The sequence below is a fragment of the Pezoporus occidentalis genome, unplaced genomic scaffold (assembly GCF_034315485.1).
Source record: "Pezoporus occidentalis ecotype Australia unplaced genomic scaffold, CSIRO_AGI_Poc_V1 ctg12, whole genome shotgun sequence".
In the NCBI taxonomy this organism is placed as follows: Eukaryota; Metazoa; Chordata; class Aves; order Psittaciformes; family Psittacidae; genus Pezoporus; species Pezoporus occidentalis.
Genome location: NW_026912994.1, coordinates 8,646,924 through 8,718,167, shown reverse-complemented (window position 1 = coordinate 8,718,167; position 71,244 = coordinate 8,646,924). Strand labels below are relative to the sequence as shown.

Here is a 71,244-nt window from a genome sequence, read left to right as displayed (position 1 = left end):
GTGAGAGAAAGACCTCTGGTTTAGTCTGAGACTGTTATTTTTCTACCTCTTATGTTATCTCAGCTTTATGGAAGCAGGACAGGTTACAGAAAAGTTTTTGTCACAGCTTGCAGTGAAAACAGATGGTGTAGCAAAGGAGCCAAAAAACAAGGCTAAGAAAAGAGATGTTATATATCTCTGTAAAATACTTTGGCCAGTTATTTTAAAAATGTCAGACATCAGGGTATTTTTTCAGCTTCTGGTATCTAATACAGATATCAGATTTTTTTTTAAATAGCTAGGCAAATTACTTCACATTCTCCTACAAAATCACTTTGCTATAGTTATTAGTGAACAATAAGACATCTTTTCCAGCAGCTGATGGAAGTCCCAGGGTCCGTTCATAGCTGCATCACTAGAATGTGCTGAAAAATCTTTTCCCTAATAATAGCATACTGGTCCTCACCACTCATAAATGAGATGTAAAAGTCAATGCTATGTCTCAGAGTATCACACTGATAAACTCAGATATTAAGCTGGCCAGAGAGCTGAGCTACCATGAAGAAATAAGGCTTGGAGCATGGAAAAATAAGGGTTACTATACTTACACTGCCTGCACGAAGATCAAGTTTTGTCGTTTATTCTGTACAGAACTTGGGTGAGATCTTAATGTGCTCATCTGGAGGTCAGTGGGGCTACTGCTGCATGTGTGAATATTTCTGTGACCATTTTGCTATTTGGTTTGGCCCCAGGCAACTCCAATTTCCACTAAAGTTGAGATACTGCTTCTTGGCATCCTGCTAAATAGGGGATCTGCCTTCCACCGAGAGCCACCTGCAAGCTGCCTCAGGCAGGAGGATGTTATTTTATAAACCTCCACTTAGCGTCCTCGCTTGCTTGCTTTTTGGATCAGCTAGAAAAAGGAAGGGCTCTTGTTTCGGGAAGGACAGAGGCTAAAAGGCAAGATCAGAGTATACACATTTTTTACATAAAGAATTAATCTGCAATATTAAGTCTGAGCTCTGCCCGAGCACCTTGGGGTTGGCAGCGTCTCTCCTGATGCCTGCTGGGTTTGAATGGCTTCAGGATGCAACCCACAGTTTGTAAGCATTCTAATCCACATTCAGGAGTTTGGCTGAGGTCCTCTGAAGCCTGCGGAGCATGGCTAACATGTAGGGCCTGATACAGAAAATCCCTGGGAATCCCTCCTGATCTGAAGAGCATGGCTCTCCCACTGTGGATAAGCAAGTGCAACTGCTTTCACACCGTATCTGCTAATGAGCTACTGGACAGACTGTATTAGTCTCATTTTGGATCCTGATTATGTAAAATATCAATGTGTGCTTCATGTTGAAGGCAATTCCTCCCTTGTGTGTTGACTGATAACTAAGTGGTCACTGGGAAAACTCAAGTAGATCTCTATTTCAGACTGAAGGAGCTGTCTATCTGGGTTGGTTTTTTTTTCAGCTGTCCCTGCTAAGCTAGTAATAGTGTATCTACCTTTAAACTTCACCTAGCTCATTAACAAAATCTTACTTCCCACAAATGCTCAAAGCTGGAAAGAGTAAGGTCTAGGCCAACCAGCTCATGTTTTTACAATCACCTACACATAGAATCATAGAATAGTTAGGGTTGAAAAGTATCTTAAGATCATCTAGTTCCAACCTCCCTGCACATTACAGGCCATTTAATACCATATGGAATTGCAGAGGAATCTCTTCAAACTTCCCCTTTGCCCTATATTTATATCTGAAACGGGTCTCTGTAATGGAATTATTTTAATAAATGTAATTGTTACTAATTTGATCATTTCAGTATGGTAGCTACTGCTCACCTTAAAGAAATGTCTGCAGCATTTATATGATGCAAACAAGGAGTGCACAGAGCAATGTACTTGCTTCAAAAGTTTTCATTGGCTTGAACAGAGAAAGGATTAAACCCTGTTGCAGATCAGCCCCGGGTTTTGGCATACTCATTGTTTGGGAAATTTTTCTTTATTGTCATTGGGACTGTGGAGCCCTGAAAACTTTACTTCTGTAGCTGCTGGAAGACAAAAACCTATTTCAAAACTGAACTTATTCGTGAAGGAACAACAGTGGATTTCACATGATCTTAATTTTACCAAATTCCCCTATTTTAAGGTCAAAACCTGTTTTGTTTTGGTCTGGGTTTTTTTCAGATCTTATACAAAGGCATCTTGTCTCCTCACAAAAGCACAAAAGGGACAAAATCCATCCCTTCCACCAGGGATTTGTTCCAATGATAAACACTGACTTTGTTTTAGGCTACTTTGCCTTATTTCTTTTGTGAAACTTTTCTAGCTTAAGTTCATAGCAAGCTGACCAAGTACTGCTATTCTGGGCCAGGGTAAACTCCAGAGGGAAAACATCTCCTGTTAACGGGGAATATTTGAACACATCAGTTGATGAACTGGACTTCAACCCAGTAACTCCACTAAAAGTTTAGTAGCCTAATTAGACGATTACCTCCTTCAGTTCTTATTCCTGTTCCCCAAACTGAATACTCACCAGTCCTAAGTCTTCTAATTATTTTCTAGGTCTTCCAACCTTTGTCCAATTGAGCATTAACTTGTACAATTGTATCTGACATTTAAGTCTATTTAGATCCAGCTTAATTTGATCTTTCTCCTTTGCTACATAATTCTTTATTCCTTTTCTTTGTCCAGGCAAATCTCAGGACATGGGCCTCTAACCTGATCCTTTTTCTTATGAGTTGTTAGGATCCAGCTTGCAGCTATTGGGAGCCAGTTTGCAGAGGTGCTTTTGTGTGCAAAATCAGGACCAAAGCTGAGAAAAAAAAAGAAGCATTTATTTCTCCTGGTGTAGTCTGAGAGCACCTCAGAATTGGAATGCTTGGGTTGTCAGTAGCTTATTAGGTGTGAAATGCCTGCTACCTTTAACTGGGTGAATCTCTGACCGCAGAGCCTGTTATTCATGGTATCGGCAATAGGACTGCATCAATGGGCCAACTTTCTGTGTAGCTGTAAATCACACGGTATTTTGTTGCACAAGAGAAAAGCCACTGAGAGAACTGATTCTATTTGGGTGAGTTGTACTGAAGGAATATCACTATTTTAGAAATAATCATTATTGGGTTTGATTTGATGGGGAATACGGTAGAGCCTAAGCTGTACTTTGCAGGGTTACTATAATTACTTTGAAAGCTCAGCATGGAAAAATTTGTAACAGCTCATGTGCTCACTTCAGGAATCGTTTCAATTTTACCCTCATGAACAGTTGTTCATTCATTGCTGATTGCAACAATCTTTTAATCAAGAAAACAGTGTGGATATTTTACTCCAGCTGGTAATAAGGGTTGGGGAAAATGGTGAGATTAATTCTACAAGCTAAATTTGACAACTGAATTTCTTCAAAGTAATGATACTTGCTAAATAGAAGTGGCTTTAAAGCTTCTTTAAAATGAAAGACAATGTCAAATTCAGCATTTAAGCAGTGTGTTGCAAATGGACTCTGATCCTAGAAGCAGCAATGGGAAGGTTTGTATCACAGGCAGCCTACAGAGGCAGCTTTTCCCCATTGCTCTTTATGTGGCAGAAATGGGCAAGAGCTCTGGTTTGCTTCACCAGCAACAAACTATAAATCATTACGTGAATCAGCCAGCACACAACAAAACAGCTGGAAGCAAGGATCTCCCTTTCCATTCTCTTTGCTGCTCAAATTACCTCATGCAGTGCTTGCTTACTCTTTGGTGTCCAAACCCAGCATCTTACTGACTACCTTAAAGGTTGGTGTTGATTTACAACAGAAAGGTGGACAGACACTGCAGATCGCTTCCCAGACAGGTAGAGCTAGGGAGGGGATAAGATAATATGTCTTTTCTGTGTTCTCAAAGTTCAATATCCCTTGTAGGTTACCATTACAGCTGTCTGGAAAGCACTTTTTATTATTTTAACACTGTTAACGTGGAAGAGGAAAGGAAAACAGGCTGAAGGATTGCTTTAGATGTTGTTGACTTCTGTGGGTTATTCCCCTGGAAAATGTTGGGGTTAAAATATTGGAGTTATCTAGTGAAAGCATGAGAATTCTGGATGAAACCTGCTTTAAGGGTTTCCCCTGAAACCGCAGACAAATTTTTTTAACAGAAAATGGTAGTTCTGGATGGAAGAAACCCAACTTTTCTGACCACTGTTTGACTATGAAAAATCCTTCAGGTTCTGAATATAGCCTGGTGGTGTCTTTCATAGTTATTTTTAAGTAGAGTCCATCCAGATATGAATGGCACAAGCAATAGCACTTGCATTGCAGATTTGACTTGAAGAAAAACCCATCTGGGCATCACCAGTGCCAAGTGAGTGTTCAGCTTCGGGCTGCTGCATGACTCAGTTGCCTGCTCTTACTGTGCTGGCTGTGCCTGCTCTGGCTCTGCTACTGGCCAGTTTGGATCCATGCTTCCTGATGGGGACACTGTTCTTGAGAGCAGCATGCTAGTTAGACATCTCAGATGGCCCATCTGAGGAGACAAGGGCAAAGGAGAGTTTACTCTTCAGACCTCGCAACTGTTTTCAGTGACCAGTTGGGAACATGTAAAAGAGATGACCAAGCTTTGAGAATTTAGTCTCAATTGTGACTTGTGCAAACAGGGTACAGAGCAGGACCAAAGCCCTGCCAAGTGCCAAACCACACAACTATCTATCTTGCAATCAGGAGATATGAACAAGTAGTTGTCCTGGGTTCAGCAGTAGCAGTCATTTTTTCTCCTTCTTAGTAGCTGGTGCAGCACTGTGGTTTTGACTTTCGGCCTGGGAACAGTGCTGATAACACCAGTGTTTTTAGTTACTGCTCAAATGTTTCATCTGACCAAGGACTTTCTGAGCCTCATGCTCTGCCAAGGAGGAGGGGAAGCCAGGAGGAAGCAGAGACAGGACACCTGACCCAAACTGACCAAAGAGGTATTCCATACCACAGCACGTCATGCCCAGGATGTAAAACTGGGGGCAGTTACCCAGAAGGCCTAGATGACTGCTGGGTGGGGTGAGTTATCGGTCAGCGGGTGGTGAGTGGTTATATTCTCTTCCCTTTTTATTTCCTTTATCATTATTATTATTATTGGTGGTAGCAGTACTGATTTGTGTTATACCTTAGTTACTGGACAGTTCTTATCTCAACCCGTAGGAGTAACATTCTTTTCAATTCTCCTCCCCATCCCTCTGGGAGCATGGGGAGGGCAAGAAGGTGGGGGAGTGACAGAGAAACTGAGTGGCTGACTTGCCGATAGGGTTTAAACCATGACAGTAGTCCATACTGAAATGGGACACTCTGTTTTTGTAAGTGTTTTTGTAACCTGGTAAGCAGAGAGAAAACTGCATCAAAGACGCATATTTTAACAGTAAGTGCTAAGTTATGTACAACTTAGGAGCTTTTCCACCAGTATAAATGGATATGGCAAAGGTGCTTTAGCCACTCCAGGCACAGGTGGAGTGACTCCAGATATCAAAGGTGCAACTGAGAGCCTTCCCTCTTGGTGGCTTCATTGGGAATCTTGCATACCTGCAGAACTCAGGTTGGGGCCAGTTATCGTTATTGCAATAAAAAGCAAATGTGAAAACCCTGGTTAGGTATGTCATTACAATCAATTTTCACAGCATACTCTCCAGACAGATTGAATTTAAGGGGTTGTTTTCACTATTGCCTCTTCTGGTATGCTAAGAGGGACTGGGAGACTTGAACCTATTCAAATTGATCTCTTGATACTTCTCTCATCATTTGTATATTGGGATTATTCCATAATGAGAAAATGTTTGGGTTTGTCATATAGAATCAAGCAGCTTTGATATGCGTACTTCATCTTAACTAGTATCTTCTATGTGGAAGGAGTATAAAGTGACCTCTGTTATGGTGATATTTTTGTTATCTTTTTAGTGTCATGAAAACTGGCAAGTAAATCTTCTATACAAGCTCCCAGCACAAAAACAAAACTGAAATATTTAATCTGCATGGAAACAGTTTATCATGGATGGAGGATTTCCCCCAAATCAAATTGTGAGCTTCCAGGAATGCATACTGGGAATGGTGATTTCACATAAAAGCTGAAAATGTGAGTGGGAAGTGAAGACAGGAGATTTTGCAGAAGAGGGGAACCCAACTGCTGATGTTCAGCCTCCAAGACCTAACTCCTGTGGATTTAGTGTACGTGTGAACACTTCCACTGATTTTCAGCACTCTAGGCAGAAGAGCCATTGTTTGTTAGCTATTTAATCTGCAAGTTAAGAGGATCATCTTTCTTCCTTTCAAATCTAAATCCCTTGTTAGCTTAATTTCTTGAGAGGAACACAATCAGACAATTTTTCCCTGAATACAATTGAGAGTCAGTCTTTTTTTTTTTTCCTTCACTCACAAAGAAAAGCACAAGTTACAAAGGAATGCTTACTTCTATTTCTAACTCTTTTTTTGGCCACTGAAGTGCATGTGATGTGTCAGCTCCTCAAATCCCTTTATTCTGTGTCTGCGTTTGTACTCTTCCAAGTATTTTTGTTTTGGTCTGCTGTGTCACTTTCTGCTTTTCTCAGAGGTTTTTCTTTTAATTGCAACACTTTAAAACTTGACACCCACATTCCGTCACACATCAAGACCATCTTCTCTTAAGTCTTAGATTTCCTGCTCCTGTTAGTGGAGCTCTACTTCCAGGCACTGATGCAATGCACTCAATTGCTTATGCATTCTTCCAGTGGCAGAAGAGAGGAAAATCTCTCATGAATGGCCCAGATGCCTTTCCACTATCCATGGGTGAACTACATCCACTGCCTCTGTGACCCAGAATTTATCTTCTTTCTGCAAGTGACTGAATTTTCCTTGTACTCTGTTATGACATTTCCTCAAATGTCTTGAGTCATGACACCTGGACTTCTCTTTTCTCTGGCTTCTGCACTTGAGAAATGCTGCCCAGGCTCTCAAATCATGTAACTGCTCATGATCTTTGCACAGCTGAAGTGGAATGGATAGATCACAGCTAGTAGCTTACTTTAGAGCCTTTTATTTCTAGTCTTACTGATTTGGGTCTTGGCTGGGGTCTGAGTAAAAACTGACATTATTTGACAGCTGGTTTTTACATGAACTGGCAGCTTCTATATTCTAAAGGAGCATGCTGATACGGGATACTGGAAATTTTGGTGAAACACCCTCAACAGAAAAGAGGCCAGGGATTGAATTAGCATGCAGTCTGAATAACTGGAGCATGCTGAAGCATCTCTTTAGATCAAATTAACTTCTTGTCAGTGCAAACAACCAACCCCCATATGCTCAAACTCTTCAGATTTTTCCTTGGAACCTTGACCGCTACAAAATGCAAAAGATTATGCCCTTGGATATCAAGACCTGTGCAAGCAACATCCTTTATCTAACTGGATTTCAGAGTGGCAGTATGCTGAGGATGAGGTGGAGCCTCAACACTGTAAAAAAATTTGCATGCATCCATGCAACTATATTCAAGCAGAGGTTCTTACAGCATTAGCAGCCTTCATCAGCAGACTTCCACTGAAGGCCTGTGACCCCATTTGTAAAAATGTATGGCCTTCCATAAACACCACTCAGTGCTGGCGAGCGAGGAGATAGGAGAGAAGGGCTTTGTCTTTCCTCAATCAGAGAACATATCTTTGGTTTCCTTCTGTAAAGAAATAGTTCACTTTTATTAGAACTTGTCAGCAAAGAGGAAATATGAGGAGTAGCACAATCCAAGCAGAATCCCCATAAGCTCTCCACATGGTGTTTGGATACTGGGTATCCAAAACTGGGTACTGACTCTTCAGAGTCAAATTGTTAAGTATTCTGTCTCTAAAACTCCCCAAAACTTAACTTCCCTTCAAGAAGCACTCGAAAAGGAGCAAATTTGTGGCAACCATGACAGCAATTTTCGTAACTTTGCATTTCAAGACAGTCCTTTTTTGAGTAAGAAGAGTTAGTCTGGGACCTGATCTAATGCCCAGCAGGTTCACTGAGCTGTGAGTAGGTTTTCTCCTAAAATCAGCTGTGCTTGAAGGTTTTCCATTAACTAGCTGTAAAACAGTGGGGCAAAGGGCTTTTGTTGTCTCATTTCTCATATGTGAAATGAGGCAACAGTTCCTCTGAAGCTTGATTTACTGATGTTTGCAAAGCTCATGGTAGTTTCTGCTTGTGGATTTCCAAGGGCTGCATTTCTGTCTAGTGTAAGTACCTGGACTTCAGCAAAGCTATGAACTAGATGAATATCTTCATCTTGTGCTAGTAACTCCTAACTAATCATGTTAAATCCTTTCCAGCCCCAGATCAATATCTGAAATGCACTCTGTCCTGTAATTAATGTGGTGAGCCATGCTATCCATGTGTACAAGTCCCTTCAAATTTTTCTTTAGAGTTTTTTATCTTAAAATTAAACTGTTTTAGCAGAAGCAGGGTCATGATCTCTGTTTCTCGGTAGCTTTTTCATGCCCTTATTAAATATCCTGTACTGAGTGCACTCAGTAATTCAATGATCCTGCTCTAGTGATTAGAGTTGGATACCAGGGTCTTAAAGACCCTGCACAGGAGCAGGTCTGACAGTCTGATAGCTCATGTGTGAAAGGCATCAGTCAGACCAGCCTGACAGATGTGTGGATTTGTTCCTCCAAGACATAAATGCATGATGAAGCCTGTAGATCTACATGAGTTAGTCAGCACTCCTGGCTCCTACCTGATGCAGTCATGTGTTCTCAGCAACACTTGGTCTGTTTCAGCTCTTAAGGGTAGAGTCTACCTCTTGGTGAGGACAGTTTTTTGACACCTGGCACTTTTGGAGCGAAGGGCTATTCAACAGTTGATGAACTACAGTGCTACTAATTGGTGAGAGCATGAAAACAGCAACCTTTAGCTTTATATGCCCTCCAGAAAAATGGGCATGTGATATTTGCTTGTACAGGTGACTTCATTAATAGTATAGATGACAGCAAGACTTACAAGTAAGCTGTAGGAACAGAAGGAATTAATCGAATAATATCATGACTCAATTTTGTTGCCAGTGACCAACAGTCACATTACTTACACGTGTGAGAGTGCAGCAAACTGTAATTAATGCACTACAGTTGTGTCTGAGCTCAAAACCATGGCTGGCTGGTCTAATGTTGGCAATAACTTCCAGTTTACAGTTAAACTTCCAGTTTAATTTTCAGGACTACAGACCTCCACTGGTCCCTTCCAATTTACCTGGAGTCTGTCACGTTGCACAATGCACAAATGTTGACACCCTAGTGTCACAGAAGGGGGTCTAAGGATGAGGAGTAGATATTGCATATATGCACAGGCAATTGTGTCAGAGCTACAAACAACATCACAATTTTGCTTTCTTTTTCATCATCAGCCTTTGGTGTGCTTCTCTTGAAGGGACTCAGATAACTGAAGGCATCAAGAAGGAGGCGCTGGAGAGGTTTATGGCAACAGGAAGTGCAAGGCTGAGCCAAAACACTGAGCTACTGGGTGAAGAACAAAGCAGTCTAGGCCAACCAAAGATTATCTAGTCTCTATAGAGTCTTCCATGGAAATCTGAAGGGTTTATTTCCCATTTAAAGAGTGGAAATCACAAACATTCTTGGTTTTAGGCTTAGGGTTTCTCTACAAGACACAAATAATATTGCACAGCTGAAAACTTGGAATCAACAAAAAAGATTTGTTCACCTCTTGGGGGCTGCAGGAGCTGCTAAAGGTGCTCAAAGGTCCTGTGAGATTCATCCCTTCACCTTTTTATTATTTGAAGCTTATATGGTCATGGAGAGGTAAGGAGAGAAATGGGCCCTTGTGTTCTTTCTGTAAAGACTGAAAGTGCTTATCAGCATTTTATCTAGTGACTTGGGTTTGGCATAGGCCTAGGCTCCTTTTGTGCCCAGTTCGGTCTTGCTAGTACAGTACTAGTTAGTACATGTGCTAGTTGTACTTGTTACTACAGTACTAGTCTAGCTAGTACATGTGCTAGTTTGGACCCAGAGACTGTTTAAGGACATCTTCCTTATCTCTGAGGATGTTTGCATGCCCCACTGTTCTCCTTGCATAAAGGCAAAAGCTTGTGAAAATCACCCCACAGCTAGGGCGCATTTGTGTTACAGTTTTAGCCTGGGTCTGGTCACCCTGCCTTGACCTGGAGAGCTAACTTGACTAGCCAGAACAGTGCCAGGCTGTCAGGAAAGTGGCAAGCTCTGTTCTGCGAAGAGCTGCTCAGATGGGCTGCTACTGTGGGAGATGTGAGGATCAGAAACCCTTCTCAGTTGGGATCTGGGGCTTAGCTTGGTCACATGTGTGGGCTCCACTGCCAGGGTCATAAAAGCACCTCTGTTCCAGCAACTGAATTTTAGGAAAATGTTCTGCATAGTTTGAATATCCCAGTGTGGGGTGGGGAAGGGAATCAGGTCCTGGTCTCCTCTCTCCCTTCCTCCTCATGGGAATTAAACATGAGAGCTAAGTGCTTGCTTTTCTGAACCTATTATTGGTAACCAATGCAAAATGTCCCTTTACATGACAAGTAAATGACCTGCTAAGTACAAGCTATAAAAATTCAGGTCATGTTTTCTGTTTCATTAATATGCTGCCTGACAAAGCCTTTGTCTGCTGGGGCTCTCTGCTGGGGCACAGGATTTAGAAAACCCTTAAGGATTTCTCACTGTCATTATGAGATAGAAAGGCAAGAAGGCTTCTAAAGGAAAGAAGGCTCCCAAAAGACAGGCTGCTTTTGTGTCCTGATCTCATGAGCAACCACAGGAGGAGGGAAGTAATGCCATTTACACACACAGTCCCAGCAGTGTGGGGTTCGAATGCTTTTATATTTCACTAATAGCTGGGCCTGACTGTCCCAGAAGTCAGTAGAAAGGTTTTCTTTGATTACAACAGGCAGTGGACCAACAATGTTATTCAGGCACAGAAATGTTCATAAAGTTAGGAAGGAAGGGAGAAGAACAGTAAGAATCAGAAAGAAAATCCAAGGGAGAGTCTCTCTGAAATGCTTTTCTATAAAAACCACAGAATCATATAGGTTGGAAAAGACCTTTAAGACCATCAAGTCCAACCGTTAGCCTAATACTGCCAAGTCCACCATTAAACCGTGTCCCTAAGTGTCACATCTTTTAAATACCTCCAGGGATGAGGACTCTAACACTTTCCTGGGCACCTTGTTCCAGTGCTTGACAACCTTTCAAAGAAGAAATGTTTCCTAATATCCAACCTAAACCTTCTCTGGTGCAGCTTGAGGCCATTTCCTCTTGTCCTACCTCTTGTTACTCAAGAGAAAAGAGCAACCTCCAACTTGCTACAACCTCCTTTCAGGTAACTGTAGAGAGCAACAAGGTCTCCCCTGAGTCTCCTCTTCCCCAGGCCAAACAACCCCGGTTCCTTCAGCTGCTCCTCATTAAGACTTGTGCTCTAGACTCTTCACCAGGTTCATTGACTGCTGTAGTCTTTGAGACAGTAGCATGAAAAATTTCCTGGAGATGGGTTGCTCTTTCCACATAAAGCTGTCCTTCAGAAATCATAGAAGTGTCTCCCTGCAGGGAACATGCAAGTGGGTTCAGAGTGCATCACTTCTAGGTGTAACTACAGGGTTTTCCCATAGAGGATGTAGGGAGGATGTACCTTCCTTCATGTGCTTGGCTAAAATTGTAATAATCTAAAGCTGGATTCTGGATCCAAAGCTTTTTCTCTATGTAGGGACCTTGGCCTCGAAGGAATGTGAAAAGCATTAGCTTTTCCTCTTGCCATTATTGAGTAGGATGTATCCTGCCTTCTTGACTGTGTTCTCTGGATTTACAGGGTGGTAATTGATGTGCTGGCAGTGAGATCACGCTGCCCTGCCTAGGGCTGAGGTTTGGCTTTCCAGCTCCAGGTCAGCTCCCATTCCGCTCACCTGTCCTGCTTCCTCAGCTACAAGCTGATAAAGTGAGTTACATATGGAGAGCATGGAGGTTGATGCAGCAGAGTGATCCGAAATGTAACCTGACAGGTTAGTGCTGTTCAGAGGGTTATGAATATTTTGAGCCAACAGGTATTTTCAGGTTTGACATCTAGGTATCCTGCTGAATCACTTCTTGCCAGAGATGGGTTTTAGGGACCAGGCTGCTTTGTGTCCTTCTCTGTGTTGTTCACTGCCATGTACCTTGTTCTTTACAGCACTCTTGCCCAGAATGTCAGTGTTTTGGAGCAGCACCATTAGCCTCATTCCAAGGATACTCAGTCTGCAATGCTGCAATGAATGCATTGATTCATAGCTTATTTTTAAAGCCAGAAGGAATTGCTATGCTGATCTGCTCTGACCTCGAGCATGCAGTGGGCACAGGAGTATTTATAGCTCCGTTTACAACATTCTGCTCTGTATACAAGCCAATAAGGCTAAGTAAAGAGCAGGGTCCCTGCCCCAGTGTAGGTCTGACATCCACTACAAGCTCAACTGCTTTATTATTGCCCTCAGTAAACAGCAGGGCAGACCAGCCATGCTGATTACTGAGCACGTGGGCAGAGTCCCTTGTGCACAGGACTTACTGTGTATACATCTGTGGCCTGTCTGCAGCAGAAGCAGAAATAAGCTCTAGATGCAAGGACAGAGATCTGACAAATCCTGGTTCTGTGCTTTAGTATTTCTTAGTCTCCATGCTAAGCCTGCCTTGCATCTTCTCTTGGGGAATCATCTCTCATATGTTTTAACCATATTGAAGCAGCCCAAAAGGTGCATAAGGTGACTGGGTAAGATAGTTGAAATGAACCTAGGGAGGTGCTGGAAAAGAGCAGGACAGAGCCACCACCAATTGCAGCTGCCACAGCTTTCCCAGTATAATATTTCTCAGCGTGTGTTCCCTGCTTTGTATTTGGAGTTTTAGGCTAAGGCACAGTGTGCTCCAGAGCACCATGGTGCTGCATCTCAGATGTGGTGATGAACTGACCTGCCCAAAGCTCAAGCACTCCAAGAAGATAAGCTCCTTGTATGTGTGGAACTGACATCATTAGAATTGAAACAATGCTAAAAGTTACTTCGCTTTCTACTTGCCATGTCCTGTCTTCAGTCAGTATCCAGGCCATTTGTCTTTCTCCTCTGTTGCCTTAGCTCTTGACACATGGTGAGTGTCCAACCAGAAACCTGAGCAATAACTAAATACATAACAAGACAGATTAGCTAGTTTTTATTCCTGTCCAATATCAGATTTTTGCAGGTTAGTGCTGCACAACTGCTGCTGGACTGTCAGCACAATATAAGAAGTCCTTGTCATTCTCTTTGCAGCAAAATGTTTTTTACAATATTTCTTAGAATAAGATTTTCATAGCTGAATTTGTTAGTGTTCTGATTACATGTGTCCTCAGGTTCAAATTCCTCTGAGAGCTTGCCGTCTTCACCAGACTGTATTTGTGAGTGAACATGTAACTAACTGTAACATTGTGCATCCCTCAGACGAAATCCCTAAGAGGGAAAGTAATTGCCTTTTTGCATGCAGAAATGGTAAAATCAGCTGGAGCTAATGCTTTGATAATTAAGAGAAAAGTTATTAATATTTCTGCATGGAGGCAACACAGCCACCAAGGCCCTTGCAACTGTGAATCTCACAATCTTGCTCTTGGGCAAAGTATATGTAGTCATCTCTAATCTGTTCCATCTCTCTACAAGCAGCTCACCCAGCAGTGCGAACAAATTGCCTGGAAATGTCGCCATCAGGCTTCATCTGGCACTATCTCCCTTTCTGTCTGGGTCATTGATTTCCTCATTTCTTCTGCCGTACATTAATTTGCAGCTCTCCAGTATTGAAGCAGCTGCACTGTGTCTTCCCTGCTCAACACCAGCAGCTTTCAGCCTCTGAAGTGTCCTTTATGGCTGCTCATATGAAAACCTCCCGAATATGTCTCAAGTTGCCTCCCTGCCTGCTACATAACAGCATGTGCTCTGCCAGCTTCTGTTTCATCATAAGAGAACTTAGAGCTGTTCTGCTTTCGGAAATTGGGTAAGATTCGGTCCCCTTCCTACAATGACTCAGTGTGCTGGAGAAATGACTCCTGCCTTGTATCGACAGCTACTGAAAAGCTCTCATGGCTGTGCCAGCCTCCGCTAGCCACCAGCTGCCCTCCGGAGAGTGCCTTCACCAGTAAAGAGCCGGGGCTGCTCCACACTCTGGTCTTATGATTGCTAAATATAGAGTCCTTTGATAAATAACATAAATGCATGAAGGGCACAAGAACCACCAGTTGTTGCAGTCATCTTATCTAATACAGCCTTTTCCTCTGTGTTTTTTTTTTTTTTTTGTCCATGTCCCTGAGGCCTTTCAATACCATCCTTTGAGTTTTGAAGCCAGGGCAAGTAGGTATATGTGCACCAAATTCATACTTGGTTCTCATTGCAAGAGTGTCCAACATCAGGTCTTCAATGTGTAATTCAGCCCAGATAAATCATTCTGTAAGAGATAAAAGTCTTCTCTGGCTACCCGCTGATGCTGTAGTTGATCTGCTTGCCCTGGTCAGAGTTTATTCCCAGTGCTGGTCTGCTGCCATTGTTTAATAGCTAGTTACCACTCAGATCCTGTATCAGACCTGTTTGCTGAGCTGAAGCCAGTTCAGGCAGCTAAACCACAAACTTTTTCCTACTGTAGGTTTGCACAGCTATTCCCAAGGATCTAATTTGACTAGCAGAAGCTTACTTTCTTTGTGTTTTATTAGGAGTAATAAAGTTCCACCTCTCCTCAACATTTGTAAACTGAGTGCAACTGAAATGGAAATAAGTGCAAGATGCTGAGGCCTCAAATTTAAAGCCCTTATTTCTAAATTAATTATGATCTTAATGGGAATAATTCCATTCAAATGAAGTGTCAGATAAAATAAGTCTATTTCCTTAGGGAAGTGTGTTCTTTCTTAAATCTCTGCAGACCCTTTTCTTTGTAGAAACCAAATTGTCAGTCTCTGTTTTGCAGCCAGATCCCCCATCCTAGGCCTGGAATATGTCTGGAAAAATATTTCTAGAGATAAATAACATGGCGGGGGGAAGTATTCTATGTATCTTTTCTAAAAGGAAGAGCGGTAGGCTGAAAAAGGCTATGGAGAAAGGGCTGATCCCTTGTACTAGGGAGAGAAAAAATCTTCAGTGTGTGCTCAGGGTGTCACATGAAAGGCAAATTGAGATAAGAACAGAGACTCCTGATTTTAATCTCTGTATCCCTGCTTAGAGTGTCTTTGCTGTAGAAGTGCTGTACTTCTGTGTGACGTCTCCTTGTTAAAAAGTGCATCACCACTAGGTCCCCAGAGCTTTCTGTCTATGCTCTCGCTGTTTGTTTTCTATGCATAAAGCCTTTCAGAAGATTTTTTTTTCTTTGTGACCTGTTTATAGCGGGTGCTGTGTGCTGAGCCTCTCCCAGCCCTCTTGCAGCTGCTACAGCCACACCATATCCAGTCTTTAGCCAAACTGGCTTTTAAGCAGTCACACGTGAACTTTTATCAGGTTTATGTAGTTGCATGTGAATATCACTAGATGTCCTCTACTGCTAAGTAGCTTTATCGTAGTCTGTGCCAAGTACACAAAGAAATAGAGTGAAATAAATTTCAGCTGTTTAATCTTTTTTTTTTTTTTTTATAGCTTCATTGTTCCTAGTCCATAGATGCACAGCAATATTCCTCATCCATAGCCTAAAGGAGTGATCTGCTACTTCTGACTGACTGGACTTTCACTGACAGCAAAGCTATTGTATTCGTTTTGTGCAGATTTGGAACCATCTGGCATGTGATAGAATCATAGAATAGTTAGGGTTGGAAAGGACCTTAAGATCATCTAGTTCCAACTCCCCTGCCATGGAACACCTCACACTAAACCATCTCACCCAAGGCTCTGTCCAACCTGGCCTTGAACACCGCCAGGGATGGAGCATTCACAACTTCCTTGGGCAACCCATTCCAGTGCCTCACCACCCTCACAGTAAAGAACTTCCTCCTTAAATCCAATCTAAACTTCCCCTGTTTAAGTTTTAACCTGTTACCCCTTGTCCTATCACTACAGTCCCTAATGAAGAGTCCCTCCCCGCATCCCTATAGCCCCCCTTAAGATACCAGAAGGCTGCTATGAGGTCTCCACACAGCCTTCTCTTCTCCAGGCTGAACAGCCCCAACTTTCTCAGCCTATCTTCATACGGGAGGTGCTCCAGTCCCCTGATCATCCTCATGGCCCTCCTCTGGACTTGTTCCAACAGTTCCATGTCCTTTTTATGTTGAGGACACCAGAACTGCACACAATACTCCAGGTGAGGTCTCACGAGAGCAGAGTAGAGGGGCAGGATCACCTCCTTCGACCTGCTGGTCACGCTCCTTTTGATGCAGCCCAGGATACAGTTGGCTTTGTGGGCTGCAAGCGCACACTGCCAGCTCATGTTCATTATCCCATCGACCCCCAAGTCCTTCTCCGCAGGGCTGCTCTGAATCTCTGAAGAATCTCTTGAGAAGCCCCTCAACTTTTTCGTTTGCAGTTCATTTGAGACTGAGCCATCAGGCAGGTCTTAGGCTTTGGTCTCCCTGTGCTCTTCTCCCAGTTCAACACCAAAGGTCAAGCCTGCAAGGCTCCACTCTAGCAAGATCTGACCCAGTGCAGGATGGTGCATGCATCTCTGCAGGGTGCAGTCAGGTACAGCTGTCTCCTCCAGCACAACCCAGCAGCCCTCAAAGCAATGCCAGCAGTGCCTTGGGTTAATACCTGGGAGGGCTACCGCATGCCCTGGGATCCCATCTCCACTCACTGCCTCCTCTGCAGTGACCTCTTATCCCTGGCTATGTGGCACAGGCAGGAACTTCTGCAGACAAAAATCTCACCTGTTTCACTGTTCCTGCAGAGAAAACATGGCTTTTTTGTGTGTGCAAACTGTCCTTGCCTTGCCACCATGCTGCCCAAGCCCCTGGGCTTGCAGCCACCCACTGCAGGCCTCGGCTTGTGTGCAGCATGCCAAGGGAGGGCAAGGGAAGCTCCCCGGCCAGCCCGAAAGGCAGCTGCCAGCAAAACAAGCAAAGAGGCTCATGCTGCGTTAACCCACTCAGCTTTAATACAGGATAATAAACAGCTACATTCATCTAGCCCTAATAGTGAAACATTATGCTATATAAATAATGTGACCTCTTATTTAGAGACAGTTGGCCTGAAGTATAGTCTGACCTGAGCAGTTCAGAGATTGTACAATCACTTTAATCTATGAAATGAAGCTGAAACAGACTGGAAATGCTGTGTGCTTAAAGCTGTATGGGGGGAAATGGCTGAAATTTTAAGGTGCTTTTTCCTTTTAGCTTTGCACTCAGTTCCATAGTTTGAAGTGTTGCCCATCCTGAACTCACATACCCCTGGGGGAGGGCTGTTAAAGGAGGAGATACGCGTGACACCACCTCTGCTGTCAAACTGAACCTGCAGTTCTGTTTGAGGGCTCCTTCGGGTGACTCAGCAGGATACAAAAATGCACTTGAATAGGAGTTGAATTGTATAAACACCCAATCACAGCAGCAATTCTCCTTTAGCAATGTTGTTAAGTAATATGCACTACAAGAAATCTGATGGTGCTCCAGATACTGGCTGGAATTGAAAGAGGTTTTGGCTTTTCTCCTTACATAATTTTAGTATGTCTTACAGGCAGGAAGGCTACAGAGAACTGAGGAATACCCCAGAGACCTGATGTATAGGAGCCAGGCCACAGGCTCTTCCTCTCAAATCTTAATGACTTTGGTATGAAATGCACCACAGATTTTCACGTTTGAGTGTCTGAATACCAGGCTTGGTTTGGAAATACAGCTTTTTGCACAGAAACAGACATGTAGTTGCTCTGAATGGTGATCTCCTTAAGATGCCGAAGTACAAAGCTGGATGCTCAGATTTAAAGATCTAAACCTGAAACCTTTGGCCTACGGTTCCCAGGAGTGCTGCGTCCCCAGCATTTAGTGACAACATTTCCATACCTCCAAGTGTATAAATCTGTATAAACAATCTGCTGTGTTTTGAGACTCACTAATGGATACTGCTTACCCACAGCTCTGCCAGTGCAGCCCTCACTAGCAGCAAGGTGCTCCACCTCTGGTGGTGTTCAAGGCCAGGCTGGACAGAGCCTTGGGTGACATAGTTTAGTGGGAGGTGTCCCTGCCCATAGGGGGATTGGAACTAGATGATCGTAAGGACCTTTCCAACCCTAACTATTCTATGATTCTATATACTGATAGCAAAAACTCAGATTCTTCATAGCCAGCCACCTCCATCACTGTGCTGCACAAAGCCTGCCCTTGGGAAACCGAGGAGACCAGTTTGTCCTGGAAGGAAAATTTGCAGCCAACAGAGGAGCCAAGATTTGCACCAAATTCACATGCAAGCCTGTGACTCCTGTTGAGAAATGGGTGTCGTACAAAACCCATCTGAAGAAAACACCTCTGTCCAGTGATTCAGTCAGCAAAGCCTGTAGGGGTTCTGGACACATTTCTTTGTGTCTCCAGTTGGGGTGAGATGAGTGCAGACTGCAGGGTGAGCTGGTACAGGTGCTGTGGCCAAGTGTGCTGTAGCCACTTGCTGTGGGGTCTGCTCTCTCTCACCCATCCATGCTGCTGGACCGATGCAGATTTTGAAGCAGAGACTCATGTATCTTGTTTGTAAAACGGCAGTGTGTTCTCTGCCTCTCACTTAGGTAAGAAAGACAGCATAGAGGAACTCTCTTGTTTTTTGCAGGCCACAGTGCAGTGCCAGACTGTCTTGGGTAGACATTTTCAGGGAGTACCGGGGTGTGCATAATGCTGATTTTGCACAGGAGGGGAACTGGGTCGTTCACTTGTCTGTGAGAATCAATTCAAGTCATACATCTATTTTGTAAACTAGTATAGAGGTGGGCCCTGACCCAGCAAGGTGAATTAGCAGGTGCCTAAATGCAGCCCCAAGATGCTTTGGGCACTTGGAATGTGCCGGAGCATGCTGCAGGATTGTGCCCAAGATGCTCCCATGGTGGAACATGGGACACAGCCAGACCCACCAGTCCTTACTGACATGGATATACTGTCATAGCTATTGCCTGCCTCCTGTGAAGGCAAGGCATGTAAATAAACGAGTGCATGCACAGAAGCGGGTGAAGGTGTGAAGTGGCAAAGGAGTCTGCAGGAGAGATGTGAAGCACTGCTTTGGTTTTGTCCCCCAGTGCCAAGGGCACAAAAATGAGGCAGGAAAAGTTTATCACTGCCCATGTGTTCCTTAAGTTCCAACTGGGATGAGGCCTGGCACAGTAAACACAAATTCTGTCACTGTGCTATAAGTTGATAAAGCTTCCTCCTATTTAGGATGAATATATGTATGTGTGCACGCATATAGTAGCTGGTTCTTAACGGCATCGTGTGCGCCGTGTTCACGTGGCATGAACTGCATTTGTACAATCCCGTGCCCTCCGGTTGCTGCCCCGTCCATCAAGCAGCACCCGCGGAGGCGCGGTTGTTCTCCCTCCTCCTCTTCCTCGCTCGCCGGCGGCGCCACAGACCTCGCGGCCCGCAGACTCTAGCCGCTCCCTTTCAGCCCCAAACCCCCAGGGCCCGGGATGCCGGGCAGGGGGAGGCGAGGCACCGGTCGCCCGTCCCCCGGAGCAGCTTAAGGTGCTGCCGCCCGCTCCCGCGGTCCACCTTAACGCGGCGGCGGCGGCGGACGGGCCCATTGCGGCACCGGGGGTCGGTGGGCCCCGTTCCCCCGGGAGCCGCGCCGCGGCCCCGCGCCCGCCGGAGAGCGGCGTGAAAATAAGTCAAAAGTGAGAAACACGCCGCTTGTCACGGAGCCGCAGGTGATGACGGGTCCCCGCCGCTGAGAAACCCCCTCCTGCGGCACCCGGGCCGGCCCCCGGCGGCGGGGCCGGGCTATTTATAGCAGCCGCCGCGGCGATATAAGGCATGGCCGGGTGCAGGCTTCCCGGCCGCGGCCGCCGGGGTGGGTGGGAGCGGGAGGTGGCTGCCGGCGCTGCCCAGCCACGGGTGCCTCCGGGAGGGCGCTGAGAGCGCGGTCCCGGGTGAGCGGCGCTTCAGAGCCAGGGGGTGGAGGGTCGGCGTTGGGTGGCGCTTTTAGTAGCGGGGGGAAAGACCAACCCAGTAAATCGCAGTTTGTTTTGTTTCTGTGCGCGACAAGCGACGGGGTGCGGGATGGCGCCGCGAGGAGCTCCGGCGCTCCACGCGTGAAAAGCCCGCGGGCAGGGTGCTCTCGCCGTGACACCCTGGGATAACTGCGGAGAGGCTCTCCCCGCTCTCCCTTCCTCTTCCCCCAGCGACTCCGGCAGTAGCGCGGCGCCCCGCTCTGGCATGAGCCCCCCCCCGCGCCGGGAGGAGTGCTCCCCGGGCACCGCCGCCTACCCTGGCCGGGGATCCGGGTCGGGAAGAACGGGCTGTCGCTGACTGACGCGGCGGAGCCACTGCGCTCAGCAACGCCAGACGCAGAAGGGCTCGGGACGGTACGGTGGTTGCGTGCGCGGCGGCGGCGGATTTGGTGTCCTGGGGGTCTCTTCCCTTCCTTGCTGAACGCTTGAAAAACGGTCCAAAACCACTGTATAAAGCCGTGGTTGGACTGCTGTGGGTTTCGTGTCGTGTTCTGGGTGGGTGGTGGCGAGAGGGTTTACTCTGTGCAGGGAGGAACCTTTGTAAACTGGGGACTTGTTTTTTTTTGTTGTGTGTACCCCCCCCCAGCAGACTCAGAGCCACGCTAATCTTTTACTTTCCTACCCCTTGTGTGCTCTGACCTGTGTGTTGCAAGTTTTCTTATCTTCCATTAAAACCTCTCTTGGACCACTAAGTACTTTGTGAAAGCTTCCAGATCCATGTGTTTATTTGCTAGACTTCTAGAAGAAAGGTACAGATGCTGTCTTTAACTACAAAGAAACAAGGAGAGGAGGATGTACTCTTTTTTCTTTTTTTTTTGTTTTTACTTTTTCTCTGCTTTGAGAAAATTAAGTAAACCACAGTTGAAGGACAAGGACTTTTCAGCTGTTGTGCTTGGGAGTGCTCAGGGTTAGAAAGAAAACTGGTAACTTTTGTTCTGTTTTGTTTTTAAAACGGATCAGAAACAGTGTTTAGAAAATCCTGATTCCCAGACAGAGAAACTAAGATAAAGCCATGCTGGCTGCAAGTTGAGGAGCAAGTTACGAATTAGACCTTGGATGGACCAGTGTCAGCATCCTGTGCTTGGCTGCTCTAGAAACCCTCCCCAATGAGCTGATCACTTCATCCAAGAAACCGGGACTTTACACCATAGCAGTTCAGAGTAGAAAAGCGCCTGGGCAGAGTCCTGACCCTTGTGTGAGACTCTTCCCCAGCACAAGTAGCTGCAGCTCTACTGCACCCATCAGCTGGCAGTTTCTACATCAGTTGCCTAACCTTAAGAAAGTGTGAAAACTGAAGCCACCAACTTCCTTGGGCATCTTAATTCACCTAAGTTTCGATTTAGGTGGCAGGCTTAAAGGGATGTTACTGACTGGAAACATCCTATTTATGTCTTATCTGGAAACTGTTTATACTGTAGTTGGTACTAAGAGCAAGCACACCACCTTTATAGTCATACCTAGATGTAGAGGTGCTTTCTGAATTTTCACTATGAATATGAATTAGCTTGGGCCCTTTCTGCACAAGACAGATGCATTTCAAAGGCCTAAAACTGCATGGGTCATCTCTTGATATCTTTCTTTATGAAAGGTGCCTATCTGTTGCTCTGAATCCATTACCGTTATGGGCATTACAAAAATGAGGTCCATTAATTTAAGAGAAGCTAGGAGAACAAGGATGTGGCAAGGCAGTTATAAAGTAATAGTATTAAAAAAATGCACTTCTCATTAGCATTGCTTTGGACCGCTTAATTGAGATAGGATTTTCTGTCTACTTACGTCTGAAAATATGAAGCTGACAGCATCCTTTTAAAACTGCATAAGGTGCACATAGAAAAATTGGTGTTTTTCATGTTATAGTTCTGCATCAATTTGTTTGGCTTCCTCTGATTTTGTTCCTTCGTTCCAGGAGATATCTCATAGGATAGAGCTTGTAGTCCAGATTGCAGAGGGCCAAGCACCCCACCAGTGTGACTCCTGAACGAGAGCACCTGCACCAGGGTCAGAGCTGGCCCAGCATCTAATTACAGAAATTATGTGAAAGGCAGTTTTTATTTATGAAGTCTTTAGTGGGTGTTTTCACAAGCTTGAAATTTTTTTGCATTGGAACTAAAACTTACAGAAACAAAGCTTGACCTCTTCATGGGGGGAGGTTTTGGTATGGGTTGCATTGAGTGTTGTGTTGTTTTTTTCTTAAATGGACTGAAGCTAACAAAAGGGAGGAATAAAACTGTATCGTCTGGTGGTTAAAGAGGACGTCTTTATCCCCACACACTTTTTGGCAGTAGAGAAGACATGGCATCTGGGGACTGAAAGGAGGAGGATGAGTCCTGTATGTGAGCTGGTGTTGTCATTGGCAAAGTATTACATGAGGGCAATGTAAGGACAAGTGAATGAATGTGATGAATCATTATAATTGACATCATGCTGTGGTTCCTTAGAGCTCCTCTTTAACTGCAAACAGAAACACTGTCCTGTACCCAAGACCTGCATGGTCCTTTAGCATGAACCACATGCTGCTGGTGGTGTTTCACTCTTGAGACCATCAGGGCAGAAACTCTGCTCTCTTATGATATTAATTCTGGATGGCTCCTTGGGGAAAGCTGTTTGGCTTCATTTCTGCCCTTTTTATCTTTGGTGTGAAATATTTTCTGTGGCTTGATTCAAGACAAAAGCCTCTACATACCTCCTGCAGTTGTCAAGCTGGGCATCCCTGCTGACCCACTGGCCACCTGCAAGTCAATTCATCAGATGGATCAGTCTGCCCAATGTTAGCATAAATCCTCAGGAATGAAGAGGAGAGTGGTTTTGCATGGTGGCAGTGTTTGCATAAGCTTTAGATCAGGGTTAGATCTAATATGGAAAACATGGAATTAATTTTCATGGCTTCCAAGACAATATTATAGACAGGGCTGAGGAAGAAAACTGGTGTTAAAAGATATGGAAATGTGCCTTGAAAGTGACCTTTCCAAGATCAACAATATTATTCTTGGTGTCTGAGGCACTCCAACTTAAGTATAAAGCAGAAGGGGTTGGGAGGATTTGGTCCAAGTGAAAACAGAATGAGCGTGGGACTAGCAGATGGGAGGAATGGTTAGCCCCCTCTTTGGTGGAGTTATAGCTGCTTTTTTCTGTTGTTATTGCCTACAGAGGGACTTGAAGATACTTAGTGGGGAGGGGAGTACAGCCTTCCTGTTCTGCTTGAATGTCACTGGCTGTATTTTTATCCATAGGGAAACAAAGGTCCAGTGCTCCAGTGGGTCACATCCGGAGTATTTGTATCCAATATAAATCTAGAGCAAGTCCATCAATTTCAATAACATCTGCAATAAGCCACAAATGGCCCTTTCTGAACAGAGAGGTGAAATGAACAGCTGTAACTTCAGATGCTGGATTTTTTGGCAAACTCTTTTTTTGAGATTTACAACTCTCTTATTCTCCATTTGAGAGTGTAGTGGAGCAATTGCTGATCCATACATGCATGTATATGTGAACAAATGTCAGTGGAGGAGTAATACAAATGGAAGTCTTGCATATAGATCTGGCAAACTGGACACCTGTTCTTAGCTAATGAAACATACAAAAATGTCTCCTGAAATAATGATTGATGGAAGAGGTGGGGGCAGTTTAATGATATTTTAAAGTAGTCTTCTGTACTTACAGTTCTTATTAATAGCTTTCCTGCTATTTTATACTGCTTCAGATGCTAGTTCTTCAGTAAGTGCTGCACAGACCTATAGGTTTCATCAGAGCAGCCACTCCAGTGGCTGGAGCTAGCTGAAGAGATGAGAAAGCTGTCTCCAGGTACCTTTTCTGACATGCACTGCCTAAAGGCAGGCAGGTAGGCCAAGGTCAGCAACTCTTACAGATACTCATAACTGTGACTCTGCATCTCATTGAGCCTCCTTTTCTTCTTTCTAAAATAGGGTAGTGAAAGTTTCTTCTTTGTGGGGTGTGTTGGGAGCATAAATACAGCAAATGCAGAGATACTTCAAAGGGATCTAAGTATCTGAGATACTCGGGGGCTGGATTTCCCCTTCCTGCTGCTTCTCTTCTGGCGAGAATTTGTTTGCCATTGATGGGTTTGAGCTTGAACTGCTTTCTTGTACTTTCTTCTACTGCTGCTAAAGAGCTGCTTGGAAAAAGTGCTGACACCCCTTTACCTTTTCCCAGACAACATAATGCCTGTTGTTCTTTCTCTTTCAGGAGATCTGCTTCTAGAGAGAGTGTTGTACCAAATATAAGTTTATGCAATGTGCTAGAATTGTTTTATTCTTCATCTTTCCAGCTTTCTGCTATTTAAGCCTTCTTTGTTGCTGCAAATTCCATAGTTTCATACAAAGCCTCTTATTTTGAATGTTCATGGTGTTGTATTAACTTGCGAAACCTACCTGAAGTGGGTGCTTGATTTCATGGAGGGGAAAAGTCTAAGTATTTTCCCAAAGGTGGGAAAAATGCTCCCAAATGGTTTGCTGATCTATGATGGTTTGCTGTCTCTGATTATTGCCACTCTTGACTGCATCTGCTTAGTTCCTGGCCTAGAGATGAGTCTCACTGAGGACTTCCTGGGGACTATTTTGCATCTGAATGGTGACTTGTAGTGGTGAAACATGGAGGGCCAGACTCTTGGTTTATGTAGCGACTGGTGTTAGTCCACTGAAGATCAAGGAGCTGCTCAAAGTTTCCATCATCTCCAGTGAAATCAACTAAAACTGCATCAGCTTGCAGCCGGTTTACAATAAATCTGTTCCCTGGGCTGTGGTTTAACTTCACTAAATATCTTCCGAGGTCAGGTCTGCTACTCTTGTATGTGAAAATAAGTGTTGGTGTGCTTTCTGATCTGCTGGAGTGTAAATAAAGCAAGAAGGTCTTTCACTTACAGGTTCACTCATCAGCATATATTAGTAACGCTCATCAGCTTTTGACTGGAACTTTGATGGCATAATTACTCTAAAAGGCTAACATATTCAAAACTACCTGTGTGACTTTGGGAGTTAGATTCCTAAGAGTCTTAGTAATCATTTTAAACAGTAATCAGCTTTTTAAGCCACACATACTCCTGGAAGCTTTAAGAACAGGCTTCTGTTATCATGTCTTTAAAATGACAGTTTCTGGGATGAGGATGGCAGCTCTGCCACTCCACTCATATCAGATATTAAATAAGGAGGTTGAAGAAACAATTTAAAAAATACTGTGGAAAATAGATTCTCATGGGTAATCCGACTAGAGAGGTGCAAGATGTAAAAATGTCTACACTTCAGTCACCTGACAGCGGGATGGATGGGAGCATGTATTTTCAGCTATGTCTTTAGGACAGCTGGGAGGATGGCTGATGTTTTGGCCATCACTGTAGACAAACGGAGTTTGGTGTACTGAATTTGAACAGCTTGTGACAGGGACAATTTGAGTCAGCAGGGCAAACACAGTTGTCAAAAGAAACTGATAAACTAAGAAAACGGCTTTGCATACCCTAGTATTTATGTTTGTGTAGGTAAGACTTTAATTTGTTACCAGTCTTCAGTTTCTTTTTGAGCAGGGATGGATTAGTCTTGGTACCTCTGCAATCTTTAAAGCATTCCTGTAACACTTGTAATGCAAAATCTGTTTATTATGCAACATATCTGTGAGATAGGGGCCAACTGTCGCACTTTTACAGCTGGGGAACTGGAGTATTCAGTAAACCTAAACACAGCATGCAGGATCATACAAGAAAGTCTGCAGCAGGACAGACAGGAGAGTGCTGAAAACTGGGTTTCAATTTCCCTGAAAACCACCAAGCTATGATCTATGCTGTTCCCATCCCATTCCTCCTCAGTGCCTCTGAGACAGCCTGGAGCATTTCTTTGGCTAGAAAAGGTGGGGGTTGGCTTTTCTGAGGAGAAAAGCTCAAGCCTGGTGATGAAGGGAGGAAGATGATATATATATGGGGGAAGATGGGGAATGGGGAGCATCACCCAGCTAGAGATTCCACTACCACTTCCTCAGCAAGCCCCGCTTCCCCGGTGCTGGCACAGACTACTTCACAGCTATTGAAACTCTATTCCTCTGGGAAAATCCCTGCTCTTCCTGTGCCCAGAGCCAGCTCTGCTGTATTTAATAAAGTTAGTAAGAGTGGCTGGGTTAGCATGAAGTCTGCCCATCTGCTGCCACTGTGCTGTGTTCCTGTGCTGCCTGGGCTCCCTGGTGAAGGAGAGCTGCCTTCACTCTGTCATAGCCTTAAGAGAGGCACTAGTGCTTTGCTTTTGGGGGAGGAAGCTGTCACAAAGCTGGCAGAAGGAATCTTTTGGGTTGCATGGTGAGCAGTAACAATATGAGTTTTATTGCTCAGAATGTATCCACATTTATGGGATGCTATATTTAAAAGGAGAAAATATGAGTCATGGGGAGCTATGCTAATGCTAAGTATTTATGTCTACCTCTTGTGAGGCTGAAGGCAGCGGGAGTTGAGCAACACTCTTGTGAAGTGTCTAGAGGATTTACGGATCAAACTAAAGCCCACTGAAGTCATCTGTAAGTCACACTGTGCCTTACTTGGGGCCTGTATTGTGTACCTTGTGCTGGCTACAGTGAAATAACTGTTCTTGAAAAACCTGAGAGCACTCAGTGCTGTCTGTATAGGAGCTCTCTGAGCTGCAGGCTGCAGCAGAGATCTTACCCTTCCAGCAGTCACTGCTCCTCTGCTGGAGGTCACACCTTGGTCACACATCCAGGGGACAAATGTCCCTGTGCCTCTCAGGCTGTGTCTACAGCACCACAGGAGCACGTACCTGCATGCTCAGTGAGAGCAGGCAGAGCCTGGGCACATCTCGGCTTCTGTCTGTTCCTCTACAAGAGCTGTAGCCCCAAAGAGGTGTAAGGTTGGGGGGTCTGCTGCAGTACAAACTGCAGGAGCTCTCTGTTCAGAGACTGCTAGGGATGCTGGTGTTCATGTACTTTAGCTTATGGCATGTTTTAATGATAATTCATTTGGCTTGAACTTTATAATTATGTACAAGCCTTGGTTTTTGTTTGTTTGCTTGTTTGTTTCATTTAAAAGTTTCTTAATGAAATGGTGTTCTATCTGCAAGTGCCTGTTAATTCAGCTTTCCAACTGTCTGCTTGCCAGTGTGGCTTGGCTCCAGTTGCAGGTAGAAGAAGGGTTGGAGCTGGGATGTCACTGCTGGGTGGGCCAAGAACGGAGAATGGAGAAGGACTCGCTGTGAACAAATCAGACAGCACGTGGTGCTTGGAAAATACAGATTCGGTAACAGCAAGGGGCTCTGCAGCTCCTCTGTTTTGCCCACTTTTTAGAGGGAGTTTTTGAAGCGAGTGTTAAATAATTCTTAAAGTGAAATCTTCAGGTTTATTGGGCATTTTGTTTCCTTGTTTTGGTTTTTTTTTAAGTATTGGCTTATCAGTATGAAAATGAGCATGTTTGAGCTTTCTTCAGCATATTTTTGAGGGGTACACTGGAAAATGGAAAAAGCTGTAATAGTGTAAGGCTGGTTCTGGTTTGTGGAAACAAATGCTTGCTCATCTTACAAATGTGAGAGCTTTTGAATAGGGATCTGTTATTTGCATTGCTGGGAGCACACAGCCTTATGGTGAGTCTGATACACAATAGCTAGAACAAAGACCCACCCAGCCCAAGTTAAAAGCATGTTAATGGGCATCGCTGTAGTGGGAATCTCATGCTGCTTTCTTCTTGAACTGTTCTTCTTACTTAAAAGGCAGCTAAAACATCCACTGTAGCATGTCTCCAGGCGCATGGTCACTCCAAAAAAGTGTTTAGAAGATTTTCTTCTGTAAAATTGTGAGCCTGTGATACAAGCTGTCTACCAGTTGGTTGTTGTGACATAGAAAGACTCCAAAAAGGCATGAAATGACAAAAAGTAACAGGATGCAGATGGAATTTAATCTTTCAGGCACATCCAGACACTGTTATCAGGTCTGTCATCTGTATTTAACATACCCAGATAGCTCTGGAGTGGTCTGCATAGACAGCTGGCAATTTAGTAGAGATTGTGATCTTCAGAAAATATGTGGCTGATGTCTTCTGTAATACTTGGTTTGGAAGTATTAGTGCCACCAGTCTTAAGTACAAGACTTGATGGGTGGGGAACATCTATCTATAGAGTAGGAAGAAGTTATTTGGTATCCAGCCTTCAGTCCCAAAAGAATCATGAAGGGATTGACAGTGGCCTGCTGTGGCATGATGAGCTGGGAAGGGGGAGATCACTGAACAAATCCCTTTGGCTTAGTGTTTGCTGGTGAACTGCACTTATGGACTGGAGGTTGGTTTGATGGCTGCTGGTATTTGGTGGGGTCCCCTGCTAACCCTGGAGGAGGAGGAAACATGCTCCAGTACTCTGGGAAAACTAAGCTGTTGTGAATTGGTTTTGTGAAATGGCAACACAATGTAAAGTGTTGCCATCGTAGTTCTCATAGTGTGTGATCTCACTGGTAATGCACCTGCCTAGCCACAAGTCTACATCAGACATAACAGTCCTTGGAGAGCAAAGTCGGTATTTCCTGAGCGTGTCCTGTGCACACCCTGCTTGGCTTCCGCCTGACTAGACCTTGGTGGTGAAGCATCATAACTCTGGATTAAAAATCTGAAGATTATGATGAGCTGTAGCAATGAGGTGGACTTCAATGAGTACTTGCAGCTCTTCCCTGAGAAAATATTTTGTAGCTCAAGGGCAGAACGTTTGGAGAGAGACTTCTGTTTCCTCCACATGTTGTGGATGCTTTCAGATTTAATCTGCAAACAGGCAAAATAGCAGGCATAAGGAGCTGAGCAGACCATTTGTTTTCTTGAGGTTTGGTCTGGTCTGAATAGATACTGAATGTTCTGTTAAAATGCTCTGCTGAGCATTGTTTCCTCTGTGTATTCTGTGAAATGGTTCCATGCAGCACAGAGATTCTGACAAGATGCAGCATCACCCCTTTCATGTAAGGAGCGAGTGTTTTGTTACATGATATTTACCTGTGGAGTATTAAGTCCATCTTCAAAAGTTTAACTTGAACTGAACACCTACAGAGCGTGAAAAGTCTTCCCTGTTAATCAGCAAAATTAGCTAAGGGGATATATAATTCCTTATTCTTTTTGCAGTGTACGAAGTCTGTTTAATTAGGCATCTGGGATTTGAATTATTAAATAACAGAACAGTTTCAATCTACTTTTCTACTGGTAAAGATCTCCAGAAGCCTGTTTTATTCCTTGGATTTCTAAATTATGAGCTTCAGAAACTCTTTGAACCTCAGGAGGGCGACTTGCTGGATCCAGGAGGGCTGAGAAATACAACTCTTATTCTAAGGTCCCCTGAGCACAGCAAGTCACTCCCCATTGTTTACATACCAGCCTCACAAGAATATGGAAATAAACATTAGGTTGTTGAAGCAAAGCAGAAAAAATATGGTTTTGGCCATGTCCCGTGTTGAAGCATCTGCTTGGTTTCATGCAGTGTAAGAATAAATCTTTTTGCTGCACAAAATACTGGGAGCAGTTCTCTGCTTTGGAGGTGAGATTGCGTGATCTGTTTTGAGGTTAAAAAAAAAGATAGAATAAAATAACAGTAGTTGCAGTTTGCCTGGGCTTGGGAAGGCCCACAGAGATGTGCACAGACCTAGCCAAGAGGCAGGAAGGGATAAAGAAGTGTCATCTAAGCAAAGTAGTAAAGAGTTGCAGAACTCCAATGGTCCATGGAGGTCTTCCACCTTCAAGGCAGTGAACAGGGAGCTGGGGAAGGGAGTAACATGGTCAGGCAGAGGTGCAGGCAGCCCTGGTCAGGGTGTCATTGTGGGCAGCAGGACGTAAGGGACTTGCTGACAAAGCCACCTGAACCCAGCAAGCTCCCAAAACACCTCTCAGCCTCAGGAGCAGTCCAGCTTTCCAAGCCCTCCTGACACCAGGGTAATGTGCTCTTGCTCCTGTTTGAGATTGGTACACTTCAAAAACCTTGTCAAATGGAGGGGTGGGTGGACAGGATGGGTGGATTTGATGACCCAAAATATTTCACCTTCCTAGGGCTGGGCTTATTCCAAACTTGTGTCTCTGGTAAAAGAATATGAACCAAAAGTGCTGAGAGGTGCAGTGGTTAAATTGAAACATGCTGTGGCAAGATTAAAGTAATCTTGTCCCTTACCAACCCTTAAGGTGCTTTGGGGCTTTATTTTTTATTTTTTTTTTCCAGGTGGCTGCAATCCATGCTCTCTCTATCTGTGCTTTAATAGAGAGATTTTCATATGCAGAAACATGTCAAGACACTATCGGGATAAACCATCCCATGTTGTGTTACAGCTCCCAAGGTCAAGATAAAATGTCAAGATACCTACAGTTGTCTTTCGGCTCAGATTTTATTTTTGTGGTGTCCTTGAATGTACTGAAAAAGACGTGGAGTAAATGTCCCTTAGGGAGAGCCCAGCAGTTCAAAGGGCCAAATCAAAATTTCTTACCCTTTCTGTGAGTCTTGTATGTCAAATGTGATGCAAATGAGAGTGACTTGAGTTGCCAAGACTAAGGCTAACATCTCTTTGGTTGGTGTTTAAAAATAATGGCACTATATAGGCATAGGAATGGCATATGAGGTCTGCCAGGTCAGAACAACACAACACTGCATCCCAATATTTTTGAGAAAACGCCTTGATGTCTTGACTCCATTGTGACTTTGCAGGGGATTAGGTGTATTTCACAGCTATGTGGTGGATGGCATTTAAAACTAAATCTTGCTGGCTCCGATGGCAGAGCCTAAACATTTCTATGAAGCTTCTCAGCCAAGGTCTGTAGGGGATTGAAACTCAGGAGAACTTGAGCAAGGAAACATATTCAAACAGAGCAGAATAATTGAACCAAAGCAATGCCTTTGAAGAGCTAATCAAGGACCAGAGATGATTCTTTGAAAGCAGCCCTTGGTCTGACTCAGAAACTTTGTCCAGTTACTTTGTTTTGTTCAGTTCGTTCATGGTCTTACCTGTGAAACAAGCCTTCCTATTGCCCAGGTAAAGCATCAGTCATGTACACCTGTGGGAGCAAGTGCTCTCTACCACTCCAGGTACAACTGCTCATAGTACCACTCACATTTAAGGGAAGGTGAGTGTGTCTAGCCCCAGTAAATAACGAGCACTGTGGTGATATCATTGTCTTATCAATGCTTTATTCTCTTGTCCCATCAAAGGTCCTTATCCACCCCTTCGTCAGTACTGAGTGGCGTGTTTGCTGTGGGGAAGGAGGATCTTGGTGGGTCAGCTGTAGTCCAGCATACCTCATCCGTCTGACACAGCACCTCCTCAGGGAACCTGACTGGACAGTTTCTGGAAATCTGTTAGTGTCAGTCCAATGATAAGACAGATAGCATCATCTTTTGTGTGGGGCACTGGGAGGCTGAGTACTTCTGAAATGAGTATATGTACGTGTGGTGTGTTTTTCCTGTGTGAGTGTGAGAACCAGTTTATAGGGAAAAGCAGAAGACATTGTTTAGTGTGTGTTGAGAGATGTTTTGTGGCAATGGCAGTGGAGGGTATGCCTCTCCCTTTTCCCTTAACTGAGAAAAGACTCTGTTGTTGCTTTTTCTTTTCTCCTTTTTTTCCCAAATGGCAATTGATTATCAAGGAGGTTTATCTTTTCCTAAAGTTGAGTGGATTTCTGATGTGATTGCGCAGAGGTAGTGGTGGTTGGAGCCCTGCTGTTGCCTCGCTCATAGGAGGTGCTTCATGAGAGTGCAAAACACTTTTGAGGTATGATTTCCCATAGCATGCTAATCCAGTGAAGTGCTGTAGACTTACTTGCTGGCTCTGTTCGAATCCATAATGCAGCACCATCTGTCAAACCGTGGGGCATAATGAAAGTGTTAATGAATGTACATATATACCCTCCCACGCAGCTGCAAGTTGAATGACTTAAAAGTTGAGGCAGAGGGTTTAGACAGAGCATAGAAGGAACCAGGCTTAGGGTATCCTGATGCAGGTCTGTGCTGAAACTATTGGGTGGGTGAGGGGTGGACAGGGGTCTAAAGCTGGGTCAACTGACCTATAGGGTGCTTTCAAAGATGTGTTGATTTTCAGCTGCTGCTCACCAGTATATGGAATAATCCCCTTGTGACACCCGAGAAGAAACTTTCAACAGGAAAGCACAGGTACTGCGCAGCACTGGCTGGGACCCCAGTGCGTCTTTTCCAGTGGGGTATCCTCATAGAATGCTTCTCTCTGGTACTGGCAGGGTGAATGCACTCAATAGGAGGGAGGGTTTGAGTCATGCATAGGTAAACTCTGTTCCTCAAGGGTGGTTTGGCCAGTTGCCTGCTGGTCTGAGTGTCAGGGTGTGCATTTGCCACCAAGAGGGTTTGCCCAGGCTGGGAGGGAGCTGACAGCCAAGGAGGTAGACAAAGAGCAGGGCTGAGAAGAGGCACCAGGGCTGGCCTGGCACATTGCTGGAATGCTGGCAGTCCTGCAATGCAGCCTGTACTCAGGCGGGTTCATGGGGACATTATGACTGTGTAGAGCTGTACATCACCATATGCAGGGCAGAGGAGGTGGCCATACACCCCCTCCATCCTGCTCCTCACCCTGGTACCCAGCCCCAAGCTCTGCTCACTCTCCTCTGTCAGACAAGCCTGTTGGATTTGCCAAGTATGGAGTCGCCTCTCTAGCATGTTGTGCGTAAATAAGAGGCTCATGCTCTTGGTGGACACTGTGATGAGCCTGGAAAAAATTACTGTTATGGGTCCTGGGCCAGTGATGAGATCTTGGAGTATTCCAAGTGACAGAGTGATGATATGGACCCAGAAAATGGCTAGAAAATAGCCTTCAATGCAGTTCTCAGATTTAGAGTCATGAAGTTATACCTAAAATCTGCCAAGTTCCTATTTAAGTAAACCTAAGAGATCGTGTCTATATGAGTATGGGAGATGGCTGTTCCTTCATCTTCTGAAGACCATGCTGGTGAAGCTTTACTAAAGCTCCAGTGTCACAGGCTAGCATGCTTTGTGCTCTACTGTATTTGTAAATCAGTATGAAATGGGCTGTGGGGAACCAGGAGGACTGCCCTCAACCCAGGAGCCTAGGAAGATTGACAGCCCTGTGCCCTGGGGTGTAGAAGTGTTGCATAAACATCTGTGCTATCTCATAGCTCACAGGTAATTCCAGGGAACACTGTGATGTGGAAAGGGAATGGGTGATCTGTTTCTCCATACATTATGGACAACATATGTATGTCTTTTTTTCCTAGAAAGAACATAGTCATGAGTTAAGTTTTGGAGAACGTGTGTGGTAGAGGACAGGCTTTGGAAATAACCTGGAGATCCCCACTCTTCTCACTTTCCTGTGTCTGCCACAAGAGAGGGAGCATCCACCTGGGACTTGATAGCATTTACCCATCCTCTCATGGAAATGCTATTACCAGGGACCTTCACAGCCTTCAGCTCTCTACAGCTGTCTGAAGAGATGCAAAATGTGTTTGCCAGGAGGGAAGGGAGTCTTTAAAAAGCTATTTACATCCCAAAAGACAGCTGGTAGCAACACTGGAGATGTAAAAAACATTAAATATGGAATTGAGCCTGACTAGAAGACAAGCTTGGAGCTAAATGCATTGACTGATTTTCAGGAGGGTGACTGGAATGAGATGGCCCTGTACCCTTTCTATTCATAAACTACCTCCAAAGCAGCCATAGGTGCCATGTAGTCTGTGCATTGACTCAACCCTGTGCATGACATGATGTGTGTAAGACTGCAGTGCAACAAGCCATCAAAAAGCTGGGTGGATGGATGGGTGCCCCCCTTGTTTTGGCAGGGGGATGCTGGGCCATGGTGGGGAAGGTGGGGCGGAGCTGTGAAGCTGGTCCATGCTGGGCAGTTCTTGGTGCTGCTCAGGATCCCCCCACAGCCCCATGCTATGGTATATGAATTCATTGCATGGACCACTTCTGACTGCCCAAGGCAATGCTGGCCAAGGCCAGGAGAACTGTGCCATGCACATCTGGCTGCATCACCAGCAACCGGGCCGTGTGCAGGCAGGAGAGCATCTGGCTGCAGAGCGCTGCTGTAGCACTGGTTCATTGCTTTGGAAACCTTACAGAGCAGCAAAGCGACCCAGGGCAGTAGATTTGGGGTCTTTTTATTGGTGTGTCAGCAGGCTGGGATGTGTAGGAGGGAAGCTGCCCATTTCCAGGGATTGTGTGAGCAGGAAGGGCAGCTATTGGAATTCGAAGCCACTTCCTCCACTATAAATTTGTTCTTGTGTTATCTCTGGCTGGGCAGGGCAGGGGAACATCTTGGCTATCTGATTTTTTGCTACAGTATGTTTAGGTCAGCTTCATCAGTTCCATGATAGCATAGGAGAGGCATTCCTGGCCTCACGAGCAAAGAATTTTCAAGATTAATACCAGGAATCTGTCATCCCCTAATGTTTCCTGAGAGAATTGGAAAGAAATGAGTATAGAAAAGGATGGTGGATTTAAATACACAAGATGTGATGGAAGTAAAAGTAGCTGAGCCATCTGCTTCTTCAGGCTCCAGTTAATGTGCAGGGATACTCTCATTTCATGTGTTGGCAAAATACTTGGATCAACCTGCAGTGGACACTCCTAAACTGGCAACCATGTAGTTTTAATCAAGGTCTGAGTGATACAGGAATGAATCTTGTGTAACTACTTTCTGGTCACGTATCCTTATTCTCTTACAAAACTGTAACTCTGCAGATGACCCAGATCTGACTTGAGTGTTGTTTTTAATTTAAAAAATAAAAAAATAAAAAATTCTGGCTTCTGTATCCAACTGTTGGCTTGTCAGCGTGACAGGAATCGTCTTATGTATTTTGAAAAGGGCACTACATCACTGAGAGAAGTGGGCTGAAGATTAATGGAGTTGTGGGAGGTGGAGGAGGAGTTGGGGGAGGGAAGCAGAGTTTGTTCCAGATGACATTTGTCAGTATGATCAATGCATGCTGTGCTGCATTTGCATACAGATCAGGACACGGACAAGCATGTGCTTCCATGTAAATAGGAGTGAACCTGCAGCCCAACCTGGCCACTGGAAAGCTGCTGCTCAGTGCTACAGCAAGGGCTCCTTATTAGCGCTTAAGGATTCACAACGCAGAGAGATGGGGGCCGCCTACCACCTAAGCAATTTTCACTGACGTGGCTTTTTATTAGTATTATTTCTTCAGACTATAATTCCATGTTTCCTGAAATAACAACCAAGTATTCATCAGGCAGCTACTGCCTTTAGCTGCCTTTTGTGTGAATCTGAAGTGCTTCATTACTCCCCTGGTGCGTTTTCTTTCTCTTACAGTAAATCTGAGCAGCATCTGTGTGGTGGGGGTGGTGATACGATCTTAGGTTGAAAAGGAGAAAAGGTCTGGCTGGCACAGGAAGCCAACGAGGAGCTCAGAGAGCATAGCCTTCAGGGTTCAGCATCTTTTTGCACTGGAGGAGAATTCACAGGCCACTTCCAGGGTTCACAGCTACATCCCCCAGATTCAAAACCCAACCAGTTGCAGCTCTTTATTGCTGGGTTGAGGATTTTCTTTTTAAACAACAGTTGGATTTTGGCCTTATTTTTTTCTCCTCTTTAGTAGCACTCTTGATAGTGCTTTGATCATTGCTCCAAAAGGAAATGCCTGTAATTTCCTGTGCAGGTCTTGCCAGGTGCTGGGCTCCATCAGATCTCCTGGAAGCTGATGGGAGTTGAGAGCACTCTCACCTGATAGGATCCACCTTATTAGAAAACCTCAGAGAGTTGAAATTTCACTTGTGTTTTTAACAACTTAATGCCATAACTACAAAGGGCATTAGGCTCTGGCTTCCCGCATGACAGATATCTTCCATGATGACTTCCCACTGAAGACCAGCTTTTGCTTGGTGTGTTCTTTTTGAGGCATTGACCAGGCAGGAAATCTGCTAGACTGGAGGAAACCTGGCTAAGAGTTAATCATCTTTCTTTAATAATTGGTAGTGGTTGTTCATACACCTTTTGCTCTCAAAAAGTTTGGGACACAGTCATGCCTACTTGAGGGAGAAATTCCTGGAGTTCATTCAGTCCTCATCAGTATAACTCGGGGGAAGCAGCTACCTCCTAAAAGGGCATGTCCTGTGTTTCAAGAGTTTTCAGTAGCTCCCAGCCCAAGGGATTGCCTACAACGCATAAGACTGAACTATTTTTGTACCTGGCAAGCGTCTCTGGGTGTGTTGTGGTGGTTGTGTGGCTGCAGCCAGCAGTCTGCAGGAGGAACAGCGAGGGAAGTGTTCAGATCTTGTAGTGTTTCAGCCCTTGAGGCATTGCATGTTGCTGCTAATGCTTGCAAAGTGGCCAGGTAAAAGGGCGTAATTGAGTGAGCTGTGGCTAGAGGAAGAGTTATTAATTGCAACCATAGGAGTAGTTGGCAGCCTTGGTGGCCGATAGTCTTCCTCAGCCTCAAGTGAGGTTGGTGTCCTCAGGTACACAGAGCTCCGGCAGGGTGTATGCGAAGAGCTATCCATGGGCCAAACCAAGTCAATGATAGAAAAATTCCTTTGGCCATGGGCTGGTGGAATTGGTCAGCATACATGCATACACTGAAGTATATGCTGAATCTAAACCTCAGCCTATTGCTATAGTGGATGCAGGCTCCCTAAAGTTGTTGGTGTTGGAGTGCTGCAGCAGAGGAGGAGGGATCTGGTGGTTCCCACGCAGATCCTGCTGCAGCTTTTTCTCGAGGTTTCATAACATATTTAAGCAATTTCTGTTGTGTGTTGCCATGGAGACGGTAAATCACTGCCATGTGGGCTTCTCTGTCAGGGAGCCAGTGTTTTAATTGCACTAACCTCCCCTGCACATTCAGGGCTTGGCTCTGAGCTCGTTTACCTGCTGTAATGATTTTGCCCTGGGAGCTCTGCCTTAAGGAGAGCAGAGCTGGAACCTGGTTTAGGGGTACTTATACATCAGATATCTGGAGTTGATTTTATTATTGTCATATGTGGCCATACCTCTGCCCAGATGAACAGAAACTACGATGATTTACACAATCTGAAATCTGTCCTACTTACATTCAGGGCAAGTGTTGCAGTGAGGATAGGGATTAGTTACACAACCTACATCTTTTGGTGACCTGTTGGGGCTTGGTGGTCCAGTCACACAAACCAAGCTGAATTTCTCCATCTTTGGTGTCTTTATGTTGCTTAGCTGCTCCAAGGCAATAGCTCTTCCACTCCATTCCCATGCCCAGAGAGGTAAATGGGGTTTTATGCAGTTTATTCTGCCTCTATAAAAAAATACCAATTTTGCAGAAGAGGCTCAGCCCCGATAATAGTCTTGGGTCAGCATTTCCCTTTTCTCTTTGACATCTGGCTGAGGACCAGACACATTTCTGACTGTGTCAGCATTACTGGCTTGTGCTATCAGGACACAGGTCTTGCCAGCGCGTATGAAGACAGTTGTATAAATCAGCCTCCTTCCAGTGACTTAACCAGAGCCCTGACAGCATTCATCAGTGTAGGGTATGAATCCTTCTTTTGGCTCCTTCAAAATAAACTATATAAGTTGTAAGATGATTATCATCAGAGCTTATTAGTGTATTACCACATGCTGCTTTGTATTCAGACAATGGATAAAAACATCTGTGCTTCATTTTTCTCACTCAGATCTACAGCAAACACGCTTATTCTTGCTCCCATCTGAGGAGGACTCTGTCAGTACTCTGGCCAAAAACACTTGAAAATCAGCCCAAGTCTTGTGCACTTGCCTCTAGCAACATAACCAGCCGCCATGGAAGCTGTGCACACCTTTGTGAGTGTTTAATGTTTTCCAAAAGGTAACATATGTTGATTTTAAGGCTTGATTTATTGGCTGGTTTAGATGATAATCTTGTCAAGGCATGAGCTATCTTCTTGCTATGGTTATCAGGGCAGATGGAGGTGTAGAGGGATTAAAGTACTTGGCTTTCAGAGGGTTTGCATTACATACCTGCATGTTGAGAGCACAGGGCCTGCCATCTCAGTAAAAGGAGGAGTGTTTCCATGAGCAGTAGAAACAGCCTTATAGAAACATCTAATCTTGCTGCCTTTTGACACTCAATAGAAGTTTTTGTCTGTTCATGATAGCATCACCTAAAATACAGGGCGTTGTGCTCAACAAACCAGCCTACTGTTCTTTAATTTTACTTCTTTTTTCTTCCCAGTTCTTGCTGTTCTCCCCAGGCTACATAATATTCAGCCTGGTGGCTTAGATGTTTTCTATGACAGTACAACCCAGTTCAACCCATAAGCATGTTGGACAGAGTCACTGTTTGTACAATGGGCTAAATATTATCCTAGTACTTTGAGAAGCGTTTCATGCAAGATAAGCTCAAGGCTTCTTAGGAGTGAGTTGAAGGGACTGGTACAAAATGTCAGTGAAAATGTAACACTTGTCTGCCAAGCAGTAGCTTGTGGTTTTGTGATGAGGTCAAAAATCCTGCACAAACGGAGTTTGGTTTTCACATCCGCAGCCTGTCCCCTTCCATGTTAGTAACAATCTGTCTTTCATACCGCCTGGCCAGAGCTGCTCTGCCATCTAGAGAAGGATGGGATGAAATCTTGGCCACAGGCAAAGTAAAAAATTGTCATCACAATGTTGGGGGGGAGGGTTAGTGTTTTAGCCAGGGTCTGTATCCTAACAAGCCTGTGTGAGGACTATCTGACCTGAGCAGGATTACACAGAAAAACTTGGTCTTTCAAGCAAAAAATGATAAAATTAGTTAAAATTCCTACGTTTCTATGCAGCCAAGCATGCTGCTTGCTGATGTATGATCTTGTAAATATGTGAAAATTGCTTACTGTGCCAAAATTCAGGGTGAGAAACCTTTCCTTGGGGTTATGATGAGGAACTGCAGTAAGCCTGGTTGAGACCTCAGCTGGTGCTTTGTCTCATTCTCTCCATTCTGCAGCTCCTGCTTACAGTGGAAATTCTTGTTGTTGTCAAGAATTCCCTCCAAAGATAGTTTAGAAACAAGCATACTTAATCGTGTTTCTTCTTGCTCTGAAGATATTGGCTTGCCTCAACTAGGAGAAGAAGCCTTTGCAGTTCTTACTAGCCTCAGTGATCTCATCTTTGTGATCACATTCTTTCTCTGTCTATAGGGTTTTCTTTCCAGAGAAGAAACTAAGGCAGTTCCTATACATGTGATTCAAGGAGAATTGGGATGCCAACAGTTTATGGAGATTCCCTCAGTGCAGCCAGCCCAGGGCAGTCTTCATCCCCCCTTAGCACTGATCCCAGCCAGCGTCTGCAGCCCAAAGAAAGAGCATGAGAAAAAACAAAATGGATGCGAGCAGCTGCCTGCAGAAAGTGTCACCACAGCTGCTCTCGTGCTGGAAGGCTTGTGTCAGGAAAACCAACACCAAGGAAATAGCTGCCCTCTTTTATCCTTATCACTAGTGCTGCCTGCGGGCGGGTGGAGGGCACTGCCTGCCTTAGCATATGTAGGAGAGTGCTTGCCTAGCTTCTTAAACAAGCTGTCAGGGCTGCTGGGTGATGAAACAGGCTGTTCAGCAATGACTGCCCCTTCTTTCTCCACACACGTGTGCCGTTGCCCAGTTGCAGCCAGTGAATATTTTTCTGCTTTCTTGTTAAGAGTCAGTTCCTCCCTGGCTCACCCAGGATGGGGGAGCAGCGTGGCTGTGCTGCAGGGGAAGCTGCTCTCCTGACTCTTTGGGCTGTGTCATAGCCACAGAAACCAGCCTTCCTGCCACAGCAGGGTTGGGGCTATTGAAAAAGAAAGAAAGGCAAAACAAAAGACACTTGTTGTTCCTGGCCTGCTGCCACCTAGTTTTTATTACTTGAAGATAAAACAGAAGAGAGCAGCTAAGTGCATTTTTGTCTGCCGCAGAGCCAGGATTGGACCTTTAACTCCAATTTCATCCATCACTGCTGGTTCTGCATGTGGGTCTGACACCAGGATGCTTGCTGTACCCTGTGAATGAAGCGCCATTTAATGCCTGCTCTACCCTAGGCTAAGCAGTCAACAATAGCAAGGCTGTGGCTTATCAATGGGATTTGGTCACTGACAACTGGAAGTTATCTGGAGCTTGAAAACTCCGCTGAGCCAGGCTGATTTTTGGCATGGCCATGTGGGCACAGCCCATATGGGAAAGGTATTTAGATGATAAAAGTTCTGCACTCGCATCTGTGGCAGTTAGGGATGCTTGTAGATGAGGCAGGAGTAGACTGAACCACAGTGGTGGGGTTGTCTGCACTTCTAAGTGGTGGGTCTGAGTTGTGGTAGAGCTGGTGGGGAGCATAGGTGCTGCCACTCCTGTCCAAAAGGACTCTGGATGTCAGTGCTGCCTTCATCCTTGCTTCTTAGGCAGCAGGTAAAAGCAGCCTTGTGCATGTTGTCCTCTTTTTGTTGCTTATGGGTGATCAGAGATGATCTCTTTCTTCAGCAGGTCTAGCACGCTGGAAGCATGGCTACAAGTGCCGTTCCTAGCGAAAACCTCCCCACATACAAGCTGGTGGTAGTTGGAGATGGTGGCGTGGGCAAGAGTGCTCTCACCATTCAGTTTTTCCAGAAGATTTTTGTGCCGGATTATGACCCAACTATTGAAGACTCCTACCTGAAGCACACGGAAATAGACGGGCAATGGGCAATTCTTGATGGTAAGCAAACTACACTCATCGTCCCTCTTCCCTTACAGTTGAGCATAAGTGCAAATAGACCTCAATGCCTTCCACAGCATATTGTGCGCCTGTGCTCCTCCTACTCTTCTGTGGGCTGCCAGGAATTTCAGTGCAAACTGGCCTGTGAGCTGCAGTGTGTGGTCTGCAACTGATCTCCAACAAAACTTCTGCTTCCAGTTGCTTTGGTTCCAGTTCTGCACAGAAATGTTTCTAACAGAAGTGTAAAAACCTATAGATCATCATAGACATTTGGGGTAGGTTTCTGCAAAAGATGAATTATAGCACTGTGAGGTAGCTCTTGCTAATGGTACTTCATTGTGGTTAGGCTCATCCCTTGGGAAATAACACTGAGTGGGTAACTGAATGGGAAAGATAACCAGAAAGAACATTTAATCAAAGCTGTCATCCACTGACAGTGAAGAATTGTAACACCTCTTAACTCCCATCATTCAGGCATGGTGTTTTCATATCTAGTTACCTTTTTCATTTAACTACGGGTAGGGTAGCAGCGTGGAGAATTGCTGCAACCAAGATCTTTCAGTTCTTTGAAGAAAAACTGCTTTTTTAATCTCTCTCTTTTTTTTTTTTAAGGCACCTAAAACCCAAGAAAACCCCAACCGGCCAATACCCCCCCCCCCCAAAAAAAAAAAAAATCTTGATTCTGCAGATGAGGAAAATCCCTTATATTACCTAAAGCTATAACTTACTAGTTTGTGCTACAAGACTGACCATAGCCATAAGGGGAATGTTGCTGTTAAATGTTACAAGTTTTATTTGGTTTTATGCAACAGTTAGGTAGTTCATCAAAGCAAGCATTTTGTGCCTTAATTACCTAGGTGCATGTATGTGGCCACTAACACAACTGAACTAAATTTAACCTTACTTGGATCAAGGTCCTACCCTCCACCCTTTTGTCAGCAAGGTGCTGAACATTTTTGGTGTCTCTGCATATGTATCATTGGTGTGTGGGGACAGAAAACTGGGGGAATGACATGGGCGGTGGAATGTGGAGGCTGGTCGGGTTTCCTGTATAGACCACAAGCTTGGTCTGTATACTTGACATCTTGGTTGTGCTCTTAAGTACAAAGCCCAAATGTGTCTCTTGTTTTAAACTGCATCAGAGAGACCTGTACTCAATTAACCATCACATAATGTACCTGTGCACCTCTTTTTTAAATGCCAGTATTGTATAAAAGAAAAATCCAGTCCTGCTGTAAATGAAAACCATACTTTCCTTTTAGTCCAGAATCCAGCCCTTTAAGAGGAGCAATCTTTATCTTTGCTGGTATGCTCCATGACCTGATCTAACAGTGCCAGGTGCTGTACACATTGGTGTTGGCACAGCCTGAGTTTGGTAAAACAAACAAAAAAAACAAACAAAAAACCCCAACAGCAGTAAACAACCCTGACTTGGGTGGGAGTGGGAAAAGAGGTTGTTTTCCAACAAGCAGTAACTTAACCCTTTGTTTTAATGGAAAAGCCTTTCTTTTGCTCAGAAGGGGCTTAGTGGCTGCCTTTGGGCTGAACTGAATTCAGCTGTGGCCTTGAATGGCATGTTGGGAATCCCTGACTTTCGGAGTTCATATACCCACAGAAGCAAAACTGCAGCTTCTCCTTCTCTTTCTTACTGCTTGAGATTTTGAACAATCAGAACTTTGGAAGAAAGACAGTATTCTTGCTTGGAAAAACACGTGAGCCTTTACTATCTGTCAGGTAGAAATAGGTCATAAAGACTATCATGTGTGTCTTCTGCCACAGCTTATTGGCTTTGGATCTAGGCCATCCTCAGATGTCACTATATACTTGGACAGCTGCTCTTGTTGTGGTTACACATGGTTGCATGAATCCCTTATGGTATAAAATTAGGGACAAACATGATAGGAAGGGTGGAGGTGCATCATAATAAATTCTAGACTTCCCAGTTGTCCTTTAAGACCAAGTCCTTTCATGCAGTCCTCGGTAGGAAGCAGAAGCTGCCACTGCCAAAATAAGAGCAGTTTTAGACACCCAGACTACCAAGTGAGGATATAGCGTGAAGGGCTCCCTAAGTTTCTGAGTTTTCAGAAATAGTTATGAAAAAAACAAATAACAAATACATTGGCATCCAACAACTTAAAGCCAACCAAACAAACAAACCCCAAACCCACAGCCCACCCTTTTCCAGGCTGTTGCCTGAGCAGTTCCGTAAAAAGCATTTCTGGCATTTGGTATCTGCACCAGCATTATGTTGTGAAAAAACCCTTGTGCTAGCCAGCTTGCATAAAGCATTTGGCTTCTCTCCATGAAGACCTCCACCCACTAACATTCAATAGCACTAATTGGCAGTGCGATGAAATGTTTTATTTGCATTTTTTTTCCTTTGCTGAAATCTCTCACTGAAAGTAGAATGGAATAGGCTTTTATTTCAAATTTGAGACCTTGGAGCCAAACATATGTTCAAACTTTCACGTATTTGCTCACTGGCTTGGGCATGTCTCTGTGTCTTATTTTCTCACCAAAGAAGAGTCTTTGATACTTCCCTGTCTCCCAGAAGACTGTGGGACCTGCGCTTGCTGTGTTCAAGGCCAACACTACACAAAAATACTTTATTCTTGGCCTTACATCAGTTTTATAAGACCATTGATGCAGTGTTTGGAGGACAAGTGTTGTAGAGTGGAACAGGGCACTTAACCTGAATGAGGGCACAGGCAATTTGTGCCTAGCCCATTTTTTCAGTTGCTACCACCCCAAATGAGGCTTTAAGATCAGCCTCCAGTTTTCTCAGCATATGTTATCTTCATTTATTCCCGGCTATTCATGCTGCAATCAACATGGTGATGTGCTTGGTTAAATGCATTCACACGCAGGTGCTGTATAGACACATCAGGTCAGAATCAAGTGGGGGCCAGGGTTAATCTACTTTGATCCAATTGAGTTGCCGTCATTAATTTTGTACACTCTTCTCTGTGTGCAGGCTAACTTAGCAATTAGCAAATGATGGCTTGGCTGCAAAATGCCAGTCTGGAATTAATCATCTGGGCATGAAGACAAAAGTGGAATACCTTAGTAAGGCAAAAAAATCCCAATGGTTCAAAATCCTTACGGCTTGTAAACCACACAGAAATAAAAAGGTGTCAAGGAAGAGGAGAGGAAGAGATGGTCGGAAGGACATGGCTTGGGCTTATTGATGAATTGGGCTAAATTCTTTGCTGTCAGTAGGGCTGTGCCAATTGGTACCAGCAAAGCAAGAAATTGTGCCTGTGCATTGATGGAAGGAGGCTGTAGTCTTCCTCCTCTTCCCTTTACTTCGCCTAGTTTGATTTAGATTAAACTCACTGCCTGGAAGTTGTTTTCCTGCTCCTGAGCTTCAGTTTTTCACTGTGTTTCTTTTCTTCCCAAGTCCCCCTCTCTGTCCCTGGGGATTCATGCATTGGGCTAGATCTGCTGTGCAGATTTGCACAGTTCTTTTGCTGTGCAAAAAAAAAGTTTGCTGTGCAGTTCTTGCATTGGGCTAGATCTGCTCTGGTGGGCAGCCCTGTGGAGTAACACCAAGCACCATTACTTCTGCCAGGCTCCCTTGTGTTTCCCATGCATCTTTTTGCTGCTAGTCATCCCAGGACAGGCTGTCTGCTTTTCTCCTCAGGAAGCTTGGGAACAATTCAGCCAGGAGGCCAGAGGGAGATCAAAGGTCACTTCAGACTTGCAGGCAGAAGGGTTGGTGTGCAGCTTTCTTTCTTTCCTTTTTTTTATTTAAACTCTGGGTAGCATCATTGAAAGAATTAAAATTCAAATGAAGTTTGTACTTGAATTCTTTTATTTGTGTGTACAGTATTTTTCCTCCCTTAATTGCTGGGATTTTGCAACCTTGGAAGAGCGGGTTTTGTCTTGGGTTGTGGGATTTTTTTCCTGCCAGGAAAATTTTGATGTTGCAACATGGAAAACACAAGGCTTTGAATACTTGCCCTTTGTTAGAGAAAGAGCTCCTTTAAGGGCTCGCATCTTTATTCTGTTTATTGATGTGTAAGTCTTTCTTCTGAAGGCCCCTCTTCTTTTTCCTTAAAGAAAGGGCAAGAATTCAAGTACTTGGGATTTCCATGTTATAACATCGGTGTATTTAGTTAGGGCACAGAAGAAGGGCTCATAAAAGCCCCAGTGTTTCCCATCACATGTTTTTGCCTCAGGAAAGCTCTCATTCCTGGACCAGTGTGGGCAGTGTGACTGTATCTGGAAAGGAGCAGAAGTATCAGTGACCAGGTGAAGCACCTGCCTCACCTTCAGCAAAGCATGGCAACCTCATACCTCTTCAGGATGACTTGGAGTGGGGGAGTACAGAATATAAACCATGGCCCCTGCACTCTAACTGCTCATCACCCAGAATACTCATTCCTCAGCTGAAGTGAATGGCTGATGGGCGTGTCCTCTCCCACTGCACTGCTGATGAAGGAAAATGAAAACTGTGATGATGACTTTTTGTTAGCCTGAGACTTGTTAGTTTGACTTGTCAATTCAAGTTAAGTTTTCCCTTGAGCTTCACTATCAAGGTGCAGAGCAACTGGGGATGGAGTTTCTCTCTGTCCTCACCTTTAGAAGAAGAGCTGCCATGCCAAGAGGAAAGCAAGACTAGGAGAAAGAAGCACTATGAGTCCAGCTCTGTAACCTGTGGTCCCCTGGCAGTGCTGCATTCCCAGGTCTGCTCTTTGCTCCAGGGATTTTTCCTGTATTTCGTATTAAGAGGTCAAAGAAGCAGAAGACACCTGGAGTTGCTCCTTTGTGCAGCTCCTCTCCCTGACACTGTAAACTCGGGTTCCTATCTGCCTGCTGACCCATCCAGGCCCTTAACGGGTTACGCATGTGCTGGACTTATGTAGCCAAAGGGATTTCATTGGAGACTGCTTGCAGAAACCAAGTTGTACACATTGTGCTTGCCTTTCCGAGCATGAGATTGAGGTAGGTGCTAACAACTGTGTCCTGGACACTGAAAGGCAAGGCACTTGAGGAGCCACACTGAGCTGCTTTCAGGGCTGGCTGCAGCATTGTGCAGTTGCTGCTTGGAACGGGCTGCTGGTGTCTGATTCGAGCAGTAAAACCCAAGGACTGAAGGATAGAAAATAAGTTTAACCTGCCTGTCTCATCACCTTTGGCCCCTTAGATGCCGTGGATAGTGAAGAAACTCCCATGAGTTGATCTATGCATCTAGCTGCCCAGCAATAAGAAGATAAAAAAATAAAAAGGAATGTGCCTAGGTATGAAAAGAGAAGAGGAACTCATCTGTACAACCAGATCTGAGCTCCCTGCAGGTTCTGAGTTGTGTTTGAATCTGTACTGAATCTAGCTTAGGCTCTAGAAAAAACAATGCTGTGACTTAGGTTTCATAGTATGACTCTGCCCTTGGCTTAGATTTACATGCCTGTGTTTCTGGATGGGCACTCAGCACTCTCAGTTGCAGAGACATTTTGCCACACGAAGTACCTGTAATCACCCAAGTGCCTCTATTTTGGGCTACAAATTCCCGTGTATTCCTAGGCTTCTGTCTGTGCTCAAAAGTGCTCTCTAAACAGCTGCACTCTTGCATAACCCATTGGGATTCACAGGAAAGTAGTGTGGAGAGCTCTAAGGGGCAGGATTCAATTAGCAAGGAATTCATCACAACAGTTGGGGTTACATCCACTGGAAAGCAGAAAAGGCCATCTCTTCGCTCAGCAGCCTTTTACCTGCAAAGCAGGAGGCCTCCCTGCTGGGCTTTCACAGCCTAATTGCTCTTAGTTTAGTCTCCAGCTGATTATGTGATAGCTCTGTAAAATGGCTTTGCCCTCTCTGGATGATGTCTGTTCCTACACCAGACATAATCCTTGGCTTCTCTCTCCTCAGTCTTTATCTAAATGCTTTCGTTAATGCTGTTCCTTGCTTCTTTCTCAGTCAAGTTTGTGGGAACTTCACCAAGTTTGCTGCTGGAAGTCCCTGATCATGAGCTGTGCAGCCTATGAATCTGATTTCAGTTCTTGGAAGAATGAGGTAGGGAAAACCTGCTGTGCTCTGGTCCAGTCTTGTTTCCGCACTGGCTTTTATGCACTGCCAGTGGGGCAACTGCCAGTAAGAGCCAACTGCTGTTTTAAAGTGTACCAGGGGAAAAGAGAGCTCATAGTACTTCTCTGTTCATTATTATTTCTGTGTCTTCTGGCATCCTGTCTGCAGAAACGGGAACTTTAAAACAAGGGGAATGCTGGCTAACATTGTAAATATCCTCACCCCTTTGGGAACCCAGTCGAATCACCTTCCCAGTTTCACCTTCCCAAGGTTTCTCCTCACTACTTTCCCATTCTTCTTGAAGCTTTTATGCCACAGGATTATTCCAGAAGCAAAGCCACTCACATCCTGCCTCTTTTTGCTGCTGATGCTTTCCAGAATGTGGTCCCATCCTGCCTACAGAGGATCCAGATCGCACTGTCTTCTCTGTAGCACAGAGAAGTGTAGCACAGAAGTGTTAGGATATTGGATTGTCTTTATGAAGAGCAGATTTAAAGTTAAAGACTTTCTCTGGCCATCTATGTGATGTTTAACTTCTGTGTGAATAGCCCATCTGAGATTAACCTTAACATTCACTGCTACATGGCTTTTACTTGCATTTTTAACTTGCCATTTTAAATGCTGCCTGGACTTGCTTGCCTGTCTACAAATGCTGCAAGTGAATTCCCTTTAAATAGCAGCTGCTGACACTGCAGCTCTGCCTGTGTTTAGCATGATGCCATGGCCAAGATCCAGGCGAGGTAGGAGTGGCAGGAGCACAACCCCATTCTGTCTCTTGGGTATCCCCACAGCTCTCCCCTAGGACTAGTCCCCTGCCCTCTCACAGGGGATGCAAAGCTTTGGAGGGGCATCAGCTTGGGGATGGGTTGATGGGTGCAAAAGCAGAGCTGGATGCTCTTCATGTGTTTCCTTTGAGGTTTGCAAATGTGCCAGAGCAAGGGGAAGTCTCTAAGCAAATTATCATGCAGGATGTGGTACATCCATCTCCACCTTCCTGCCCACAGGTTGTGCTTGGGTACCTACCGTGTCTCAGGGGCAGGGAGGGCAGGAGAGCCCAGCCCCCTGCGAGAAGCTGTCCTACTCCACCACAACTAGGGTGTGTGTGTTGGAGGGGAAACCTGCATGTTTGTGTGTGTGTGTTGCTTGTCAGCTCTCAGCCCTGCCCCGACATCATGTCCAGCTGGTGCAGAAGTCAGACGAGGGCAGCCCAGCCTCTCCTTAAGGGTTGGGTGGGTAGGAAGGATTTCCTCTTCTGTCCTAGCCACTCTGTCCTGGCCTTATTCCATGGTAGCAATTCTGCCCAGGGCATAGAAATTCATCAGCACATGGAGTGTCTTTGGGCTGTTTTTCTTTTTTCTTTTTTTGTATAGTCCTTAAGAATAGCCTGGATGCCTTTGAGCTGAGGGCCTTGTTTCCTAGATTTAGAGGGGAGAAGCACGATGAAAGGATAAAAAGCTATGAAGAGACACCCATGACTTTCCAGCAAGCTCCAGTTATTTGGCAAACAAGCCTAAATCTCAGGGTCTCTGGAAGACCCTAGAAGCAGTTTTCACTTTAAGGGCTCATGGAAACAGACATTCAAGACCAGCTAAGACAGGCAAATGAAGTTGAAGGATTTAAGGGACTGGTATCACCAAATAAGGTCTGTAGGTCCTACAGCATAGCTGCCTTTCCTGCAGACGTATAGTGAAAGTGTGGGGGCTGGCTTGTGGGGTGAACTGTGACATGCAGCATGTCCACCTGTGGTCACCCATGCTGGTTCAGCAAGTAACACCAGCAGTAAAGTGGGCTTTATCCTGGCCCCATCTGGCAATTGGCTCAGGCTGAGTACTTACCCCTACAGGAGCATCTTGCTGGGACTGTGGGCCTGCTCAGACTAGAAAAACCTGTATGAAGCTTTGCTGCTCCGTCAGCAGTATGCTTTGCCACAGTCTCCATCCACCAGTGCCCTGGGCTTTCCCCATCACTTGTGGGCAGCAGATGCTTACGATGTGGCTCCACAGTGGAGGTGGAAACAGTTTTCCCACCCAGCCCAGTTGACTGAAATGTGAAAATGTTCCCATTTGTTATGAAGGTCCTGTGTTTGTCTCTAGGGTACAGTGATGCATTAGGAATATTATTTCTGAGCAGCTGATGCACTTTGAGCTCACACCATGTTTGTACTGGCATAGCCTAAACTGATGAACTCCTCTTGTTCATCCTCTTGTTCAGCCCTCCTTCTCAAGTCTTGCTCTGAAAGCACGTGATAGTGTAGAAGTAATATCCAGGTACTGAGAAAAGGAAAATGCTTGTAGCTATTATTCTGGGTTTTCTCTCAGCTCTGCTTCACCCTGCAGCTTGTAGATTGTCCCTGACATTTAAATTGGCATTTACTTACTCTTCTAGTCTTGTTTTTTTCCATGAGGGGAACAGAGAAATCTGGGAGAGGGAATAATGGAGGTCTGTGAATAACTTTGAGCCATATCTTGCCAGAGAAGTAACTCCCCAGGTTCAGTGGTCAGTATTTTGTACTGGAAAAGGAAAGTAAAATCCAGGTAGTCTTCTTCCCGTCCATCTGCTCCCACTGTAGGCACACGGTGATGAGTGGGATCTGGGAGTGGTTTTTACTTTGTAACAAGAAACCACCTTGTCCATCCAATTTGTTATCACCAAATCTTGCAGCCTTTGAGAGGACCAAGCTCAGTGGAGTCAGAAAAGCCATGTAGGACACATAGGAGTGACAGCAGCTGCAGGACTCACAGTACCTGAAACGCTTTGTTTCTTCTATCCCAGTTCTGGATACTGCAGGCCAAGAGGAGTTCAGCGCAATGCGAGAGCAGTACATGAGGACTGGAGATGGTTTTCTTATAGTCTACTCAGTGACGGACAAGGCCAGCTTCGAGCATGTGGACCGGTTCCACCAGCTGATCCTCAGAGTCAAGGACAGGTGGGTGCTGCGAAGACAGGCAATGCCTGGTCCCGCTTCTGCTGCTGGAGACTGTGCCACTTGGGGAGGTTGCAGGTCTCATCCTGCCTTTTGCCTCCTGGCTGTCCTGGAGCAAATCCTTGTATGTGGGTTTGTGCACCTACATATGAGCAATAAGAAGTGTTTTACCTCTTCCAATAAGCATGTAGTGCTTTCAATGTGGAAAAGTTCAGTAGTGTTAGGATGGAGTCTTAACGCTAGGTCTGGAAGGGTGGAAGGGAGAAACTCCTACCAGAAAGGTGTGACAGAGCAGTGTGAGAAAGGCAGATCAGAGAGCTTTGAAGGTAACCAGTTTGGCTCTGAAGAGGGGAGAAAGGATGCTTTGTGCAGAGTGCAGGCACTTTGGGAACACCAGCAGGGAGTCGGCAAGCATTTAGGCCTAATCGTGTTGTGTGTTCTGGCAGCATCCTCCTTTACTGGTTTCAGTTTGTGCCAAACTAACCTTATAAGGTCCTGCATGAGTTGAGGCTGTGAACAAGTGTCTTGAAAGGGAAAATGCCCCATGTTGGAAAGAACTGTATTACTTACAAGGGGTGTAATGCAGTTAAAGCATAGTGCTCTGCAGCAACCATTTTTAGCAAATAAAGCATCTCTGCGTGACTGAGGAGTAAGCACCTGCTCCCCTCCTTTTGCTTGCATGGGAGAAGGTAGCAATGAGAGTTTAATCATGGTAAGCAAATGCATCCTGATAGAGAGAGGGGAAGCTGCCAGTTTATCTCAGAGATAACTCCCTCTTCCCACCCTGGTTCAAGAGGTGATGAACCCATCCTCTCTGGGTGGGGTGTGAATTAAGCCCTTATACATCTGCAGCTTTGAAACACTTAGTTTTTCCATCCATAATGGCTTTTAATTATGTAAGTCATCAAGAAAAGCCACCAGAGGGTTCAGGCCTTGTTGCTGGCTTCCTTTCACAGCTCTGAATAACTTCCCCACAGGAAGGGTGGACTCCTATCATGTGAGGTTCACAGCTGACAGCTCTTCCAGTAAAGCATCCAGAGTGGAGCCCACAAGAGTGAAAAGTAAAGGAAAACACATCCTTTGATTTCATCTAAATGAAGAAAAATGTCAGTCAGTCAGTCAGTCAGCCTCCCAGATCATCACAGTCTTTTCTTCACTGCCAGCTCAGCTTGAGGCAAATTAAATTTGTTTCTGAAAGCTAAAGAAGATAGGACAGCGTTTCCTGTAACCTGCCCCAAACCGATGTCAGTTTTATCTGATTTAACTTTGTGAAAATAAGATGTGGTATTCATTGTTTTGCTCTGGACTGAAATTTTTACCCCTGCGTATGCTGTGCAAACACCGCAGCCAGTGTGTGAGAAGCAGGAAGTGAAACAGGCTGGTGAGGTTGTTTGTGTTTCCCTGCTCAACACTACAGAAGTGCAGAGCATGAGGAGCTTAACGTTTCATCCAAAACCCGAGCTCACTCAGCAAATCACAGCAGTAGGAGCAGTGTGAGTAAAGGAACGTTCCTGCCAGACCTGTGGGTAGCTGGGAACAGAGCATCGCTCTGGTTTTCAAGCTAGTAGTCAGTTTTGGCACCTTAAAATCCAAAGGAATTGCAGGCTGCTGTATTAGCAGAACTGTACAAAGCCTTCCTCCTGTTTATTTCCAAAACCTTCATTACGGTAAAACTTTCTAGTAGTTTTGTCCAACTAGCAATCGTACATCTTGCAACAGGGAACAAAATCCCCATAGAGTTTTATGCCTGATGTAAACAAGGCAAATCAGATACTGTCCAAATGTAATCCCTTTCTTATCAATGTGCTGCAAGCAAAAAGGAATCAAATAATCCAGACAAGCAAGTGTTTTGCTCCAGAATGATCAGAGTCAAGATATATCAATACTTAGGCATTAAAATTAAATCAAAGCCACATTAGCAGAACAAATAACTTGCAAGACTCATTTAAAATGCAGAATGCAGTAGTGTTTTTCTAGCCAGAGCAATGAGGCAATGTGCCAGGGAGAAGATGAAGCCCTTATCATGTCAATGAAAAATGACACAGAAATGCTGTTTGAAAATCCAGAGTTACTCAGAGAAGTGTTTTATGCAGAAATGAGTACAGCCAGCTGCTCCTTACCCCAGTAAAATCAGCTCTGTTACAGCAGAAAACACTGCAATCATTTTTGGAGGGTTTAAAGTTAAATATAAGAAACTAATACTGCAGTAACTGTCAATTATCAGAAGGGACCTCCTCCCTCCTGGCAGTGGGTAAAGGCTCTGAAGCACAGCTTTGCTGCCTGTGGCATGCCGCCAAAGGAATCACGGAATCATAGAACAGTTTGGGTTGGAAGGGACCTTAGCAGTCATCTAGCTCCAGCAGCCCTCCCGTGGACAGGGACACCTTCCAGTAGATCAGGTTGCTCAAAGTTCTGTCCAACCTGGCCTTGAATCCTTGAGCCAGGAGAGGCTCCAGTGTGAGAGGTGGGGTGGGCAGCGCTGTGCTGCCAGGACCTCCCATGGCATGAGATGCCTTGGTTGTGTTTCATCACCAAAGCTATGGGGGTTTCTGCCAGGTGAGAGCCTGACCCACCCTCATCAAGGGAGCCTCACACTGGGCAAGCTGTGGTTAGATGGGTCTCTTCTCAGGCGGTAGCTGAATACAGTCACTTATATGCCTGGTAAAGTTAAGTACTGAGCATTATTACAGAGGTAGATGGTTATGGTAGAAAAGGATGGTTGTTCATTGTGGTTTTGCTCTGGGATTAGAAGGAGAAGATAGTAGGTAATAGAATCTGGAAGCTTAGTGAGACTAAGCTGGTTCCCTTCAGCCTCCTTCCAGCCACCACTGCCAGTCTTTCAATTTTTCTTGGGGTAACAGCGATGGGGATCTCTTCTACCCCATTTGATACCTCTCTAAACTCCAGCTATCAGTGTACATCTTTTCTCCCCCAATGGTTGCTTTCAGTGGATGACCAGAACATGAACTGACATCAGTTCCACCACGTACCTTGTTACCTTGTAGTGTGGAGCAGCTTCCAAGATATGTAGTTACTGAGATGCCTGAACTGTTATAAAAGAGTCCCGATCTCCTGTTCAAGAGCTGCCTCTATGTCTCGGTTAATTTCCTGGCTAATTCTGTAGTTCTTTCTTCATCAAATTGGATCTTCAGGCTTAGCTATTATCAGGCATTGCAAAAACAATGACACAAAGTCCCTGAAGTGCTCGCAAATAAGGATGAATGTGTGCATGCATGAAACTTTGAGAAGTGAAATTTTACAATATGAACATATATGTAGCACAGTCTGGGGGCTGAAGTGTGTTCATTTGGTCTGTTACATATGTGGTATGTCTGTAGCTGAATGTTAGATGATGTCAGCATCAGAAAGTGAAACTTACGCTTAGCATTTTTTATTGTAGTCTGCTAATAATTGAGTGGTGGTTTTGATTTTTTCCAGAGAGTCCTTTCCAATGATTTTGGTGGCGAACAAAGTTGATCTAATGCATTTGCGGAAAATTACAAGAGAACAGGGAAGAGAAATGGCAACAAAACATAATGTAAGTTTGCAGGATTGTTTAATTGGTTGTTCTAAGTCCCATTACAGGCATTCAGAATTGAATTCTCAGCTCATTTGGAGTGGAATTAAAGTATTTCTCTTACAATCGAACATTTGCAATTACATTTTTGATTACTACAGTGTAGTAGCTATGCAGTAGTATGCAGTTGCCTTTCAGCAGGGCCAGTTCATCATTGAAACTAGAAGCTCTGCTGAGCACTGGGCTGTAGTGACACTGGCCATCACAAAGCCATTTGTACAAAGTGTCTGCAAGTGGTGAGAAATGTGAAATATTCAAAATGAGGGAAGAAAGTGCTCTCTCCTGGAGTGAAAAGGTGGAGTCAGACATTAGGAAGTATAGCCAGGTGTCTGTAGGAAGTGAGCTTGTTAAAGATAATGAAGTTACAAGGTTGTTAAGCCTACATAAATATGTCCCACCATATTAGCTCTGCATTATTCATGCTGGAGTTTAGCCTGAGAAATTGGTCTTAGATGGATGTAGATCACACCCTACTCCACTAATCACCTCTAAATGCCAGCAGTCCTGAACATCCAGAGGGAGACAACTCCCTAGGAGGAAGTGAGTGGAAAAGTAAAAGCAAACAAGCCTGAGACCTCTTGGCAGCTTGCTATGCCTAAATGTTTCTAAACAAGCCACAATGGGAGTTTGGCAGGGCAGGTTCACTCCCTCCCCTCCCCAAGGAAGCTTGTTTCTGTAGGATCCAGGTCACCTAAACTGCAGCATAACATGTTGCACCCATCTGTACGTGCACGCTTTGGAAAAGGCCATGTACGAAAATACCTTATCAGAGGCAGCTCTATAAATCCGCCAGCATGCTGGACAGGCACTCCAGGAGGCCCCATCTGGCTGTCAGACTTTGAAGGAGAAGATCATTTTACACTGAAGGGGAATTGTAGTCATGAAATATTCATGCACTAGTCCTAATAAAATGTGGCAAGCAAGAATTTTGGCAAGTGCTTGTCTTTCAACAACCTTCGGCTATTTTCATGTCTGCAAGCACAGATTAGGGGGAGAGAACATCTGACAACATGAAACCTAAGAGTATTATAAACCCAGAGCTCTGATAGCAGCTGGTTTGCCTGGTGCTTATTCTGAACCTTTTGTCAAGCACTCACTGACCTTGCTGTGATCGTGAAGGTGTTGATAGCAGTGCCGTGACAACACTGTTTACCTGTATTTCCCTGGTCTCTTAGGCACCCAATTACTCCAGCCTTTAGGGTTTTTCATCTTGAAACTGGTTTGCTACCAACATGCAGGCTGTTACTAATTTCTTCCATGATACGCTTCTCTCCTCCAGATTCCCTATATAGAAACTAGTGCCAAGGACCCACCTCTAAACGTTGACAAGGCCTTCCACGACCTCGTAAGGGTAATAAGGTAAGCTGCAGTCTCTTCACCTGCTTACTGCCTGGGGATGGAACATGCAGGAGTCCTGGCCCAGAGAGCCAGGAGCCAACTTCTGGGGTCATGTGGTTTGGTGGGGGTGGGAGACTTCTGGGATATATTAAACTTTCTTGTCCTGTATCTGCATAGGCATGTTACTAGCAATTAGTTACCCGTGCAGGACATCAGTACTAGGCAGGTTGAGGACTAGCTGTGGCCATGATGAAACCATATTATTCAGTGAACAGTGCAAAGCCTACTGTAATGATCAACTTTAAAAGGCTGGCATTAAAAGCTCTCGACCAGTAATTTGGGTTTTCATAGCTTTTTCGTCTCGTGGTCTCATGTTGACAGAGGTTAAAGGGGACTGGCAAAACAATTCTACAATAGTCTGATGCTGTAGGTGACTTGTAACATTTTCTGCTCACTAAATGGAAAAAATTAAGCAGCTTTGTGTGAGAAGCAGCATGACCTAATGGCTACGCCACAGGTTTCCTCCTCAGACTGCAGAAACTTGTTCCCAGTTTTGGCATGGGCTGCCTTTCCTTGCTTTGGCAAATGCCTGCTCTCTGGGCGAATCCCTACTCTGGCTGCTGGCAGGGAGGGACTGCTTTCCAGAATGCTGGCTGCCCTGCAGGAAAAGAGCTGTATGCACATCTTGGCGTCTCGGCTGATAGCCTCAAATCTCTCTGAGAAGATTTGTTTTTCTGGCACCAGATTTTTCTGGGCCCTCATTTTTCATGTTTTGGAGGGTGCTGAGCTGAAATCATGCTCTTCCCCACTATGCAGTCAAAGTGCCTCGCTCGGCAATTAAACCATGAGGCATTTATTCACAGTGTATTTGTACTTGTGAATATCTTAGCACAGACTCGAGTCAGCCTCTATCAGAAACAGATGGTACTGCCCACTCTTCCCACATGTCTCAAAAGCAGGGGGCAGAAAGTCTTTGGAGAATACAGAGCTGAGCTGGAAATGTCCCAAACTATTTCCCAACTGTTCTGTAACTCATCATTGGCTGTCTAGATATTACTTTTGTGTTACAGTGAGCTCTTGCCACCATCTATTCCACTCTGCGGGGAAAAAAACATAGCCAAAATAAGATGGTGAGGCTCTGTTTGCTATCTCTACATAACACATCTCCAGACAGTCTGGAAGGAGTTCTGTAATAACACATCACTAAATTCAAGGCCTGAAAATGCACTTCATAACTTCAAAAATGGGTGATGCACCCTGTTCCCTGAGTAGTCACCATGAAAGTCATTACCAGCCAGGTAAAACTCTCCATAGCGTTAGAGGCACCAGAGATGTTCACAAAAGCTGGAACTCTGGTTAAGTCAGAGAGAAAAGAGGTGCCATGTGATTTAGTTGGTCATTTGCCACAAAACAGCTTCACTTGGTCTTTGAACATTGCAAACTATCCTCAGCCATCGGATGGCATCACCTACCAAGTATTGCTTTTCTTTTTTTTAAATGAGTTTTTCCAAATAACATGTAAATTTACAACTCCCTAATAACTGCGGTGCTCCAGGAGTGCTTTAAAAATGTGGAGGCTCTTCAGAGCCTATGTGCATTTGCAGGGTGAGGACACTCACTCAGAGTTGGCACTGTTCATGCTCTTTGCACTTGACTGATTCCCAATTTATTTAGCTTTATGCAGGAAACCCTTGTCTAGAAGTAGTCCAGAAAGGAGGAGGGTGATAGAGTTCACCCAATAGACCTTTTAAATTTCCTGATACACCTTTTATGCTGCAGCAATGCATACAGAGGGACTGTCACAGCAAAGATCTTGAGCGGGTGTGGGACGTGGTTTTCTGGATCTCTAAAATGGTTCCAGAACATTGTGAACAGCTTGTGGCTGCTTATTTGAGCTTTAAAGTTTTATGATTTTCATGCTTCCAACCTTCATACTCACTGAAAAAAATCTTACTAGTGAAAGCTGAGTTTTTCAGGTGGTTGCAAACATTTGAGAGCTGAGGCAGTAAGAAAAACACCAACTAAAGCCATAATTTGTCCCTCAGCTATGTCTCATCCTGGTCTGGATAACTTGTTTTAGACACTCAGTTTAGTGTCCAGCATATAACATAGCAAAGAGGCTGGTTTTGAGCTATTTAAACTCTCAGGTTGGTGATTTAGACACTATTTGAATCTATGGAAGATGTTGGTGCTTTCAGCTGCCTGTTTTGGGTGGCCGTGACTTCAGACAGCCAAGGACATCTTTCAGGGCTCAGCTCGTCCTGCATGCTCTGGTGCTCTTCACAACTTCCATGGGAGGCCAGAGCCCCTTTGGCAGCAGATTCTGTTTGTTCATTATTATTTTTTAGCCCCCCCTCCATAACCAAGACCACAGCAGCGCAGCTGGCTAAGGGCAATGCCGGCTGAAAGCAAATCTTTCCAAGAGGGTTTATTTCTCTGTGCACTCTGTATCTCTTTCATCTTCTTCCCTAATGAGCACTAGCAGCAGTGTGATGGATGTTGTTGCTCTGTTTCCCAGAGCAGCCCCCTGGCAGGGGAGGAGGCAGCAGTTCACCCAGGGCAACCGGAGGCATAGTGTCATGGCAGGACATACATCCCTGCCATTAGCCTTAATGTTTCCTTATGGCTTCTTTCCTCTTTCCTTAAAAATGCAGGCAGTTGTCTTGTTCCCTGTGTAGCATGAAAAGCCACGTGGTGGTGGAAGGGTATATGGAGATATACATAAGCACGCCAAGATGCCATTCTGCCAGCTGCCCAGGGCTCAGGATGCTGATGTCTGAGACAGCCTTGTGTCTCATCTGCTTATTTTCCTGTCTGTCTCCCAAAACAGGCAACAGATCCCAGAGAAAAGCCAGAAGAAGAAGAAAAAGACCAAATGGCGAGGGGACAGAGCCACGGGCTCCCACAGACTCCAGTGCGTGATTTTGTGACGGGACCGCCTGGGAGTGCCTTGGATGCCTCCCTCCTCCCCCCGGCCCCACCACCAACCCAGGCAAGGAGCAGCAGCGTGATGCCCACATGTACCCCCCGGGCTCCCCACAGAGGCTTGGACTTGGAGGAGGTGGCTCGATGGGATCTGGGCCCCCACGGAGGGGGCTGTGCATCGGGGCTGGCGTGGGAGCCGTGCGAATGGGAGGCGAAAGGGATCAGCAGGACCTTGACTCTCGAACATTCCCAGCGCCTTCCAGGGGCCTCCATGGTGTTTATTTAAAAAAAGAAAAAAAGGGGAAAAAAAAAAAAAGGAAGAAGGAGAAAAAAAAAGAAAAAGAAGTGTTGGTTTTATCTGCAAACATTTCTCCTTGTGACCCATTTCTGAACAGCCATGAATAGCCCCCCTGTTTGGTACAGTCATCTGTGTATGTGTGGGGGAAGGGAAAGGGCTTTTCTTTCTCTAATTTTTTTTCGTGCTCTTCTCCTTTTTTGCTGTTTGCTCAGAGAGTGTTTGGTTGCAAAGAAACACGGCCGGGGTTAGATTTTTTGCACTGAATTCTCTTTTAGGCAGCAGTGCCAAAATACAACTTCATATGAAAGTGCATAGATTTGGAGGAAGAAAATTAATTCCAGCTGCTCTGTGTGCTCCAGACATTGTGTCAGACTCTGGAGGGCAGCCAGCTCACAGACCGTAAACTCCAGCTTAGGAAAGGAGGTTTGGGCTTGGATTATATTTTTCTTCTTACCCTTTGTCAAGAGATTTTGTTTCTGTTTTGTAATTTGGGGCATGTCAAAGTTAAGACATTTTGCTAACCTGGAAGTATTTAAATTAAAGTAATTTACAAATGGAAGGGTATGTCATCTCTAAGGGGGGTTGAGGGGGAGGGAGAGAGGAAGCAAAACCTGAACTGAATTTGTTATCTGGGTGTTGAATTTCTCCCTCATAAATGTGTGTAAAGTGGTGCGATTTAAATCCCTCTTTATTATTCCTTAACCTTTCCCTGTAAAGCCACTCTTGGGTAGATGAATTGTTTTGCTTTTCCTAGGCTCATCTTGCACACACAGAGAAATCTGTTTATGGGCTTTGGCTCAATGTTTCTTTATTTCTTCTTCTCCCCCTCACTGAGAGTTGGTGACTTGAAAGGAAGAGGTGTTTTGAAAATTATTCAAGTGGGACGTGTCTCTTCATAAGCTTGCTATATCTAAAATGTCTCCCTCAAAACAGTGAAGATTAAGTATCTTTATGGTCTATGAAAATGCAAGGCAAAAAACCTGCAGCCATTCAGGCTACCATCTGTGGCATCAAAAATACGGTTGTGCACATCCTGGAAGGGCCACATTGTCTTTCACACCTTTCCTGGCACTAAGAGTTGTGGTGGCAAATTTTTCTCTAATTTAATGGATTGTCATCTGCTGGACTGAAGCCATCAACTCCATTCACAGGCTCACCAAGCTCCTTTAAAAGTAACAACTTGCTTTTCATCAGTTTAGGTCTTGTTTAGTTATGCTTTATGGGCATGACTTAAAATATCGGCAAAGTATGAATGCCTGAGATTTATGTGTCTGAGTGAAAAAACCCTGGTGTTGGAAACTGAAGATCCATTCAAGATGGTGGATCATCACAGACTTAGTTATTTATTGTTTGTCTTTGCAACCTGTTCACCACTTGTTTTCGTTTCTTGACTCTTTGCCAGGCGGCCTTTTGAAATGGGAGTTGGCTGCTGATTATTTTTCAGGTGAGTGAGGCTAATGAAAACATTTTCCTAATTGTCCAGTCTTCAGCATAGCCAGAAGATGGCAAATGTCTGCAGCTGGCTCAGCAAGCCGCTTACTGTAATGCTGGCTCCACTGCCTCCATCCCCTTTCGTGTGATGACAGATGCTGGGGATGGATTAAGGAGGAGGACAGTGGAAAGAAACATCTTCCATGGCCTCTTACATTGGATGTGGGCCAAATGCTTCAGTGAAGTTGCAACACCTTGTGTCAACTGAGATCTGGCTGCAGACCATCACAGCATTTCTCCCAGTGTATAATTTCCTTGTTGGCTGAACTGTGATGACCAAAACCATTAGGGTCAAATCCTGGCTCTTGGGACTTGCTACAGTCTTCTGGGGGTAAAGAGCTCCCTGTAGGCATCTTATTTGTTCTGCCTTGAAACCGTCTAGTAAATCAGAAGGTGTCTGATATTTGCAACCAACCCAATTTGCTGTAACTGCCATTACCACTTTCCTACCTGAATCCCTGTCTAGCCTGATTACTGGCTTAATTTCTTTAATTACACATAAAAATTCTATGGGATCCACCACACAAGATGATGGCATGTTAATACCCCCCTAGAGACCTTCCACTTAAAATTAACCTGATTTCTACTGAAACCGCTCATCCTTATGATGGGGGAAAAACCCTTGGGAATACTTGCCCAAAAACAGAATGTGTATATCTTGAGTAACATCTGCTGGGTACTCAGCATGGCATGTGCGAAATTATCTGTTTTTTCTGAAGTATCTTAATTGTTTCTTCGGCTTCGTCAGCAACTAACAGCAATTGCAGAATAATGGGGAGGAGGGGAAAGGAGCAGACCAGCAACCGAAAAGGATAGATAGTAAAGGCAAATGGGGAAGGTTTGACCATTTTCTTCTATGCTCATCAATGTGTTTATAGCAAAGAGTGTTTTCCAACAGGGATCGCACCTCTAACAAGTCTAGGGTGCTCAAAATATCAAGGTATACAAAGCCTACTGCCATCTAACTCACCCATTCATATTCAGGGCTGTTAGGAAACTGAGAGCACCTTCCCTTTTGTATACAGCACCTAGACCTGGCTTGTGAGACACCCACCAGTTGGTGATACTTAACACTAAGGAAAGCACCAACCGTGCTGGTGGATGGCTTATTTTCTTCTGTGGAGCATCCAGTGGATAGGGACTTCCTTCTTGTGGTCAGAGACAGTTTGATGAAGGACCCTGTAAGGCAACACTTGGCACTCATTTTCCAAAGAGCTGATGGTCCAAGTGACCTAGTATCTTCAGCCCCTGGGTAACTCTGCATTTGCTTGTCTCAGAGCAATCTTATTCCTCTTCTACTAAACAGAAGTTTAGAAGGTAGAGCTGGGCATACCCTTACCTTGCTTTCAATACACACTTTCAAACAAAATGAAAAGAGGGGTAAAACCTGACAGATTTGCTTGTATTTCATAACCAAACAGCCTCCTTTTTTAATTTTAAACTATGAATAATATTTGGAAAAAAAAAAAAGTTAAGCTACGCAAGTTTTAGCTTTGTAAAGGTGTAACCACCTTCCCAATCTGCGATCTCCTCCCAGCTGGTAAATTGTGTTGCTGTTTCCTCCCTCAGGTACTTCTGTATATAACACAGACACTGGCTTGTTTTCTTATCAGCTTTCGAGATGTATGGTGTATATTGTGCAAGTAAAGTAAACTGTCTGTCTACCTTTGTCTCACATTTAGGGAAAAGGGGGTGGGAAGGAAGAGAAGAAAAAGTACCTGGCTGAAATAAATATGCTTTCCTCTGTCATAAGCAGAGGCTTTAATTGTCCCTCTCTGCCTGCCAATTCTAAATGGAACAAAAGCCTGATAATAATAAAACCAAAGGAATAAACCTCACCTGTGCAGGCCTGCAGGAGGTGGGCTCCCTACAAACCTGCTTTCTTGGCTGTCTCAGTGGAGGCCACTAGCAAAGCTTCTCAATGACAGCCTGGGTACATCTGAGTAAACCATGTTCAGATGATGCCGATCAGCAGAAAAATGCAAAAGATGATGAGCAAGAAAGCAAGAGCTTAGGGAGGGGCTGAAATTGCTTGGTTTGGATCAGATGTTTCAGTTTAACAAGAGGCCATTGCAGTATGTTGCTTTGTTCCTTAATCTGTCATAATTCATTTTGGCTGGCTCTTTATAGCTACAGCTGTACTAGAATTTGTAAATTGGGATAGGCTGAGGGTTTTAGACATACATGATGTGTCTCATCTTGAGAGGAAATGGGTGTTATTCAGCCCAGTGAGGACAGCATTGTAAAACTGGCTCAGGCTTTTGCTTTTTATTTGTTTTTTTTGGGTTTGTTTTTTTTTTTTTTTTGTTCTTGTTGCCATCCTAAAACCAAAGCAGAGTGCCTAGAGCCTTTTCAGCTCCAGTGGTTTCAAGGGATGGTCACTAAATGCTGCTGAAATGCTTGGGAAGGAGGCAATACCCCCAAAGCTCTGGAAGGAGTACAATATAATGAGGGATACAGAATATAACTGTTTTAAGAGATGCAACTTGTGAACCACTTTAGGTGTCAGGGTTCAGGTATGTATTAACTAGTAAGAGGGAGGGTTCAAGAGATGTTTGGCATTAGAGAAATAGACAAGTCCCTGTGACAACCGCCACATCAGTCTGTGTACTTGGGACTGGACAAAAAAGCTCTGTGTCTGGAAATCAGAATTCTATGAGTTCAGTGGCTAATCTACTCCACCTGCTGTAGGTTGGGCAAAAAGGAGAACAGTTAGTACATGTATGAAGCACTGCATAATAGCTACACAGCAGGCACTGCAGTAACAAGGAGACGCAGGATGCTTCAGCACAGGGACTGTTGTAGTGTCTGGTCACTGCTTCCTGTGCTGGGAGGTCTGCTGGGGCCATCGGTCACATAGATTCAGTTCCTTGTCTTGCATATATGTATTTAATGCCATCTGAGATGCCTTGGGGTATCCAGGGCATTTGGGAGTTTCAGATGTAACACAAGACCTACGGGAGATCTGTGCCCTTCTGGAACAACAGCTAGCAGGCAGGTAGGATTCACCTGAACATCTGAAATGGCTCCAGATGTGTATCTTCAGGCAGCTAGTGATAGGACAAGGAGGAATGGCTTTACACTGAAAAGAGGGTGGATTTACGTTAGATATTAGATATTACTGTGAGGGTGCTGAGGAACTCAAACAGCCTGTTCAGAGAAGCTGTGGCTGCCCCATCCCTGGCAGTGTTCAAGGCCAGGTTGGAAGGGGATTTGAGCAACCTGGTCTAGTGGGAGGTGTCCCTACCCATGGCAGGGGCATTGGAACTTCGGTCTTCAAAATCCTTCCAACCCAAGCCATTCTATTTTATAGCATCACTCTGAAAAAGCTCTGTAGGCATTTCATGTGTCTGTGGATATTCTAGTTCTTCTCCTGCAAAGAGATCTTACGTGTATTTTAGCAACTCACCGATGCATCAAAACAAAATCTGAAGTAGAAGTCACCAATTTTGTGAAATGTATTAATTGCATTTTGCAGCCTAAGTGATCTCATGAGTATCACTTGCACAATTAGGCTGTAAATAATTTAATATTTGTCTATCAGAGATTCCATCAATAGTATACAGGCTTTTTGCTTCCTTTTCACTTGCATGCAAGGGGAATAAATATTTCATAGGTGATCTCACAGACAGAGTTTCTGGGATCATATGGGATTTGCTTGCAATAGAACAGAGCAGGGAGATGACTCTGCATGTCATGATCCATGATAGGAAGAGACAAGGAGCAGTAGCATAGAGGTATTCTCTGGTTTGGGGTGAGGGGCGGGGGTTCCCACCACTGTGGCAAATCACTGCTGTTTCCCTCCAGCTTTAAGAAGTCTCATGTAAGTGGCCAGCAGGCCAAGACTTCCTGAGGCAGGAGAAACATGCGGGTGCTGTGTCACAGTACAACATAGTCTGAAAGCTCAGACTGCGCATGTGGTCGGGTCCAGGAGCCAAAGAGGAGGGACTCCGGCAAAATCCTGGATTTGCTCAATAAGAGCAGAAGCAAGAGGAAGAGAAAAGAGCTTTGTGAATTGGAGCCTATTTTATAAAGCCAAATCCTCTGCAAATCTAGATAAGAGACATTGTGTGGTCTGTGTTTAAGACAATCTCTGCTGAGAAGTCAGCCCAGCTGAACAGGTCACAAGCTGGTCCATGGACTGCCACACATAAAGGTGTTACCGTGTGGCTACTGTGGCAGCAGCTCCTCTTGAGTATAGTTATCAAGCCTAACCAGCCTAAGGCAGTCGGGTATTTGGCATGCCTCTTTGCATCTCAATAGCCCATATCCCCTTAAAGCAAGAGTCCTGGCACTGTGGGCCTGCTGAAAGGCCTGGGCACAGGCTTGTGGGGCAGAGGTTTCTTTTCTGCAAGCTCCATAGTAAGAGCCATGTTTCAAACAGCAGTCATTGGGATGCGAGCAGACAAAAAGCAGGAAATTTGAAGTTAAAGCTAATGCACCCAGCTCTGCTCACATAACTGTGGAGGTCAAACAAAGCACAATGGTGTTAGCTGGGGAGAGGGTGCTGCTCACCCTCCCCTACCTTCCTCCCCTTCCCTCTCCCCCTTGTCATCCCCCCCCCCCCCCGGAGCTTCCTGCTTTGCCTTGCCCCTCCAAATCGTCCCTGTCTCTAAATCTCCACAAGAGCTTAAGCCGGTTTCTGTCATTGAGTTTCCCACAAAGCTGATCCCAGTGTTTCATTCCCATGCTTTTTTGTGAAGTCTCTTTGTCTCCTTGAGCACCCTTTGGCCAGAAGGTTTAACTTCCTAATGGGGGGTGTTTGGGCAGCCTTTGCCAGAAGGTGTTTCTTGGGGAAGAAAAGATGCAGCAGGAGATGGGAAAAGCAAAGCAGTTACACCACCAGCATAAAATACGTAAAGTCAGAGGTGGCACTCTGCTACTTTTTTGTTGGTTTAACTCTAGTGTGTAACAATTGCCCTGGGAAAATTCACATGATATCTGCTGCTGTAAATTTAGAGAAGTAGCACTAATTTTTCCTGAAATTTTTCATTTCAGGATCTTAAAGCATTCATGAATCAATCAACCACTTTGCAGTCAGGACATTCAGAGGTGGCAGACCTGGTTCTGTAGGCTGCAGAGATGAGAGTGCAAAGATCTGGAGCATGGAGAAAGAGCGAGCTGAAGTTGGCGAGATGCCTGAACACCTAGTACTGCTGGGACCTGTGCTCAATTTGCTTCAAGCTGTGAAACTACAATTAGCATAGACTTTGGATAAATACTAAATGCTGAAAGAAGAGGTCCAAGGCCAGCAATCTTGAGAGGTTCAGTCCCTGATAAAAACCATAAATACCTACTAGATTGTCGTGGTTTAAGCCCAGTTGGCAACTAATTATCACACAGCTGCTCACTTACACCTCCCACATTCTCCCCTTCCGGGGAGGAAAATCAAGGGGAAAAAAAAAGTAAAAATTGTGGGTTGAGATAAGAACAGTTTAATAATGAAATATAATAATAGTAAAATATAATAATAAAGCAAAACTAAGAATACTATTACTAACAATAGGAAAAAAAGAGGAAGGAATAAGCAACAATAAGCAGTACAACTGCTCATCACCTGCTGACCAATACCCAGCCCTACCCAAGCAGAGATCGGCCCCTCACGAGCAATTCCTATTATATACTGGGCATGACATGCTGTGGTATGGAATACCCCTTTGCCTAGTTTGGGTCAGGTGTCCTGTCTCTGTTTCTTGTGCCCCTCCTCACTGGCAGAGCATGAACATGAGACAGAAAAGTCCTTGACTTTGAGTAAGCATTAGTTAGCAACAGCTAAAACATCAACTTAGTTAGCAACATTATTCTCAGACTAAATCCAAAAACACAGTTCTGTACCAGGTACTAAGAAGAAAACTAATTCTATCCCAGCTGAAACCAGGACATACGTATAAACTGCTTCCAGAAGTGCTGTATTTCCCAGCATTTTCAATTGATTTTTTTCCCTAAACAATCCACCTGCTTCCTAATTTGGAATTCAGCTTATCACATCATAGAGATGAAATAGACATTGAAAAGGTCACAAGTTCTACTTCATCTAGAAAAAAAAAAGTTTACTCTTTGTAAAGTAAAAGTTACTCCTTGGACTTATTCACGGGACTGCTTTTGGTTTTCTTACAGAACAAAATCTTGAATCCTGCTTTTTCCATGGAGTCCCTGACATCAGTGACTGTATCAGCCACGGCCTGCTGGCTGAACAAACCTGGGAGCACCAAGCGTAAGCCATGTGAGCCCACAGCTAAGAGCTAAAAAGCTGTTCCAAGTTTCCAAGGAGCAGAAGCTACTACTTATTTTCAAAATGACAGGTCCTCTGGCAATGTTGTCCTAAGGCAACAACAAAGAAATGCTGCTATATAATGCCAGTGTGGCTGTTCCTCTGGGACTCCAGAGGACCTCTAGAAATGGCCAGATACACATAATGTTACCAATGACAGTGCTGAATAAAGTGCTTCTGCTTCTTGGGCCAGGGTTACCGTGAGCCTGACCAGTGCCAGAGGGAGGAAATCTGCCCATGTATTTTATTGCCAACTAATGCCAAGTTACAGGCTTTTTCAGCCCTAACAGTGGTCTCAGTTAGGTTTCCTCCTATTGTGACCAGTAGCTGATATTTTTATTATTACTGTTACTGTCTCTTCAAGCACTTGCCCAAAACAAGAAAAGGAGAAGTGGAGGCAGCCTCAAATCAAACAGAAGATTTCAAACAGTTCACAAAATTCTTCTAAATGTATTAATCTTGCAAAGACTTTTTGACCTGTTTGTTAGGCTTAAATAATCATGACGTGGTACTTACTGAGTAACTAAAATCTTTTGTGAGCTCACATTTATATTCCAGGAGATCATTATAAAACAAAGGGCTGAAAAAGTCCCATTTGGATATGAATATTTAATACGACTCTTTGGAAGGCTGCTGGGCTGACATTAATTTGGGCAGATAATCAAATAAGTATTAAAACACACAATTATGCAGAGGTAAAATTAGAACAGGAAGAAGCTCTAAGTTAAGCCAAAAGAAAATGGTTTATAAAGACCATTTGAGCATGGCCTTTCAAATACAAATGGAATAAAACACCAGAGTTGTTACTTTATATTCAGGATTATACATCATCTGTGGTACCAGTACTACCTGGTATGTAAATAGAGGATTGATGTTGGGTTTGTTCCTCTGAGACCTACTTCAGAGCCTGTAAATGTTAACTGGAGCCTTTCTGTCAAGTCAAAAGGCTTTGGATCAGGCTCCATCAACTTCTGATTAGGGAGTCTCACAATTCCTTTAATCGTCAGCTTGCAGGAGAAGTAGAAGTGAAACATACTGCAAAACCCAAGCTCCAATAGGAGTCCTTTTCAATTATGCCTTAACATTAAACTCCAGCTAATGTGCTTTTACCAGATGTCCTGATGAAGTACTATTAAGAGCTGGTGCATTGCATTAATTAAAGTGAAATTTCATAATGAATTCTTTTTGCAAGGCAGCAGGGATGAATCGGTGACCTACATAACCTCCCCTTCCCTCTGAAATAGCTTTCTGAACTAATGAAATGAATCCCCCAGGTTGTGGCAGGAGAGCAGAGGGAGCCATGCTTTGCATCCCAGCTACACACTGTGACATGAAAAAATCTGGGCACTCTCCACAGAGATTATGGCTTGCCTTTCATTGTGTTTAGCAACAAGAGGGAACTTTCAGAGGCAGGAGGACTCTCCATTAAGGGCACCTTGCGTAACGGGAGGCTTTTGAAAGCTCCATTAAAATTCTTGGACAGCACCCTTGCAGAGGAGCCCAGCGATAAACTGGCTGACCTTCTACCTTATAAAGTGGCACAAACACACCAACAGTTAAGTACACATTTGTTTGAACATAAGAGGCTTAGGGTATGTTATCGAAATATAATGCACAATAAACATACACACAGCTGGCAGGCTCAAGCCCGTTTTTGCGAGCGTGTTAGGGGAGAAGCAGAAGAATAAGAATTACTTAACCCGTGTATGTGGGGACAGGATGGGAGGAGGGAGACCTCTGTTCCTAGACATATGTTTTTAGAAGATAAAATATGCCCATGAATTCTGGTTATGCCTGTGTTAGTACATTTTTATCCATGGTGGTTTGAGATTAAAAGCGATTTTTGATGTTTCTGAAGTCTCAGCAGTCTACGTTTCACTAAGTCATTGCACAAAACAGTCCCTGTACCAATGCTGGATTGTGCCAGTGAGTCCTAATTGCCTGAAAGATAATGGTGTCATTAAAGTCTCTTGCCCCTGTGAGCCTTGTGCTCCTCAATAGAAAAGATGCTTTTATTGTTGGTTTCAAAGGAGCCCTCAGTCACTGCTAAAGCACATTGTCCATTCAGAGGTGCTGGGAGGCTGTATTCTGTAGCTGCTTTATTTCTCTGCCTTTCCCTTCTTAGACAGAGGGAGGGGAGGGCAATGGAGAGAAATGCAGAAAAAATGTTGACTTTTCATCAAGTAAGCAAAAGTATAAATCAGATATTATCAGTTAGGCACCACGAGGGGAAGAAGTGGCTGGGACTTTGCACTGCTTAGGCTTCTAGCAGCAGCAATGGAAAGTGCCTCTGTAAAAGGAGACACGCTCCACAAAAAATGCCAGCTTCACCAATAATTTTCAATTCAGTACTCATTTTGACAGAAATTCAGTAATCATTTTGACAGAAAAGCTGTGAACTGCTTCTTTATTCATACAAAAGGCATGTGGCTTTGCAATTATGCCTTAATTCGTAGCCATCCTTCTTACTGGACAATTTCAATTAAGAAATGACCTCTCCGTAAAACATTCAATTCTGCTACATAATTTGTTCCTGTCTTCATCTGGTAACCTCTTCCTAAAAAGAAGAATGATGCTTATGCGGGTCAGTCAATCACTTGTCTGTTTATGGGTGTGAGGGGTTTCTTTCAACATCATAACTTTATTTTTATTAGCCTGCACTCTGAACCTTGCTAGTTCTTGCACTTCAAGAATCACCTTTCTCTTTGCTTTGCACAGTGTTCTCAAGGAGCCTGTCTTCACTGGGGTTAGCAATACAAGACCATATAAAAATGACAGTGGCATTCAGAGGTAGCCTATTTACAAGTATTTTTATATTCAAAGAGGACTTGTTAAAGGGAGCCTACAAAAAATCTGGAGAGGGACTTTTTACAAGGCATGTAGTGACAGGACAAGGGGAAACGGCTTTAAACTGGGGCAAGGTAGATTTAGATTAGATATAAGGAAGAAGTTCTTTACTATGAGGGTGGCAAGGCACTCAGACAGGTTGCCGAGGTAAGCTGTGACTGCTCCATCGCTGGCAGTGTTCAAGGCCAGGTTGGACAGGGCCTTGAGCAACCTGGCCTAGTGGAAGGTGTCCCTGCCCTTGGCAGGGGGGTTGGAGCTTTGATCTTCAGGTCCCTTCCAATCCAAACTGTTCTATGGTTTTATGATTTTCTGCATTTTTGCTATACAAAACTGAACAGAGGTGTATTTAATGTCTAAGACCTAGGATAAGTAGTATCTGCTGAGTACAATAAGAGGCCTGGTTTGCAGAAGGGCTGTGGTCCATCTGACCTGCTACCCTCATAAAACTATTGCAGGTAAGGGTACACTCAGTATAGTGGTTTAAGAGACTTATGGCTGACCATTATAACGTAATCTGGAGTGCTCACTAAATGCATGCATTACAGAGAAAATGCTTTGTATTGCTGGTGCAGGCTACTTTCAAGCAGAGCATTTGTACTTTGCAGCTTTCAAGAGTAAGCCAGCTCTCCAAAAATCAGCACTCAGATATTTTTCCCTTTCATGTTTTCCTTCTACTTACCTGCTTTTCATTCTCTTTGCCTTTACTCCTCCATCACCTCCTTTCCATATTCCCTCCATATTACCCACCACAGCTGGTATAAGAGCCTTTCTGGAGCATTCTGTTTCAATTTTTGCTGATTACTCTCCATCTGCCTAAGACTTAGTGGCATTTAATGTTTCTTCTTTGCTGAAGACTTTTTGAATGTAGGATCTAAAATGTAGTCCTGCTGCTCAAGGCTGTGCCTGTAAGGTGGCATGGGAGCAGGGACTTCCTTGAACAAGAGAAGTCCCTGTCAGTTGGGTAAGTAGAGACCTTTTAGATGGAGGAGGGGCAGTAATTAGACAAAAAAGAGTTTAATGCTGCTTGCCTGCAATGTAAATGGGACAAAGAGATTGTTTCAACCTTGAAAACAAATATGGAGGACCCCCCACCCCGTACATACAATGCAGCAGCCTGCAAGGCAGGGGTGTCCCAGCAAGCCAAAGGGGCTCATTCACAACCAGGCTGGAAAGCCCAGGACAGTGGTGCAGGCAGCTCTTTCCACCCTGACCCTCTTGTGCATGCCGGGCCCTATCAAAGACTTGCTCTGTTGCCCAAACCCTGCAAAATATGAGGTCAGATCTTAATCCAGTGTATTCAAAATAGACGCCGGTTTACTTGGTTTTATAAAGGACCAGAGCACAAATGGCAGTAAATCCATGAGCTTTTTGGATTAATCCCGTTTCAGACACACAAAATAAAACCCTGCCTGACAGCCACAAGCTCTCTGGGAAGAGCTGGCTCTTCCCATGTTTCCCTAACTATAATTTTACGCAGTCATATGCTGTCATCCTCCAATCCTCCTCAAGTGTCACTTGAAAAAAACATAAAAAATCTGTTGTCAATTATAATGACAATACATTGAAGACGGCTTACAGCACAGAATGGCATTTTATAGCAGCTGGCTGTGACAAATCTGGGTTAAGAGAGAACATTGTGTGTGTTCTAGACATTATAGCTTTTAAAATAAAAAACTCATTCTTATTCCCTGGGGCTTTTTAATGAATTGCCACATGCAACAATGCCTTAAACCAGGCATCCTGATTACCCATCTGACTCCAGCTCACTCAGATTTGCAAAACAAAAGAACAGCCAGCACTCTGAAATCCCTAAACCTATTTGAAGAGCTCTACTGATGCTAAGGATAACTGCCACCCCCTCCACCCCCCCGCCCCCTTAAAAGCAATGAAGTAGTAGTCGTCAAAGGAGCAGAAAGCTTTTAGAAAGGTAGGGTGTCTTACCATGGTTAACGTTACTCAGAGGAACGATACACCCACCTCTGAACCATGTAACATTTGCACCACACACAGAGTGATGGCAGTAGGTGCGGGTCAGAACCCAGTGTATGATTCAGACGTGAATAAAGGGAAATCATGTTTTACACTGCTGCCAAGAGCTAGAACAAGGCCAGGAACAGCGGTCATGCTGACATGACCCAGAAGGAAGTGGCTCTTGTGGACCATGAGGATATTGTCTAGTGAGGATTGCAGGTCTTGTCTCTAGGGCAGGGGATGTCCTATCCCATTCAGACATCTGCTTAAACACAAACACTATGGCTTCTCCCTCTTGGATAGACACAGCATTTAACTCTGTGTCTGACTTAGGTGTGCAAGTGAAGAGCCCGAAGAGTCCAAGCTACCATGGCTCCCTCTGCAGTTGCTGGATGAAATGGGCTCATCTCCCATGTAATACAGGCTCCTCTGTGGATCACACAACATGAAAGCCAGCCTTTCTCCAGTAAATATACAAGGACCCCTGGAGACCACAGTCCTAAATTAGACTCTTCATTTAAATTAGTGCAAATACTTGCCACAGTACCAAGTATTAGTGAAGCTCTCCAGATCTCCTGTCAGTCTTAACCAGCTTTCCAGACCCATGCACTTGTCCTAGAGCCTCTGGGGCTCTCCCATCCCTGTTAGCTTGTACACACAACCCTAATGACTCCTTTGTGTCCAAAAGTATGTTTTAAAGCATCCCAAACAAGATCATTCAGAATTGCCTCCACACGTGGAAGAAGGCTAATGCATCTGACTTGCTGCACAGAGGACAGTGTCCCTCTGCATGTGCCCAAGATTTCCAGAAGCCCAGCAGCCCCACTGGCAGACATCCAGGTATCCACTAGCTCATCGCCTGTGTCACTGCAGAGCTGGCAGGTCCGCATGCTTCCTTGACACCTACCCAGCATTCATCTTCTGTTGCTCCTGGGCTTGGCTGCTTCCAGGATAAATCTGG

General features: G+C 44.6%; 1 protein-coding gene across 2 annotated transcripts; it reads left to right on the top strand.

The window, feature by feature from the left end:
- The first annotated feature begins 19,863 nt into the window (after window positions 1-19,863).
- MRAS (muscle RAS oncogene homolog) lies at window positions 19,864-58,262 on the top strand. 2 transcript variants are annotated; one of them, XM_062607151.1, is made up of 7 exons: window positions 19,864-19,954; window positions 20,207-20,389; window positions 40,408-40,618; window positions 49,415-49,568; window positions 53,004-53,103; window positions 54,422-54,501; window positions 57,311-58,262. In XM_062607151.1, exons 3-7 carry the CDS (start codon window positions 40,426-40,428, stop codon window positions 57,408-57,410), a joined length of 627 nt encoding a protein of 208 aa, XP_062463135.1. In that variant the 5' UTR covers window positions 19,864-19,954; window positions 20,207-20,389; window positions 40,408-40,425; the 3' UTR covers window positions 57,411-58,262. The 2 variants fall into 2 exon arrangements, with proteins under 2 accessions (XP_062463135.1, XP_062463136.1); XM_062607152.1 differs by having other exon boundaries at window positions 40,405-40,618.
- Window positions 58,263-71,244: the final 12,982 nt, after the last annotated feature.

Excerpts from the sequence above, each read along its gene's own strand:
- MRAS (XM_062607151.1), top strand. The coding sequence starts at position 40,426 with ATGGCTACAAGTGCCGTTCCTAGCGAAAACCTCCCCACATACAAGCTG. Across the intron at positions 53,104-54,421 it reads AAATGGCAACAAAACATAAT|ATTCCCTATATAGAAACTAG; the intron begins GTAAGTTTGCAG and ends TCTCTCCTCCAG. Across the intron at positions 54,502-57,310 it reads GACCTCGTAAGGGTAATAAG|GCAACAGATCCCAGAGAAAA; the intron begins GTAAGCTGCAGT and ends CTCCCAAAACAG.